Source organism: Lepeophtheirus salmonis, chromosome 5 (assembly GCF_016086655.4).
Source record: "Lepeophtheirus salmonis chromosome 5, UVic_Lsal_1.4, whole genome shotgun sequence".
Lineage (NCBI taxonomy): Eukaryota > Metazoa > Arthropoda > Copepoda > Siphonostomatoida > Caligidae > Lepeophtheirus > Lepeophtheirus salmonis.
Window position 1 is genome coordinate 31086709 of NC_052135.2, and position 72089 is coordinate 31158797.

Consider the following 72089-nt stretch of genomic DNA (forward strand, 5'->3'; position numbering starts at 1 on the left):
ATAAACTCCTCTGATATTTGAATTAAATCAGAGTAATATCTACTGAAAATTCCTAAAAGTGGCTAGCTTTCTAAATTTTTTTGATGAAAAGTAGGGTAATAGGAGAAAAATATCTTCTTATTACCTCCCTCCACCAACGAAGTTGAACGGAGGTTAGGTTTTTGCTTCTTTTTTTTACTTGTTAGGTATTTTTTTTTATCTGTTGGTGACCAGGGTTAAGGCAAATATTGCAAATAAATTATATATGCTCACTATATTGTGTTGGATCGGTCTAAAAAAACTAAAAAGACTGCAGTCCTATCAGTTCAGTTCTAATTAAATTTGTCAGTCCTAAGACTGGTACCATTGGTATTTTACGGTACCCGCAACACCTGAAAGGACGTAGACTAACTATGTCCTGAGGAGGTGGTGTTTGGCTAGAACTTATCATAATAAATTCTAATGATCACTTCTTCGTTTTTGTATTCTTCAATCCTAGCTATGAGTAAAAAATAGCTGTAAAGATAACAAGAACTGTAGTACTGAAGTGTCGGACAGATAAAAAAAAACTGAAAGGGGGAGGGAAGACTGATTAGGTCCTAGGACTGATCCACTATCATTGTACGAGGTCATTCAAGTTTGATATGTCAAGGTAGCACAAAACGTTAAAAATACATAATTTTATTTAGTCTTGTGAGAGTCCTTATTTATTTAGTCCAGGCCAATCTTAGGAGTGGACCTTAAGAGTGTAGGTCCTTGGGACTGTCAGTACTGGAAGTCATTCAAAAAAAAAAAAAAAAAAAAAAAAAAAAAAAAAAAAAAAAAGAAGATGAGTGGCGTCATCAAGGACTTTATAAGTTTTAGGATTGATATGCAGGACTGAACTGGACGGGACTGGTGGAGTCTTAAGTCCTAAATAGGGACTGTCACAACACTATTTTCACTCCTTAAAACTTGGTTGGTCCAAAATGGCCGAAACCAATAATGCTATCGTCATGGGGAAATTCTCTAGTACTGAGTGTTCTATTAAAATCTGAACACTTATAATTTTAAACTTGAACAGTTTATTAATAAACCATAGAATTTCAACAAAATTAATACTATAAATAGATGTGTGTCTGAGGTCTCTTCATCACTCATGAAACCGGCCTTAGCGACAATGATGGCTATCAGGAGGTCGCAGAAGGAATGCCACCCGTTGCAGATGTAATTCTCTATCATGGCGTCCCAGTGCTGGCTTACAGTGGCTTTGAGGACCTCGGTGCTTGGTTGACGGACACTGCAGTCTTTCCTCTTGATATGTACCCAACTGTGTAGTCGAGGGGGTTGGCATATTTCATTGCTGGTATCAAAAGTGGCCTCTCCACACTAAAGCTCTTTCCACCTACCTTTTTGATAACTCTCTGGACAGTCTTTTGTGAAACCCCGAGATCTCTTACATGGGCCCTCATGGACTTGAGGGGATTGGCATGGACTGTTTCTTTAACTCCTCCCCAGGTCCAGTTTGACCTTTCTGACAGAGCCCTTCTTCCTCTCCAACGTTTCGGACTTTCTGACTTGTGATCCTGGACACGCCCAGCTATTTGGAGTGTACGAATGGAAATTTGTCAAGCACGTTCAAGAGTAATTTTCTCGACTTCTACGTAAGCTAGAGAGGTCAGATTTTTTTTTTTTTGTAACTAATTGATTATGCTTTAAGATATGGAAATATGAATTAATTTCAATAACTCAACCTTCATAATTATTGAATTAGTAAGTATTCATATTTTAATAGACAACCGGTATTATTCATAATATTTCTGTGATACAATGTGGGACTTGAGTTCCTTATTTTTTGCGTATCTCTCACGTCCGTCCCCCCTTTGAAAGTAATAAAGTAATATCCAACAAATAAGACATGCAATAAACGTCAAACGTTTTTTTTTATAATAGCTCTTACTCTTGTTTCTATATATATAATAGATGAGTGTTCAGTTAATGGAAAACATATGTACATTATATTATGAACTTCTAATACTTTGCCAAAAAAATAGTTGTACACAAGTGGGTTTTTTTCTATTCTCTCGTAAAACAGAATCATTTCATTTTTGAACACACGAAGACTGGGTGAAGAGCGTACGTATAGTAATAATAAAATATTACTAATACACGCACCCGCTTCATGGAACGTTTTAAACAACGAAAGAGAGACACTCACAGAAAAAAATTAAAGTAGAATTATTCTGCCTTTTTACATCTCCTTAGTTCGACTAGTTCGTTCTCGGCGCGCGGAAAACGATTCAGAATACTCACTTGATATATATTACGTCAAATTTCCAAAAGGTAATTAATTACATTTATAGCTAGAAAACTTTCAAATAGTTATATTTATGTAAATAAAAGTTTATTTTTTGCTGAAAGTGTCTTTTAAGTGTTTTTTTGAGGGGGTTTATTTTTATTGGAAGTTCTAGTATAGTACGTTTTTAGTTCGCAGATGTTCAACAATTTGCAAAAAAAAAAAAAAGTTGGAATCTTGAATAGTAACAGTAGTTGTCTTTCCCCTTTCCTTCTTCTTGCTGAATATATCTTTTTAGCTATTTTATATATCTTTCTTTCTTTGATGATGTGATACTTTAAAGCCCAAAGTAGGTTAATTCACTACAAGTACTCTCTTTTCAAAGTACATCATATAGTATTTCACTGAGTGAAAGAATGTTTTACCTCATTTAAAAAGAAAGAAATGCCCATTATAGCTTATACAGTATGCTGTTTAATTGTATGACTCAGACTTTGCCTCAGTCATACAATTCATAAGAGAGACTCACCTGTGATAGAAAAAAAACTCAAGGCGCAAACTTCAAGGTTAACAACTATTTTACTTATTGTTAGTTAAATGATATTATTACTTCATTTTTTAAAGAGTACATCATCCTGCATGAGAAAATTTCTTAAAAATTCACCTTCTTTGCTTGTAGGAGACAACGACACCTCTTCTAAATTAAGAACAACAACAAAATCCCTAAAAAGTCCCACACACAAATCCTCCTCTCGGTGTCTTATTTCCATAGAAGAAAAAGCATAGCAAATCTTACCAGATGTCTTCTAGTGTGCGAGCATCTCCCTTCAGAGAAACTGAATGGGATCGGAGATTTAATAATTTAATGGATGATTTGGAAAACTCTGCTGCGGCTAATATGAAGACAGGATCGGATGACTATGCACAGAGTCAAAACTACTCTCCACAACAGCATTCCTTGTTGTCTTCCTCACAACATCAATCAAAATCATCTTCAATAATCAACAACAATAACTCCAATAGTAATACGAGCAATTATCTGTCCTCCTCTTCTACTTCTGGCCTCGCTCCGGATAATGTGCTGCAGGATCTCAATAGTGCTTTGAATGCTTCTAGTAATTACATTGAAAATCATCGCACTGAAACGGGACCTGGAAGTATGACAGAGGTTCACGAATACAAAACGTATTCAACGTCTGTGGGAGGAGGGGGAGCTCCAGACTTTGATTTGCAGGAAAAAGTTCAGCACATGATGCCTTCTTCGAACTTATATTCATCTTCTGTCAATACCGGGGCTGCGAGTGTCACTCCCAAAAATGGATATTCGCCTCTTCAGTCTGCAAACATGGTGTCATCTCTTCAACAACAGAATAACGGCAGTGGTATTAGTTCCAACAATAAAACAGCCTTCAGTAGTATGAGTAAAGTACAAAATAGTTCGTCCTCTTATAAAACTTCATCAAACACAACTAAAACATTATCGGATGCTCATCTTGTTCACGAACAACCAGAACGCCCTGGATCCAGGCTTAAACAAAATATTGAGGAGCTAGACACTCTTTTGTACGATTTAAACAATGCTCAAAAAATGTCTGATACTGGAGGGGACTACACTACCTCTTCCATCACTCCTGGTCAAATCAGTTCAGATGATTACAGTTTCAGTGAGGGGGGACATAGTATTCATCATCAGGATAAGGCTAGACATGCTTCCAATCTCGCTTTTAATGAATACAGTACATCTACTAGTGAGGCCAAGCCTCCAAGTCCATCACCTAGACGAAGATTTCCTTCTTCTAGTGGTGGCGTTGCTGTATCATTAGCAAGTCCTGCTTCTGTCAAAAAAGCTGTAGGACATAATCTATATCAGACAACAACAACCACAACGACAAAAACAGTCCGTGAACATAGTCCTTATGACTATCAGCGATCTTCTTCTACGACTCCACTGACTCAGGACTATCGCTCCACTCCTACATCTCCTATCAAGGACCTTGAGTACCACAAGTCAAATCAGGATTATAGTAGAACAACTACTCAAGGATGCAATCAGGACTACAGTAGAACAACTACTCATGGATCTAATAATGACGGAGGACTAACGTCACCAGGTGGTACAGTCTCTGACTATGGGCGTACTACTCCTATCCCTGTGGTACATGAGTATAATACAGCAGCTAAAGGAAACCAAGATCACACATCAAGAAGTGGAGGGAATCAAGAATTTAGTTCTCGTAGTGGCTTTAATCAACAAGAGTTTAGTTCACGAACAGAAGCCATAAGCCACCAAGCCGATTATGGACGGAATACTACAACGAGCACTCTACATTCAGATGCTTCCCGTGGAATCTCTCCTGGAAGAGATTACACAAGTAGTCATAGAATTGGGGATAATGCTATTTCAGATTATTCCAGAAGTGGAACAATGCCCTCTACTTCTGGTATTGGAGATGGATCAGAACCAAAGGGAGCAGCTTACTATGCAAAATATCATTCCTCTCACACACATAAATCTCAGCAACAACATCAACAGCACCAAACCCACTCCTTCCCAACGAGTGGGAGAAACACTCCTAGCTTCCCAACTACAGCAACGCAACAACCTCCCAAAAGAGTAGATGAACTGATGACAGAACTCTCAGAGTTTGATTCTTCTATTCACCCTACTAACTTTGTTGAGCCAAGGCCAGCTAATAAAATGGCACACACAACCTATATAAACAGGGAAGATGATACAGAATATTTATTGAAAAAGGAGAGTAGTCTCGATGGTGGTGATCAGGGAGTTAAGGATGGTCACGAGCCTATGCCAAATATTGCCGGCCCTGCAGTTTATTATCCACCGGGAGAAATGTTTTTATCAGAAACTGCTCGAGATTCGGCGTCGGCGGCCCCATTGAATCCTTTAAGTAGCTCTTCTAAAAGGTCTAAAGGGCGTGGAAAGGGAAAATCCAAGGATAAGAGCTCGAATTCGGATGGGAAGCAGGGGGCCGCTGTTGTTCCAATTTGCTTACCGCTTTGTTGTGCTGCTCCGTGCGTTATTATGTAACTTATTATAATTTACGTCTTCACTTAACTTGTACATCTTACGCCACTATCATAATTATTATCAGTCTTTGTTTTATTTATCATTTTTAATCAAGTGCTTTATCTAATGAGCGAATCCCTTGTTTTTATTATGTTTCAGAAAAATTGATTTTGACAATCAAGTAAAATAGGGGTACATCTTTGTATTTATTATGCAATTTTGTATCTCCTGTCATTTAGATTGTGTGTCAATAATTTAACATAACAAAGAAATAACAGCCATATCACTAATATAATTATATATATATATATATCTAAAATTATGATTATCATTGTTAAAAATTCCTTACTACTTATTAAAAATCCCACAAATAAAAGTCATTTCTAAATCAAATATAAATTCATATTCTCTCTATATATATTTTTATTATTAATTAATAATTAAATCCCTTTCCTTTCGAAAGAAAGGAAATTGATAAAAAAACCGAATAACTATCTTCAGCTACAAAATATACGAATCACACAATGTTCCTCAAGGTTGCATCCTGAGAGCACCATCAATCCGAACCACCTCTCCGTTCATCATACTATTGAGCACCATATGTTGAGCTAAATGAGCAAACTCATCCGGATCTCCCAAACGACTAGGATTAGGAACAGTTTTAGCCAAATATTTACGTACTTTCTCCGGAAGCCCCTTTAGCAGAGGAGTATCAAAAAGTCCTGGAGCAATAGTATTCACACGAATTCCAATGGATGCCAAGTCTCGTGCAATGGGTAGAGTCATTCCAACTACAGCGCCTTTGGAGGCGGAATATGCAGCTTGACCTCTCTGTCCTTCATAAGCAGCGACAGATGCCGTGTTGATAATTACTCCACGCTGATTGTCCGCATCTGGTTCGTTTTTAGCTATTTGAGCAGCAGCCAGGCGAATTACGTTGAAGGTTCCAATGGTATTGACATTTATGACTCTGAAATAAAAGTAAATCTGATTGAAAAGGAATACATCAAAGCAAATTATGGATATGACGATGAGATATCTGGAGACATGTGTTTGATCAAATCTTCAGATTTATATTTAAGTACCAATTATATAATTGGCATTGCGATGATAAATTACTGACACTATGGAATATATTATATTATATATACTCTGAGTCAGATCACATGACTCAATTCACTCATAAAGTCCCTAGATGCTTGAACAATAAAGTGTAAATTACTTAGCGAAATCCTCAAGACCATGTGAAGTGGCCTTAGTGTGATTATAGGTGACAAATCCCACTGCAATTCCAGCGCAATTCACTACGGCACTAAGATATCCAAATTGAGAACGTGTTGCTTCTAGAGCATTATGAACTTGCTCCGGACTCGTAATATCCACGGGTTGAAATAAACAATTTTCATGACCAAGTTTTTGGGCTATTTTATGCCCTTCAGAGGATGGCAAATCTACTAAAGTCACTTTAGCACCCTCACGTACAAATCTCTCCACTGTGGCACGGCCTAGACCGGATGCTCCTCCCGTGACGAAACCCACGACTCCTTTTAACATCTTGAATTCGATTATCCTTATTTATCTCAATATTCCTAACGTTCCTACTCTTCTCTTCTTTTTCCTTTTCTTTTACTTCCCCCCACGCAATATATATGTTCCGTACAAGATGCAACTTGTATGAACAGCTTGTACAAGTTGCAATTTATTCATTTTAAAAGGCATTGGTCATTATGATTACCAACTATATATCGTTACAGTTCATTTCTATTAAAATTATATAGCTATGATGTATTTATGAGTAATATAACCACGGGCATTTGAATTTTATAATATGCTAGATAATATTTATATTTTAATCATTTGTATTCGAATAACCAAAAATGACACCATGGAATATTCCAATATTGCAGGTCCTCATCCCAAGAAGTACTGTCAATCCTTCATTTAAATTGCTTTATCACTTTTTTGTTGCAACTTGTACATGTAGCATCTTGTACAAAATCGAAACTTGTACACAACTTATATAGACATTTTTAAGGTTAATAGAACCTTGGGTATATTATATCTTTGGAAAATTAGAATACGGACATTTCAGGTTTTTTTATCAAGTTGAAATATATCACGTGTATTCTCTCTATAAAGCGGTTTCTTTATATGACATAAACTCAAAGTTTGCACACAAGTTAGGTAATGATTACTAAACCTTTTATACTTACAATATAAAAACAATAAATAATTAAAATACCTATTAAATTATAAAAATTAGAATGTAATTGAAGAGGTTTTGTAGCTACATACTCTAAAATAAGTTCCGACTATTTAGATTATAGAAGAAACCTGCTACAAATGAGAGAATTAAGAGAATCCCTTGATTCTTTTAGTTGAAAACTCTAATATTTTATTTGAATGATTTAATATTAAGAAACTTAGACTAAATAATATTTTTTTAATGAATAAATACCTAGACTTTTCATGATATTGAAGGATTAAATATTAATGTATTATTGTCTATTTAGATATAGAGTCCAACAACACAACTCCATTTTTCAAGTTTTATAAATCTGAAAAGGTTTATTTTTGTACACATTTAAAGTTTTGTTTTAAACAGTTTTGAGAATCACTTTAGGTAGTTGAGTATTTGTCGAATAAATATAACTTTGATATTTTAATACTTATTGATTTTTTCATTTTTTGTTTAAATTAGTTGTGGATAGTTAGTTGATTGTCATATTAGTTATTGACAATTTTGAAAATGTCTTAAAATATTGGTTTTCCAAAATAAATTTGGTTCCAATCACTTGATTTGAACAAATTGCATCAATTTAAATTTTTTGCAGGACACTGAATCGGATGGCACAAATTTTAACTCTCTATAAACCAGTATCTATGGAGTTATTCGTATTAAAAAATATTAGCATATTTCAAATTATGAAAATGAATGTTTGTACAAAATGGGGTGTTTGTATTTAAGTTAATTGAAGCAATTAACTGATTTTCATAAACGACGACATCTATAAAAACTCAAGAGCAACATTGAAATTAGTTTAATTCAATAAAACATTATGTCAAACCATTTTTGGCAATATTTATTTTCGACCACAAACACACATTCTTTACTACTTTAACACTATCATGCGTTATGTGACTGACTCCATTTCCAAGAATACTCTAGAATTTTGCCTCATGTACGGAATCTTTGCCGTTGTGCTAATACTTTTGCATCCTGATTGCTACGATTTTATAGAAAGGAATTTATGTTAACCCTTGGTTAATGAACTAGGATTTTCTGTAAATAATTTTTTTTTAAATTGCTTTAAATCTCTTTAAAATATATTTTTAGTACAAATTTTCATCAAGGCTTGATTTTGATATTGGATTAATCTGGTAACTTTTTAGTTGTTCTTTTGATTTGTCTATTTCTCTTTTTTGAATTTATGAAATATGCCTTGTTACAATCTAATACAAGCTGTTATTATATCAATCACACTCAATCTCATCAATTTAATGAGTACATTTTTAGTATCAAAAGTTCATTAAAAGTAATTCATATTTTATACAAGTTTTTATCGAAAATGAAATTATCATATTTCAACTATAATCATTACAAATTATAACTTGTTGGTGCACAAATCTAATGCTGATAAGATTAAATTGTGTAATTTTGATTCTATGTCAACTGTATATCACGAAAATAAATTCGTTTAATACTTGGGTTAACGTTTAATCGAAGTTAATATTTATCTATGTAAAAATTTTTTTTCATGGATTCGGTGTAGCTCATGGAGAACGTGCTCAGGAGAAGTTAATTTCTTGAACTTAAATTGTATAGGTTCGCGCCCAGATGATGCCTATGTAATACTATAATGTATCTTTATACTTAACTAGCTAGAAATTGACCGGAGTTGCTCGGGCTAAGAAGGGAGAGGAAAATCATATTGAAAATTGTAAAATTAATTGAAAAACTAAAAAAAAAGTTCAGAATAGACTTCTATGTACTATATATACTAATAATTATTAAATGAATGTTTCGTTGTTGTCTATAATACATGAATATAAAAAATAATGTGTAATAAACTTGGAATAACATATCAATATATATGCTTTTAATAAATTGTCTAGATAAAAAGTATATGTTTTATTTACTTTAAAGAATTCCCAAATCAAAATTCGGAACAAAATTGCAAAAAAACTTTGTTACATTAATTTTGCAAAAAAAGTAGTTAATAGCATATATAAGAATTGTAAAAGAAACACACCCCTACCAATATTTTTTTCGTACTTGCAAAGCAAAAAAGTTATGAAGAATAATGTTGTCGAAAAAAGAAGACTCAATAACGGATTTGTTTGTGCAAAAATTGCTAAAATTATGTAAAAATATGTTCTGGAAATTGAAAATACTTTGTCGGCATTTTTTTTGCGCAAAAAGCATCGTCTTGTCTCATTTTTCCTTTAAAAACTGAAAATTGACGTTTGATGAAAATATGGAGAAATTTTTTTAAAAAAAATCAGAAAATGACATATATTTCAGTTAAACATCAATTTTTATTTGGTAAATTTATATGCAAACAAATTTCTACAAACTTTATTCCATTTACTAATCTAATATTGCTTGGGAAGTTCGACTTTTTGCACCTGAAATAAACGAAATTGCAATTTTCACCGATTTCTTTTTTAGCCCATAACATTTTCGATTTAATAAATTTAGAAAACGTAGTAATTCGTATGTTTTTGAAACGCCATCACTTATTGATAAATAATTCAACACCTTATTTAGTCTTCTTGAGCTGCAAAATTGTTCCAGTTCAAAAGAGTAAACCATGCAAAACTTTAGCCTCCTAGGTTCAATGGCCTGTGAATTTATAAAGGACATCTACACACACAAATCTATCTTTCATGTATATATACAGATAAGTGCATTATATTGAAATAATTCTTTTATTTTAACATATCAACTAAACTATCAAATTAACATAAGATATATTTTTTTCTATTACGGTAAACAATTTAATATAGGTATTTATCACACTCTGGTGAATATGTGACATGAATATAAATTTAAATAATGTGTTAAGAATTTTGTTGGTCTCGACGATTACTAAAGAAGTTATTTTTGGTGTTTTTCATAATATTAAATTTTATTCTTTTCGATAACAATTTTGCAATTAATTAAAAATTATTTATTATTTTATTTAACAATTAGACAATTGCATTATTAATGATATCAACGAATATTCTCTAATAAAAACTTGTCAATTACTTATCCAATAGATCAACATCAATTTGTTGATTTATAGGATCAACTCTCTCCATGCCTTCGTTGAGAGCATTACCAATATACAATGCTAAAAATCCGGTGTAGATTAGGGAAGTTAAAAAAAGAGAAGAAACGAAAATCAACATGGCAACCCTGACAATTTGAAGAATGTTTTGGAGAAGAGAAAGAATAATAATCATAACGTATCATTAGATCAATTACAATCAGTTTTGACAAGAGAAGAAGGAGAAAAGGATATAAACAAATGAAATTTATTAGAATTACTCCGATGTCGATCTCCAATTCTACTCTGAGCCGAACAAGGACTTACAATTATAACTCCGCAGCAAATCCTCAGGGTTACGCTCCGTCTTTTAAGAGCCCACATGAATGTTCAATCAGGTTTTGAATATAATTGAATCTATTGAGGAAAGGATGTTCACGACTCAAGATTTAAATAATAATGACAACTGCTAAGGAAAAGAAAATTCCTTCTTTACATTACCAATTGCAAAAAAACGGGCCAGCAAAAAAATAAACCAGGACAATAATTCCATCATTTTTTAAAAGCAAAAGGCATGGACGTCTTGAGTACCTGGACAACAGACTCGAACGTGTGCGCTCCAAGAAGTGGCTTAGAAGAAGTTCATGAATACGTTATTTTTTTGAACAAAAATATATTAATACGGTTTTCAATATAGATTGTATTATTTAAATGTATAAATATTTATTCATAATAGTATAATTAATAAGAATTCAAGATTAAATAAGCTGTAATATATGACCAATATAATTTACATTAATTATTTCAAAAATAGAAACACCAGAAATATTAATTTTCATAACTTAAACATTATCAGATTGAAGTTTGGTATCCTTTCTAGATCTGGGCTTGTTTTCAGATTCTCTTTTTCAGTCTTCCTAACAGATGTTTTCATTGAGTTGAGAAATCAAATTTTTTCTCACCACGTTAGAGAGGATTTGTGAAATCTTCCCAATAATCCTTGTCCAATTGTGACCTTGATCACACATAGTATCAACTATTACTTCAATTGTAGTTTTTGACCTCTTTATTGACTCTTTATGGTGGATTTCTTTGATATGAGCAAAGTTAGGGCATAATGAGGATTTAACCCCTTCCGGGAAATTAAACTGTCCTCCTATGGCAACTCCCAACTGAGAGACAGCTCAAACTTCGTAGTAACATCTAGGCACACTTTACACAGATACTGCATTCGTTTGGAGTATAATGCAAGATTCTCCAGAACATTCTTAAAACTAGAAAAGGGGTTACCCATAAGAAAAACTCGTCTCTTTTTCATGAAGTCACTGAGATTAATAGACCAGTGTTCCTCGCTATTCCACATTTTTCTAAACCAATAAAAGTTTAGTGCCTTCAATATTTCCGAGACGCTCATCACAGACACTCTTCCACTATTCAGTGGACATTGAAGCCTATCATAAGAGATGTTCCTTCTTCTTTTCGTTTGGTATATTTTTTTAGATTGTCCTCATTGCATGGCGTTACTATTAGAAGATGAACCACTTTTGGGACAGCATAAGAGTTCCATACTTATATTTTTATCCCACATGTTCAGGTTAAAGTTCGTGAAGAAAGAGGTAGCCTGATTAAGTTTCCTGACGATTTCTTCATTATTCTTTTGACAACTCTCATTCCCCACCCAGACTCCAAGGAGTTTGATGTTTCTTTTGGTACGGTAGCTTGGCCATCCTTTTTCTATTAGTCATCTATAAGTGCTCAATATCTCTGTTTAATTAAATCTGGATTAATATTTAATCAGGAGGTTGAGGAGAACTTTCTTAGTAAGGTCATAATCATAATCCTTCTATTTGACTTTATTGTTTCGAAAGGGCTTCCATTCAATACCAAAATTAGGTCGTCAGCATAGCAGAGTCATTTTGGATGTGTTGGGATAGTCGAAAATCCAGTGATATGGTCATTTTGCTGTATATTTCGAAGAAATCTGTCAATCCCTACGTTGAATAACAACGTAGACACGGGGTACCCCTGCCTTACTCCTCCCTTATTCTCGAAAAAGGACTCTTGATTCCCATACCTCATAATGGTACGGGAACCCACTAAGATTACTCCGACCATTATAATTATTAAATCGTCGAATCCTTTCTTATATAGCAAACGAAAGATGAAATCATGAGAAAGAGTGTGAAAGGCTTTGGGAAAATCTAGAGCCATCACAGAGGTGTTACTCGACGATTCGAGCAATGTCTTTACATAGAAGGGAATGTTATCCATATGTTTACCTTTCCGAAATCTTTAATGGGAGGGACTCATATATGCCTCCGTCATACTATTTACTCTGTTAGTCAATAAATAGGAGAAAATTTTATAAATAGAATTATGTATAGTTAATGGTCGGTAGTTCTGCAGGTATCAATGATCCTTGTTGACTTTTGGTATCAATGCGATCCGTCCTTCAGATGCAAATTAAGGGAAAATCCCAAGAGACATCACTCTTTCATAGAAAGAGAGTAGAACAGGGATCAAGAGGTCAGCGTATTTTTTGTAAAATTCTAATATAAGACCAGAAGGCCTAGGGGATTTATTAAGCTTAGCATTTTTGACAATGGCATTTTTAATCTCAAAGTGCGTCAAATGTTTTTCAGTTAGATCTTTACCTGCATCTGATATCTCACCATCATCACTTGGTTCGCACCTCAAGACCTCACAAAAGGAAGCTGTATTCGCATAGTATCTCCCGCATTTATTATCCTTCTGGCAATCGTAACATGAGTAGAGTTATGAGTAGAATTTATTGAACTCACTGCAGATGAATTTCGGGTCATCCGATTTCATGCCCTTATTATCAAATTGCCGGATGGTTTTTTAAAATTTCTAATATTCTCATACCACATACACTGCAGCCTGGAATGTGACAGGTCATCAATATTTTAAATTTTCATTCGGACTTTATATTTCAGATCGTTTTTCCTATACATCTGATCTAACTTGGCTTTTTTTACTTCGTCAAAATTGTATTTATTTCCTCTTGGAAACAGATTCGATTTTGTTAAGGTATTCCCTCTCTCTTTTATCAAGAACAGATCCTCTGCTTCTGCACAAAACTTTTATTCTATCTCTACCTAAAAGAAGAATTATCGCTTATCTTTGGTGTAAATTGTTTTAATTGCATATTAAAATAAATATATACCAATTTAAATATTTTCTCTTCAGTAATACTATTTTAAAAGTAGAGGGTTCTCTTCATTCTAGCAGAAATTCACTTAGTAATATTAGTATTATTTAAAAAATACTAATAATTATTTAAAATAAGCCATAGCAGACAAGATACTTGTAAAACATTTGCACAACTTAATCTTGTGTGATCACTATATCAATCTGGTGAAATAAAGTGAACTTTAAATAACATACCAACATATATGCAAAAAAAAAAATTGTCTAGATGAGAAGTCCATTTTATATTTACATCAAAAAATTTTCAAATCGAAATTAGTGAAGAAAATAGCCAAAAACTTTTTTTCTACTAATTTTACAAAAAAAATAAATTGTAAATAGTATTTATTGGAATTTTAAAGAGGAACACAACCAAACAAATATTATTTGCGTACATGCAAAAACAAAAATTTATGGAAATAACCACGATAACTGGTTCATTTTTGATAATATTGCAAAAATTATGTAATGAAATGTTCTGGAAATTAAAAATATGCTATTATACTAGTTGAGTCTACAATTTATAACCAAAATTCAAGATTTTGTGGCATTTCCTATTACAAAATAAAACATTGACGTTTGATGAAAAAATAAGAAAATTAAAAAAAAAAAAAAAAAAAGAAATATATTTCAGGGAAGTATCTATTTTTATTTGTCAAATTCATATGCAAATGAATCTCCTGACAAATTTCTACAAACTTTATTATTTTTTCGAATCCAATATTTCATTGGATGGTCTTTTTTTTGCACCTGAAAAAAACAACGAAATTGCAATTTTCACGGATTTCTTTTTTGCCCATAACTTTTTTGATTTGAATAAATAGGGAAAACGTAGTTATTCGTATAGTTGTTTTTTGAGATACCAATCAATTATTAATTTATAGCCCAACCCCTTATCTACTCTCCTTGTTCTGCAAAAAACGGGTTTGTCTTTAGGATAACCCCCCATCTACTCCGCCAAAAAAAAAAAAAAAAAAATCGGGAACCCCATCTTATCTTGACCGGTTCATTTATCGAAAAGATTTTATTATGGAATGACCATGGCGTATCAAGTTAGAGGAAAGAATCGACATACAAAAATACATTTTTGTTTTATCGCCTTCTGTAGTCAATACTCATTTCTAGGCCCGTCGTTATGATTTTTTCAAATTTCCATAATGACATCTAATTTCAAATGACTGCTTTTTTCTTCAGAAAAACATGTTTTTGCCTTTACTTAATAAATTTCTCAGTAATATTTATTGGATTACCTACATAATTTTTGAAAAAGTACTGTACTTTTCTACTTTTATTACAGATTGTGTCCATATTTCAATTATTGATATATATATATATATTTTAGGAAGTACAATTACCGAGTCGTCCATTAATTTTGCTATGAGATGAAATAATTAATTCAAAGGATATCTCTCGCCACAGATTATTATTATATTCTCTAAATATATTACAATATACTATGATAAACATTTATAAAAATAACACCAAATACATTCAACAGCTAATATAGTTTATTTATAGGGATGTGAAAATTGTGTAAATCCTCGTGATTGTAAATCAAGATGAAAAATATATGTTGGCAAGTTTGATAGTTTGACAGAGACCACCATCGATGAAAATAATATTGTACGTCAGTACGTTGAAAAAAGAAACTCAAAATAAATGTGTTCATCCGGACAATTTGATGAATGTCATGGGTGAAGAGAAGTTTAACTGTCGTGACGTTTCATTAGATAAGCTGCAAGCATCCATGAGAGAAATAAACACACACAGCTCGCTTTTTTGAATAAACAAAATTAATTAAATTATTTTTTATAAGTTAACTCTTGCATAATTTAAACTCTACTGATTTACGTGTTATGAACTCAAAAAAGCTATAAGATAAGATTTGTATTTAAACAAGGGCTTTCCTTTAAAATTTGTGTCATTTGATATTCAGTCATTTTGCTGGATTATCAATATAAAAAATATATAATAAGTAATAACTATTCTCTAAATAATAAACAACAGTTTGCTACAAGCTGACTTTTTTTTTTTTTTTTTTTCAAATTGTTCCCTTTCTTTGGTCAGTCGAGGTTAGGAGTGGATAAAAAAAAGATTTTCGCGACACAGCTCACTATGTATCCAGCAATGTCATATGCAGCAATTTCTACAAAATCAATTCTCAAGACTTCTACTCTGAGTTGGACAAGGGCACATATAGCTCTGCAACAAATCCTCAGTGTCTCTCTTCAAGAATAAAAGAATAATGATGACAGCTTTGGTAAATAAAGAAATATAAATTCTGGTAGCAACTACAAAAAGCCGTTACATCATAATACTAATTTCATCTATGGATACAGCGATAACTAGAGGTGTATCAAACATGTCTTAGAAAGCAGGAGCGGCTTTTTCCAGTAGGTATTTTTCGAAGCTGTTATCATTATTATTTAGTTCTTGAAGACAGAAAATCTAAGTAATAACCTGTGCTTGTGTTCATAAACGACTAAGAGTAACAATGAGGGTTTGTTCAGGAATTATTAGTGTAAGTATTTGTTGAGCTTGGAGTAGAATTGAGGATTGAATTTGGAGTAATTCCTTTCTATATCATCCTTATATGCACTGGTATTTGTGTTTATTTCCTTCCTCTCACGACTGCTTGCGCAGCTGATGTAACAAAACGTCTTGACAACCAAGTTGATATCCTCACAAACATTCTTCAAATTATTAGGGGGACCACCACGTTCATTTTGGTTTCTTTTTTTAACATACCGACAGGAAATATATTATTATTCCCTGGAAATCAGTCACACAAAACAAAAATCTTACAGGATAGCATCTTATACTTTTTGAAAAATTTATACTTACGAGGATTTCGATAATTTTCACAGCCCTAATAATTAAGTACGTAACATTATACATAAATATATTTAAATAGTTGAAAACAATATTCTTTGAACATACTAATATATAAACAGCTAGATAACACATAAATATAGTATGGGGGGGCGGCCCCCCCCCAAAATGATTTTTACTACTCTATCCTTGAATAAACTTTGGGGGAATATGATATATAACTGCATACAAAAATAAAGAAATCAGCTGACTGAGAAAGAATTCAGGTAAATTCTCATCATACCGCTGTCGCTATTTTTTTTTTCCTGTTGCTTTTGTTGTCTTGATGATGTTTTGCTGTATCCTATTCACCAAGGCTGGCCGCTTCTGTTCGATTGCTAGCTTCAAACAGCGAAATTGTCCTTCGACAAAAATATTTTCGCCAATTGTCCTAGAACCGTGAAATTAATAGCTAATACATGTAATACTAACATGGAAACATTAAACATTTATAAAGACCTCCCCATTTCTTGGGATAAGCCTCTAAACCAACAGATACATGCACAGATTAGACCCCACCCTACATTTTTGTATGAAATTGACAATTACATACACAAAAGCAAAATGATAGCTACATTCATTTGAAAAATATAATTTCATGATTGATTAATTGAGTTTGATACAACTCTCAATGATTTATATGATTGATCCTTGGTTTAGCTTCTGGCTTAGTTTGCTTTATAATTTATTTTTGGAGGGGCTTCTCTGATCTGTTAATTGAATATCTAAACGACTAAACATATAATTGTACGATAAACATCACTTTTACGTGATGATAATGAGAGACTAATTGTTTAGTCTGCAAATGATGACGGAGCTTTGAAAATGATTTATGGTATTGTATAACTCGACAAATCCACATTCCCTGCTACTCCTCCATCTGATTCTAGGAGACTCATAATAGCGGAAACGGAGGCATCTTCCTGCCCATTTAGGAAAGCATCGTTCATTCTTACTGAGTTCATTGAACTATTCGAGTTTAAATGATTGACGGACGAAGAGGGTTCCTCCATATATTTGCAGTCAATGGAATTGCTATATGTCATGTTTAACTCATCATTTGAAGGATCTAAATGTAAGTTTGAAAATGATAATCTATATATGCTTAATTTGAAATACTTACAAATAATTTTTGACTCTGGCACTGCCTCAGCTTGAATTCCTGGGTTATTTTGTAATTCGTAGGAAGTTGAATCACTTTTTTGAGCAAGGCCGTTAGATGTTTCCTGCTCTTCCCCAACAGAAGGGTCCCATTTGAGTAATTGGTTTTTTGCTATGATACACTCTATTTCCTTTGTCCAAGGATTTAAGAATCTTTTAAAAGTGGACTCAAACCAATGAAACTTTCCACTCTTTGTTTTCATTCGATAAGGAGTGGTAAGTATCTCTTCCCGTGTCTTTAAGCTATTTTTATAGAATTCACTAATTATGGCTATATCGTCGAATTGCAAATATTCATAAATACTTGAGCCCTCAATCTCTTGTGGAACGTAGCCCAGAATAATGGTGGCCATTTGGTCTACATATGTGAATTTCCCATCAACGGAAAATCTACTCTGAAAGTTAGGGAAAGAGGAATTCTGATTTTGAACGATGACGTGGTTCAGCTCTGGTTGTATTCGAGCAACCGTTACAAGACACGTAACATTATCATTGTTGTTTACTGAAGATGATTCTGAGACAAGAGTGGACTTTGCCTTATTAGGAGACCAAGATTTCAGATATCCCGTACAATGCATCACTACATATCTTTTATCCTTTATATTTTGTTGAGGAGGGCTATGAATGGGTTGTAGTGGGTAAGGCGGATCACTATTTGAGAGGCTTTGCGTCTCTGATTTAATTTTCATTCTACAAAAAAATGATCGTCGAGATCCACAGCAAAAATTGCGTAACATGCTCGTGCGGAGGACAGAAGACTTGGATTTTTTTTTATTTGAAGCTTCTGATGAACTTAATTGCTCTTTTAATTTGCTAATATCTTTTGGATGCATAATGTCGAAAAAAGATTGACCAATGAGTTCATTATTGGAATATCTTAGAACATTCTTGACGGAATCTGATATGTGAAGGATTTTACCTCGGGTGGAATCAATAGCAAAGAGAAAATTGGTGTTTAAAGTAGTGTTTAATAAAAGGGATTCGATTTCTACACCTTTTAAGTAGAAGGGTCTATCAATTTTATCCGAGCACAAATAACCTAAAGCGTAAATATAAATGTATATGAGGATTATATGATTTTTTAATACCTTTTAAAGTCTTAACGTGTTGAACAGTCAGACGAAGAACTGTGAGTTTATCAATTTTTTTACTCATGGCAACGCAGGTTGGAATCAGAGACGTGAGTTCCTGGAGAGAAGTATTCATTTTGTCTCTTCGTCTCTTCTCAATTTCTCTATGATTTTGACGAAAGAAATATTTGGTGGATTTACCAGCCCAATGAGTTAACTTGACTGATGTATCCCCCAAATTTGAGGGAGCCTCAGACTCTCTCCTAAAAATTAGATTATATACATTAAACAAGTTCAAGCTGTGAGGCCATCAAGATTGATTGATAGGGAAATATAATTAATAATTATGCATTAGGTACATATTAGGCTGAAGAAAACACACAAAATTCAGGCTTAGGAATTCCCAAGGTCTTAAATCCACATTGATTGTGATTATTTAAGCCGTAAACTCAAAATAATAATTAAAAACTTCAACATACATCGGTTTATCTCTAATAGAGCTTTTTTTTAAATATCTAGCTTTGAGGATAAAGCTACGGTACAGAGACATATTTCAATGTAAACGAACATTTATAGAGTGAGGAACCAAAATTTGTAGTAGCATAAAATTACAAGGTTCAGTACGCAACCAAATGACTGCTGAAACAAAAAAAAAAGTTATGTTTCTATCCCATTTGTATAAATTTCGGAGTGACAATAAAAAAGGCAACGCCAGTACGATCTCGTCTGCGCCAGTGTCCCTGCCGATAAGGCTGAAGAGACCGTCATTGTGACTGCTTACAACATTAAAAAATCCATTGAGGATTGGAGTGATGTTGAAAGCTCCCATACTGCCAAAAGAACCATAACTCTTGTAAAAACAATATAACTGACTTCTGGCCTGCCTCCATCTGCCTCTCCTCCACCTCTGACTTCACCACTCAGAGCTTTTCAGTTTAGAGTGTCTGGGAGAAGAATATCTGTCGTACCAAACAATCAAATTTGGATTTGCTCAGAGCTGCAATAATGACATAGATCATCGTTAAGAACTTCCGATCTGTTCACCGGCGTGTCTAGGTTGCTATTGCTTTTGAAGACAACCATATTGAATAAAAATATTGCTAAATCTAGTAATGAAACATATCACAAATTGGCCATGAGTTATCTTTTCGAAATTCCATAAAAATTAGTTATTAGTATCATGCTACTGGTGTTTTGGTTCTCTGCACTTTGTATGACTAATTGTGACGCTTAGTTAATATTTTAGAGACAAGAACATTTTTTACTTAATACGTCATAAAATTGAATTAATTATTTTTGCTTTGTGAACTTTTATTACGTAGCCATTTATTTAATAAAAAAAAAAATTAGCACTAAGTTATCAAAGAATAAATAAAAATCCACCTTTTACGAAGGTTAAGGATCTAATGTGAGGTATTATTTCATTTATCTATGAAATAAAAAAAGGGCTTCGAATTAAAATCCTTCATTTTAATGGATTTTTTAATAATTGTAGACATTTTGTTGAAATTGTATTCAAGATAACTTAACAAATAATTTATTGTTCAAATACTGAAATATTTTTTATCAATTGTTCTTATCTTTGATTTCATCTACCGATAGTTGCATAAATACACGGACTAATTTTTAAACGCTTTTATCTCGAGGTTCTGTGACCAGAAATAAAAAATTCCAGCACAAGTAACTCGGTAAACCTTTTGGCTTTGTTTTTGTTTTTCTTACTCGCATCAAACAAAGTCGATTACGATGAATGACAAAGCCAAACGTCATATGGTTACCACTCTCCTCCACACCGGTAGGTATGTCAAGGAGATAATTAAGGACACTGGACTATCCAGGACTACTGTGTTCAAGGTACATAAGCTTGTCAAGGAGGGAAAAGATCTGAAAGATCTGCCATACCTCTGGAATGACTCAGGATTGGCTCGCTGCCAACATGCCATTTTGGAACAAAAACATTTGCAAACCTCACTCACCTGATTTGAATCCCCTTGACTACAGTGTGTGGTGGCAAATTGAGACGAAGGCCTGTGCAACCCGCCACCCGAATTTGGACTCATTGAAGGTCAGCGTCAATGAGTAATGGGCAGCCATGGAAGACCCTCGATGTGTGCAAGGCCTTCCGCGGGCGCTTGGAGAGTGTCATAGCAGCTGATGGTGGTTATATTCAGCAATGATATTAAATTTTATACCAGAATAAATTCTCTATTATATAATTCTCAAAAACAAACAAACACGTCAATTGAATTTTATTATACATTTAATTATTTGCTACAAATAGTCCGCGTATTTATGCAACTACCGGTATATAGTTTTTTCTTTCAAGTCGAAATATGCCTCTCAATCGTAATTATACCCAAGAAACGATATATATAGACTTTTTAAACATGGTGTTCCTATATTGACGGATTACTAATGGGTGAACACGTTGCAGGACTCAATAGAGGGACCAGAAACAAAGAATAAAGGTATAAGAAAAGAGAGAAAGAGGGATGTAGAAAGTAGAGACAGTTCTTGAGCTTGGATCCGAAGTAACGGGCATTGTATAAGTTAACTTGTACATCCAAAAAGATCCGAGACCCGAACTGGCTTCGGGCAACCAAACTTTTAGGGTTCTCAAAAAAGATCCAAGGGATTTTTCAGGTCATAAAAATTTATACAAGTATTGCTTAATACTTAATCCTAAGAAAAATATTTTATCTGTATCGAACATACACTCTATTTTTCTTGATTAGTGATTGGAGCAACATGTACATAAACAGTTGCATTGCGTGGTAATTACACACACTGTTAACTTTATTGTATGACTCAACTTTCCCCCCCGAGAATAAAAAGAAAAAAGAGTTAAAAATCAGTTGGGTTTTAGCCAATTTTTATCAAATATGGAAGGATTATCCCATAACTGTTGGGAATTGCTCACAGTTTAAAAGTAGTTAAATATAATTCAACCAATCAACGTCCAGAATACTAATTAGGAAAAAATGAGTCAAAATATCGACATCGGGCCACAAAATACACTGTATTTGGTTATTAACTCTCGAAGTTTCTTTTTATTTTCCTCTAATCAGCGTTCTTAACATTGATAGGTTTGGATAAAAATTAGTTCTTATTAAGCTGTGAACAGTCATGAACTATGATTCAATAACAATTCCATAGTTGGAAGAATTGGCCAACTACCAACAGATTTTGGGCCTCTTTTTTTGTGTTTTTTCGGATGAGAGGTTACGAGATACAATTAAATTGTCAAATATTATTATAAAAATAATTGTAATGAGTACTAATAATTATGTTTTAATTGTAATTTATTGTTTTAGCATCAGTAATAAGAAAAAATGTAACCTTAATCCTCATAATATAACTTCGGGTAAAATGCTTATAAAATTTGAGACATACATCCGTCTAATTTTAGTAGCAGACATGGATACGAAAGTTTGGGTACCCGAAATTTACCCGATCGGGATCCGAGAAAATATGAATCCGTCCTATCTTTATTACAGAGGGACAGAGGGGGGAGAGAAGAGGGAAGATCTAGAAAGAGAGAAGGAAAAATTCTTTATTTCGGTCAAAAACAGATTTTAATGACCTCGGAAAATATCATAGGTAAATGCTTGGTTATTTTATAAGTCTATTTGCTAAATTTATATTTAATTTATTAATTAACTATAGAATTTCAACAAAACTAATAATATAAACTGTAAGGGGGTCAAAAGTGTCCAAAAACAGTTCAAAAGAACTTAAAAGACACATGCAAAAGAGGATTGCAGTGGAGGGGATGAGTTTCTTTCATTGCTGTTATCAAAAGTGGTCTCTCCACCATCAAAAGGCTCTTTCCATCCACTTTCTTGATAGCCCTCTAGACAGTTTGGTGGAAACCACCTAGATCTCCTGCATATGCCACATGTACTTGAGAGGATTGGCCTGGGCTGTTTTTTTTTTTTTTTTCATGCTTCCAAGTCCAGTTTGGTCTTTTTGACAAAGTCCTCTATCCCTCCAACGTTTTGGACTTACAAAATTCAAAGAAGGGTGCCTTAGACTGTACCGAAATGACAAAAGTTGGGAATTTGGTATCGACCGATATTTAGCATTTTGCATTTTATTCCTCTAAACAAGAAAATAACCATCAAACATCAAAAAAAAAAAAAAAAAAAAAGGTCCTCCAAGGACACATTTTAATTTGAAAATCTAAATATTCTAAGAAAAGGAAATTTTGGTCTTATTTTATTAAAATTATCGATTTTAATCAAGTTACATAATTCTTATTAAAATAAGTATATTTACAACAATATTTTTATAAACTTTCTCTAACTTCCCTCGAAGGGTGAGTGTTTTAGTTTTGGTATCGCTTATACCTCGCAATTATTTAGACTTTTCTCTTTATTTTTACAACTCAAATATCGTTTTTAAGAACGAGTGTGTAATATATTATTATTAAATATACGTTAGTTGTTCATTTATGCCAAATAAGACACCCTATTTTACCAACTTATAATTTTGGACTACGAAAATTGTCAATTGAACTCTTAAAATACGACCATTTATTTATTATTACTTAAATTCTAGTGTTGATCTGTTTTTATTTAAGCATATTTTTATTTTATATTCTATTAGTTTGATATTTTTTATTTCTTTTAAAAGATTTAATTATTTCTTTTAAAAGATTTAATTATTTCTTTTAAAAGATTTTCAAATCAATATGCGTCCATGAATGACCATTTATTTTGGGCGTTTGACGGTTATTTTCTTTTTTAGAGGAATAAAATGCAAAATAAAAATATGCGTCGATACCAAAATCCCAACTTTTGTCATTACGGTACACCATAGTGGTCCTTGAGACGCCTAACTTCTTGGAGGTCTCGAATGGAAGTCATTTTTCTGATTTGTACTTAAGCTAGAGAGCTCAGGTTAGTTTTCTTTTTGTTAACTGCTATATCGAAATAACAATTAATTTCAATCTCTTCACCATAATTAATTATTGAATTAGTAAGTACACTGATTATGGAAGGACCATCCAGTACATTTAAGTTGTTTTTCCATACATTTCTAGCTCACGTAAAAAGCTTTTTAAATTCAAATTTGTAGATATCATGTATAGAGGAGAGGATTTTCTATTTTTTTAATAACATTGTTAAAACGAATATTTTAATAGTGGACAAGAATGTTACCACTTTCTGGAAGATGTCTCCATTTTGGACTTTTTCATGGTCATTGATTGTTTTAGAGTAAGGCTTCTTTTATTACTCATTTTGACGAATGGGTATGAATCACTTTCGTTGATCGTTCAGCTCAGTTCCAATATCATTTACTTTCAAATATCTGTAAAGAAAATGTATATATCTTTACAACACTTACACACAGAATATATATTTACCCAATAAAACAAAACTATTATCAGGGGCGTCCACAGGAGGTGTAATGAAGAAGATGTATGCCCCCCCCCAAAAAAAAAAATCCAGGAGTTGTTACAGTACTTATTTTGTTTTTTTTCAATGATAACTTGTATGGTGTATTACTTAAATTTCAATCTATGAGGCTCTATGTAGTCATTAGCAATAATTATTACCTACTTTTGTAACAAATTTGTGTTTTAAGTAAAATAAAGTTTAATATTTGGAAAAAAAAAGTAAAAATTTTTTTTAGAAATTTATTTTCTTAAAAAAAATATTTTTTGCCCAAATTATGCAGCAGATCAAAAGATGTAAGGGTTAAATTTTTTTTGTGCATAGCTGTGCATTTTTGAAACTTTTTATGAAAAAATATAATATTAGAAATTTCATTTTTGAATTTTTTACCAAAAACTATAGATTACTGAAATATTTAAAAAAAAAATTAATTTAAAAAAAATATTATTCCGAAAACCATGCCTCCCAAAAAAAAAAAAAAAATAATAATAATAATATATATTTTCATTAGATATGGTAATAATTATTAATTATTCGATTGTAAAATATTTGTATCAATATTCTGTTTTTGGTCAATATGTATCCAAAAATCAAGGAAACTTATTATTTTCTGAAAAATACATACAACTTATTTTTTTAATTGTCCAAAGGGATGTTTTTAGAGATGTAAAAATTAGCCCATGGTAATTTTGACTTAAATTATTTTGTTTAAGGACATTTTGCCTTAAAGCCTTTTTGTCTTAAAGATAAATGTGGGTTATACATTGTTATGTTTCAATTTTGGACTAAATTGTTGTCTTTTTGATTTTTTTATATCAAAATATGTAATATTAATGACTTTAAAATGCATTAAATGCATGTTTTCTGTTGGAATAATGATGTAATTTTGCTTTTGCCTCATATTATGCTGGTTCCTTAATCAATTTGTCTTTTCTAGTATGAATAATCCATTATGTCTAATGATAATTACTAACAGATAAGTGATGAAAAGTTATATTTATTTTTGTTTATCTCATTTTGGAGCATGATGGAATCATGCTCCAAATGAAAACAACAATTTAATTGCATTTTATAGCAATACACATTCAATGTTTTGATTAAAAAAATCGAAAGGAACATAAATTTAAATCAAAAATAACAAACACGACGTATAAATCTCATTTCTTTTCATATTAAGTCGAAATATCCATAAGACAAAATGAACTGAAGAAAAATTGTTCTAGGCAAAATTACCTAGGGCCCTAAAAATGGTCGAAATCCTTGTGAGCACACATTTATAAAAGTTTATGTTGAAATAACCAGCCAGATATCAGGGATCTTATTAATTACAATAAGTAGTACCCTGGATTTTCTGGAGTTATTAGGCATCGACGAAGGGACAAACATTATTTTAATAATAGAGTTTTGAAGATCATTCCCCAACAAATCCTCAGTGTTTCTTTTCATTAGTTACCCAAAACTTAAATCTTATCTCCTCAAGAATATGATACACGTACGAGGGTTCTAGGACAATTGACAGAAAACATTTTTGCTATATGACATTTTGCGAAAACAATTTGGAACATAGGTATGGTCGAAAAATGATATTCAAAATTTTAGTATTTTTTTAATTAAATATATTAATTAATGACCCATATATAAAAACAGCATAATTAAATGTAGTTCGAGTCTTTACCGTAGTAGTACTTTAATCAAACAAGCAAGACAGTTATTTTTAATCACTTCTCTGTTATCAACTAATGATCATTCGTATGATGGATTATTCATATTGGAAAATAATCATGGATTGCCAAACAATTGTAAAATATCATTATTATATATTAATATTATTCGATTTAATTAATAAAATAAATATTTTTCTGCAAGGGAAAACTCATTCATTTACCTTATATGACATACACTGTATATCTACAAAACAATACAGATTATTATTTTAAATTGAATTAAAATATACAATCGTATATATCAAATTATTATAAATCCTTTTTTTGTCCAAATATTCGAAATGGACATTAAGCGAAATGCCGTTTCGGCAAATTGATCTTCAGCAAAATGTACATTCGGCAAGTTGATAAGTACTCTTGGGTCTGTCTAAAAAAAAGCTAAAAAGATTATAGTCCTATAACTACGGTCCTAATATAATTTGTCAGTCTTAGGTAACTTCAACAGCTCATTTCAGCTTTTGAAGTTTTATCATAGCCTGTTTCAAGGAGACAAAATACGTTCTAGCTATTATCTATTATTTTTTTCCTTTTTATATTAGCTATCAATGTTAGCTGGGAGAGAAGAAAATAAAAAGATATCTAGGACCGTATGACTGAAGCACCAACTAATCCGTCCTTAAAGTGCTTACTTTAATGACAAAAAAGATTGGACCGATAAAAAATAGACTAAAGGGAGATGGTACGATAGCATTTTTATTCCCTATCAACCTCGACTGTTAAAAGCTAAATGAAAAATTTGAAAAAACCAAACAAAAAACATACGATAGCTTGCCCTCATTAACTTCCCTGTTACCAATTGTTAATTCATATTTAGAGAATAGTTATCAACTGTTATATATGTAGATAAAATTGATGATATAATCAATGACAAAAATATGAAATGTTTCACAATCAATTTAATAATTAAAAAATTGACTCCTGATATTTTTCTAATAACTATAAGTCTGCAAAAGTTATGAGATAACTTATAATTTATTATCACTTTCTCAATTATCTCAAGCTCTCATGAACCATTTATTATGATTTGCAGGTTTTTTGAAGTGTCGTTTGATGTCTTGACTAACACTAAACATTCAGACTTATAAATGGATGCAGTGCCATAAATATAAGTTGTTTATTTGTTATGTATATCAATAACACTAGAGAACTCAAACCAGGAGAAAAAGAGACAAAATAGAGTAGTTTTAGGAAGGAAGAGGCTTCAAGAGCTTCAAAGAAGACTGCCCCAGTGGATGAAGTGGAATGAATAACTTGGAACATACATGATATGTAAAAGTAATAAATAAGCATGAATTCAATGGAACTATGCGTGGACGCAGATCCATATATCTACATGCTGCTCAAAAAAGATCTATCCAAATCAAGTAATATGAAAACTTTCCGACCTCAATGTGAAGATAGCAGCACTCATAAAAAAATAACTATACCAATAAAGACGTTTTCTAAATTTATTCAAAATCAAAAAAGTTATTAGTAAAAAAAAATAAAAAGATGAACATTCCAGTTTTGTTTATTTAAGGTGCAAAAAATCAATTTTCAAAGAAATATTCTAATAAAATAAAATTTATAAAATTTGGCCATAGATTTGTTTGCATATAAATTTGACACATAAAAATTGATGTTTAGCTGAAATATCTGTCAATTTCTGAATATCTTTTTAACTTTTTTCAACTTCTTTTCATATTCTTTTTAATTTTTAAGGAAAAATTTCATAAAACCATGCATTTTGGACATAAAATAATAAACTACATTTTAGAACATTTTCATAAATGAATCTGTTATCGGGGCTTATTTTTTCCACGACAGTATTCTCCATAACTTTTTGACAAGTTCGGAAAAAAATATTTTTTTTTACAATACTAATAAATTCTATTAAGTACTATTTTTTCAAAATTAGTGAAAAACGGTTTATTTCAATTTCCTTTGCAAATTTCGATTTGCAAATTTTTTGATAAAAATTAAAGATGGACTTCTCAACTAGACAATTTTTTCATCTATATTATTTGAAATTTATAAGATTTTTTTTCTTAAAATAGTCATAATAATAAATTTCATATTATATACAGGCTTTATATTATAATGCTCTCCCGCAAAAAAGGGGTCTAAACATTAAGAATAAATAAAATTGACCATTGTTAATGTTATTTCCCACTCTTTCCTTTGCCTGAACAACGCTGGGTAACCTTTTGTTAATATTATATAAATTAAACTAATTGCAATTCATCTCCTGAGTATTTTATTGCCTTTTGAAAGAAAGAGATGTTTTGGTTACTGCACCCTGTATAATTGTCTATGCCTATTTTTGATAAGTTTGATTTGCTTTAAATGTATTCATATATACCTACAAGCTAAAAAAATATTTTTACATGTTTCAGGGTTGCTGCAACACATTTCAGAGTGGAGTGGGAAGATTATTTATTCCTCTAACATATACCACCCCATTAGTTTTGTTGAAACTAAAAATTCAACGTGTTATTTTGAGTCTTCCACAGGCGAAGAGTGGAGGTGCGCGGTAGCTCTGTGTTTGATTTCTAAAATATACAATATATAATGAAAAAAAAAAGAGAAAGAGTACACTCAAAAACCGTTTTTCCTCTCCCAATCGCTAAACTTTTTCTTTTTTCCTTACACAAATCTCTTTTTTAGGTATATTATATCCAATTTATTAAAACATTGGATCGCTGAAAATTCTACGGAAGCAATCTAATGGCGTTATTTTTTTCGAACGTTCCTTTAATTGGTGATATAGAGTTGCAGTGATTAAGTATAAGTAAATATTATGGTATTACATTTACTCCATCTGACCTAGCATTTTTGTGTGAAATCTTTATACATAAAGTATGTATATTTCTCTCTCTAGGAATGACTGGGGCGCAAACGTACGCTCATTGAGTTCAAAAGAATAATTTCTCCCGAGGGCGTTGTCTATTGAGCTACATCGATTTAATTGAGTCACCATTATATCATTTGCCGATTGCAGTCACCTTTTATTGTTCTTAGAGTAGACTATAGAGAGAGGTTTATATCATGTACGTCATGTGTCAAAAGAACTTGAAATACTCATTCAAAAGAATCATGCAACGGAGGAAATGGGTTTCTTTCATTGCTGGTGTCCACAGTGGCCTCTACACCCTCACCAGTCTCTCTCCACAAACTTTTTTGATAGCTCTCTGGACAATGGGGTGAACCCCCAAGATCTTTTATATGTGTCCATTTTGTATGGGGCCCTTTTGACATAGCCTTCTTCCTTTCCAACGTTTCGGACTTGCTGATGGCGTAGACGCCCAACTGCTTGGAGAGTAGGAATGGAAATTTGTCGATCACGTTTAAACGTTATTTCCTCGACTTGTACGCAAGCTAGAGAGCTCAGATTTATTTTGTAATGTATATATGTAAAGATCGGCTTATGCTTTAATATATCAAAATATGAATTAATTCCAGTTATTCAACCTTTATTAATTATTAAATTACTAAATGTTCATAATTCAATGGAGCACCCAGTACATTTACAGTGCTTAGTGGATGATCTGTATATAAATACATTTCCTTTGTAATTCTTTATAAATTATCATATTCAGGGCAATACGTTTTCTGTAATGAGTTTTGTATTGGTAAATTTACAAATAAAAATTGCTAATAGGCAAAAAAGAAATGTTGGGAAAACTATTCTTTTAATTAGTTTTCTTTGGCAGATTTTTTTTTATTCATTATATTCATTAATGCAAGTGCATACGTTTCAAGGTCGAGGATTAATATCCATTAACTTTAACTGGGATCTTGTTTCTACACAGATAGAAGTTAAGTGGAAGGCTCTGAATCTCTCGTACTTAAAATAACTCAGAAGCTCTGGGGATTTTTGGGTAATTCGTATTAAAAAAAATATCTTAGAGCGGATTGGTTGTAAATTTGCTGAACGGATCTCTATCTGAAATGTTTGGAGTAGTGAAATGATTGGGTTATGATTGGACGAAGATATGCTCAGTATGGAGCTCTATCATTCAGAATATACTCTTTAATTGGGTCCAAACTAACCGCTGAATTATAATCCTAGACTGAACAGTAGGAGTGATTTCCTTAGTAATGCAGGGATTATTCTGTAAGTCATTATAGATTGGATGGGAGCCCCGTGTTGAATAACTTTTTTGTATCCCATAGAACACGGCAGATGTTCTCTGGACGAAATTTCAAAAGTAAATATCTCGGTCCTCCAATCTCTGGTTTCATTGCCTCAGAAGTCATTCCAAGCAAAATTATTAAGCAAACTTCGAGTGTTAGTATTTTTCGTAAAGAGAAGGACCCTTCATCTATTGCAAGGCAAAGGTTTGAAAAGATTGCCATTAGTGATGGCATGGAATATGTGGTGATCGCTACTCCCCTATCAATTAGTTATCATTCGACATGATGTATTATTCATATGGGAAAATACACGTGGATTGACGAGCAACCCTAATATCAGGCAAGAACAGTGACCTTCCTATATAGATGGGCCTAACCATACATACCAAAATTAACCAAATTAGATGATTTCATGAAGTATCGAATATAATTTCGATTTTTTTTTTTGTAGCTCTTTCTTTAGTCATTAAAAATATATATACATTTATCCAATAAATTAATTAATTGATAGAACGAAACACAGATATAGGAATTTAAATTAATAGTTGTTTTACAAATTAATGAAATAGGAGCTGGTTTCTCATTCTCATAAATTGGATTGAATGAATATATTGAGTTGTTTATATTCTTTGATAAATACCAATTAAAACAAGTATTACAAACGGAGTTACATATTCAAATGTCATTGTAAGCCAACTTTTTTCCTCCTTAATCGAAAATTGACAATTTTTTGACACATTCCAAGAACCGACAGTTAAGGACCAATCCCAAGGGCCCGCTGCCACCAGGACCTTCAGTCCCTAAGAACCACAGTCATAAGGACCAATAGGACCGGTCCCATGGATTGGCAATCTTAAGGACTGTTCCCAATGACTGACAATAATAAGGACCAATAGGACCGCCCCTAAGACTGCACTGGACTGGACACATGTCAATTTTTCTGCACTAGCCGTAATAAAAATTCGAAAAAAGTTTACAAACAATCTGCCCTAATGAACAAAGGTTGAAAGAGGAATGTAATATGATTATTTTTGATAATACCCAGGCGAAAACAGAAAAGAAAGCATTATATTGATCCCAATGGACTACACTTAATGTTTTGATACCAGTAACTTGTTTACAATTCTGATTATGATTTAATATACAAATCCCTTATATTTAAAAGAGAGATAACTAACCCGTAAAACAGTTCATTGTTTCAAAAAAATTCTTTTTATCTTTTATATCCAATAATCTCAATTGATTTAGAGTTCCACTGTAGATACATTGGACCATGTCTTTAATTTTCTTTAACGTCAAGAATAATATGGTATGTAATAATAAAATAATATAGTTCTTTTTTTCTGAGGGAAAAGTGTTTAAGTATTTAAAAACTGTTTAGATCATAAGTCCATGCTTAATAGGATTCGCGGAAATATTAAGTCTCCAATGTTTAAAGTATTATACTAAGGGCTATAATAATTTTTCTTCTTGAAATTTACTTTCTAAAGAAAAGGCCTTAATTTGTTTTAATATATATTTGAAAGTTACAATACAAGAATATGTAAGATGAACAATCCTGTTTATGGGATAGATATATTCGTCCATCCTGACAAATCTTACCAATGAATTTATTAATTCTTGTCATCTTAAAGCATTGGGTAAAATTGTATAAAAAATTTGTAATTGTAATCTACACTTTTATTGTAGGGATAAGAATATAAAATTTGAAGGTGCCTCAAATGCCTTTAGTGACAAGTAAGGCTAGCAAAACCTAAAAAATGAGACAAATTGTATCTTAATTTGTAAATTCTCTGTTTATTTGTATATTCTTTTCAATAAATATATTTAATTTTGTAAATAATTATGTATTTGGTTCAGGTTTAATTTATTAATTTATATAATCATATGGTTTTAAGTCATTAGTTCATATTTTTCTATTTAAATGGCGCTCATGATGACCATACTCTTCTAATCTAAGACACTGTACTCAACAATCTCTCCTAACAATCATACCAATAATGTAATTTTTTGGCCCTCTATCGTTTACTAACTGTACGTCTCAATAATAATTATAGAGAAAGGTAAATGGTTCGGGCATTAAAATGCTAGGGGATAAAGGGACGCTGTTACTCACTCTGTTGCAGTCATCCGTGTGTGTGTGTCCTATTCCTGTTAGTATTATATTGTTGAGTAATGAATACAGGAATACTTTCTGTAAGTTACTCATATGTGTACTCTCATTACATCTGTATAAATAGGATATAAGATAGAGTTTGTGTGTGTGTGTCCTTTATGGGTATCAACACCGTTGGACCTAGGTGGCTGAAACTCTTTTGAACCTGGTCAGGCTAAAACAGGGTTTCCGAATGAGGGGGGCTTATTCTATACCCAAAAAACAATAATTGTTTTTCTGAGCTTCTTGAGACTATATAATGGGCTAAGTTATATATAAAAAAGTCACTGGCGTCTCAAAAAACAGCTACACAAATGATTACGTTTTCTAAATTTATTCCAAAATCAAAAAAGTTATGGATGTGCAAGAAAAGAAATTAAAGAAAATTGCACTTTCGTTTTTTTTTTTCATGTGGATAAAAAATAATTTAGAATAGAATATTTGATTCGTTGATAAAATAAAGTTTCTAAAAATTTGCCTGGAAATTCGTTTGCATATGAATTTGACACATAAAAATTAGTGTTTAACTTAAATATTTTTCCTTTTCCGGATATTTTTTTGCAATATTTGCAAAAAAGAAACAGTTATCGAGTGTTATTTTTTCGACGACATTATTCTCCATAACTTTTTGATTTTTGCAAGTACGAAATTATTCTTTATAATTCTATCAATTTTTTTTCGTAAATTTAGTGCAAAACAGTTTTTTGCAATATTGTGTGGTGAAGGCCTGAAACCCCTAGTGAATGATTGGCGAAGATGGCAGACCCATTGAAAGATTGAAATGATTATATTATATTATATTGTATGTTATTAAAAGTTCGATAATTTATAATAATTAATCATGCTATGGAGAGAACCCATTATGATTTAATCCGATTTGATGGACATCATTGAATTCGAGGAACATATCAAAAAAGAAGCTAAAAAGAAAGAAGCTACCCTGTGTCATCCTGCACCACAAGACATTGATATGAATATTCAACTTGCAAGAGAGGAAATACTATCCATAATATATCCATGTTAAGAACCTCTCTGTTTTTTCTAGAGATCATTTCTTTTTACCATTGACCCACAAATAATCTCAACCAAGAAATACATAAACTTACTACTGGGACTGAAGGAAAAGAAAATAAGTGAGGAAAAAAAGGGGGAGAAAATAAATAAAAAACAAAGGAGGCTTACGAAAATACATATTCCCAAATATTGATATCATATTTTTTTAATGTATAGATGAAGCCATTTTTATATATGGCATGACTATTTTGATAGAAAAGTGTATATATGTTCAATGTGCATATGTACAGTGAATCCTCGAGGCTTCTAACTTCCTTTTTCTTCTTCTTCAAAATAAGGATTCATCTAAAAATATATGAAATGAACCCAACCTCTGCAATGTAGCATAATTGATTGAATCTATATTCGTAATAAATAACATAATTGAAATAAGAGTTGTTCACAAAATGGGAATGAATTTAGGGAGGAAGTACATAAAGAATGAGTCTCAACGTCCTCTTGAATCATGTTAATGGAGATGGTCCCCAGTATTATAGATATATATATATTTGGGAGTTTTTTTTTTTAAATTGAACAATTAAATTTCAAATGATAATTTTTTTTGGAAAAAATATTCAAAACTCCATAGTTATTCTCCAAAAATTAAGTTATTTTGAAAAAAAATTCAAAAATCCACAGTTCTCACAAAATTTAATTATTTTGAAAAAAAATTCAAAAATCCAGAGTTCTTCTCACAAAATTAAATTCATTATATAAACTTTTTTCAAAAATTTAGATTAAAATATTAAATTTTTTGGAGATAAATTTGAAAAGTTAAATTTTTTGGAAAAAAAATTTAAAAATTAAATTTAAAAAAACAATAATTATTTTCCTTTTAAAAAGCAAAAATTCTTTATCTACAGCCCATCCCTGGGTATTAGATCCGTACATTTGTAACTTTTTTTTTTGTTAAGCTCTCATAGGCTAAAAATATTTTTTTGGATAAAAAAGAAAAACTGACAAATTTTGAAAAAGTTTTGAGGTCGCCCACTACCCTTAAAGTTTGAATATGGACGTTTTTTCGAAAAATTTGTCTTCCTCTTTTAATACCTTCCAATTACAAGGAGTGAAGGGTGTTTTTATAACCTATTACTACTCACAGTGCCTATTATCTACCTTTTTTCTTTCTTAAATCAAAAGCCAAAATTTTAAGGTAAAACTCCACTTAATATTAATAGGAGGACATTAATGCTTCATTTGAAGCTATACATATAAAGCTAATATGCAACAACATGAAAGACATATCCTCAGTTAATCTCTGGAACTGGTAATCCCCAGGCAAAAGCAATGTACTAGCTGCTATGGGATTACGATGTAAAAACATTTGGGGAGAGCACTATGTTTGATTCAACAGTTAGGAGTTACCAGTGCTGGTAAGATCAATGGTTTATTTACATTACTTGAGTCAAAGTTGGAAAGTAGTCTTCTATAAATATGATGTCGACATCATATACTTGCATTGGTTTTCTCCGCATTAAGAAGGTGAATCTCCATTCACTTATAGCTTTTGGAGGAGAGAAAGTCGTTCCTCTGGGGATTTAATCCTTCGATATCATTTTGAACGGCAATACAATTCTTAGAATTTTTATGTTTTTGTTGACTCCGCTCCTTCACTCGCGGTAAAATACTTTTTCAGAACATGCCTGGAGTTTTCGTAATCGCGTCCAAGTCAGTGGAAGAGCACTAAGTACTCCTATTCAGGGTAATGTTTAAGTTCCAGGAAGCAGGTCTCCGTCTCTCGCCTGAGAAGTAAAAATGGGCCGTTCCCTCATTAGACTTCCTAGGACATCACATAGTAAAGAAAGGAATTACGCCGCTCACAAGTAGAGTCAATGTAATTCAAGAGTTACCCTTCAAAATTGCATAAGGAACTCCAAGCCTTTTTGGGTATCGTCCAGTACTATGCACGATTTTTACCAAGCTTGGCGCCCTATACGAAAAATCTACATCCCTAATTGTGATAAAAATGCCAAATTTTAATGGGAGGAAAGCAACAAAAGGCCTTTCAAGCAATTAAATAAATCCTTTCTCGACGTGCTCCTTTAGTTTTTGACAAGAAGACACTCCTCTATCACTTACAACAGATGCTCCCTTGAAAGGGATAGGCTCTTCTCTTGAACAATAGATAGGAAGTGCATGGGCACCACTAGCGTTCTGGTCCAAAGCTTTGACTCGAGCTCACCTGAAGGCCATGCAGGAGTTGATGACAAATTATTCTGCCAAGTTGTACCATGTAATTTAAGAATTACTTCAGTGATTCCACATTTGGGTGTGAGGTGCTGTTTGTTTCCCTCTCCAAAGTACTCTATATAGAAAAGTACAGTGGGTTCAAATCTGGTGAGAAGGGAGCCATATATCTATGGTCCAAAATCGAGTCATGTTATTTGCACATAACTTTTGGCACCTGGCAGACGTGTGAGAGGGAGAACCGCCCTCAGTCCTTAGTCACCCTAAGGGTAGTTGTTCTTCAGCCATGGCAAGATGGTGCACCATTGACCGTAACGGCAGCTCCTTGCTCGTTTTTTCGCTTTCGGCATCAGCAGCAATGTTTTCGATTGAGTGCACTGGACGAACACGGGAACGCGTTGTTTTATTCATTATCGAACCCGTTTCGCGCACACGCTTCACAAATTTATCCACAAACTGCCTCGAAGGCGCTTTATTTCGACCGACGTAATTTTCTTGCAGTTTCGTTTGAAGACTCTCCATTTTGGAAGTAAGTCTTCCGTGTTTTCCAATTTTCTTTGAGTGTAAACTTAATCATTTCGTAAACCGGAGACCTTTTACAAAATATTAGACACAATGAAAATGCTACTACAGCTGTCGAACGTCAAAAAAGTGGTAGTTTAAAATGCAACTGCTAGATGGGCCACCCGTTATATGTTTTGTCCTTGATGTGAAGAGTCCAAAAATGAAGAAATTTTAATCATTAAATCATTTTAACCTAGTTATTTCTGCACTTTCAAATAGATAAATAAGCAGTAATTTAAATACTGTTTTGTTTGGATAAAAATATTACAAACATATACCTTTATTTATTAACATTATGATTCATATTTTTTTATACTATATTTTATCAGTTTGTTTATTTTGATTCTAAATATATATTAAGAGAAAATAAATATCCCAATCCAGAATAATTTATTAAAAAAAAATTTGTTTCATTAAATGATGAAAATATTTCAATTACATTTGAATCAATGAAAGAGTTTAAACTTTTTCTTTCAGTATATCTTTCATATAATTTACTTAATTTTATAGGTTTTTCAAGGTTCTGCTTGGAGTCATTCTTTAACATCTCTCCCCTCCTGTCTTCCTTATTCCTAATTGCTCCATCTCTCTTTTCTTGTGAGAAAGACTGTGAAGAAGCTGCTTGACCATTTTAAAAACCCTCTCACCATTATGTGTACGGCATTTTCATTTCAGCACTTTCATTCGTGTTTGGATAGAGTTCTTAAATACTCGGAAATTGTAGTGGAGTAGTTAAGAGCTGGCTCTGACCAGTTGATTAGGTCAATGATGCTAGAAGCCCTACTGTTTACAGCAAGTATTTTTTTTATGTTGACAGATAGGCTACCCCCTTGTCCGTTTTGTCCACTCTCTCCCCTGATAGCCAGGATTCATTCTACACCTATGATTATCTCCTTCTGGTAATCAAATCAAACAAGAGCTTTTAATATATTTTAACTGTGAACATAGCGAGCAGATCTTTTCACTGTTGGCATCGCGAGTTTACGTACCTATTTTTTTCAGGGACTTGAGACTATTAAGTTGAAATATGACGTGCCTTGGCAATTCTATCCAACAGTATTTCACCTTGGTATTGAACCTTGATGGATATAGCACACGAACTATAAAATTAAATATGAATCGCAGATTTTTTTAGATTTTTCCCCTTCAGTACATTCTTTGATACCCAGTGTCTTAAAAGTATGTTAACAGTGGTAAACATGTCCAATCTCAAAGACAGAATCCTTCCAAGAAAATCACCTTCCCTGATAGCACACATTATCATGTTACTGTAGTTTTAATCTAAAGACAAATAAACTCATCACAAAGTTTTACTAGTGGTGGGCCAATTAAATGTTTGGGGAAAGTTTTAATTGATATCCAATCATGTAACCGAGTCTAGCAGCTTTCCTATTGGTCCAGATAATCTAAAGCTCAATAATTAGACGGTGTAATGGAAATTCATTAGTATTCAGACTATACACCAACCAGACCAGTTTTCTTCCAAACTTCACTTCAAGTTTTCGCATAACTCCAGTATTTACACCAGTGTTCACATTTGTTGAGTCCAATCGGATCGCCATTACTGTTTTATCGAAACCCCTCTCCTTCTACCATTTTAATATAAACATTGCAGTGTGATTCTTCCTTGTTTGCTTTCTCTGGTATAAATTGGAACAAATAATTACTCCCAAGCTCAATAAAAACACTAATGTGCTCTTACTTGATTCAAACAATAAAAGACTGTTCACTGCCCATTGCTTCCCTCACCATATTAGTAAAGTCGATTATTCCATCACAGATAATGTAGCAGATTGGCTCCTCCTCTCTAAACCTCTTCTCAAACTCAATGTACAAGTAACTTATCAGTCCATTTTGATCAAGAACAAGGATTCTCACATAAATATGCACTGATGAGTTTAAATCACATGAAAAAAGAAAGAAAATGTGAATTCATTCCAAGGGTGTGATTTATACACTAAAAATTTGAAGAAGGAGATTAAAAAAAATGTGGAACTTGTAAACATTGCAAAAAAAAATATCTTAAAAAATCCTGCTAAAGATTTATATGTACGACATACAACGGATAACTATCATTGGGGGGGGCATATTGAGAGAAGAAATTTTTTGTTGTAAAAATGCCCTCGAGAATTCCAAGAGTGATATCACAGTTGTATGGATCAAAGGTCATAATAATAGCACAGGGAAAGTTTTTGCTGATGCTTTGGCTGAGGAAGGTGCAGAAGGGGGTACGCCAGTCTCTGTCCTCAATTCCGTGTGTCAGGCTAAGAAAGTTCTCAGAAAAGCCACTTTGAATTAGTGGTAAACTATCTGGCAACAGTTGGATAGCTGCCGCCAATCTATGCAGTTTAATTTCAAGCCATATATCGGAACAAAAGTTTACATATACAAGGGACATCAAATCTCTAGTATAGTCGGTATGGTTAATGGCGACATACAACTTAATAGACATCTTTTAGAATGGATAAATCCATGAGCCAGATCTGTCGGCTCTATGAAGAGGATGAGGAAACACCATTTCATCTTATCTTTGACTGTGGTGGTACAATGAAAGAAATGACTCAACTTGTTATGGAGTCTGTGGAAAAGAAAAGATCAATAGAGGAACAACTTTTGAGGATTTCTAATATGTTGTGTAATTATGATCTATTTTATAATAATAAAGTTAGAAACTCATGGATGAAACTCTACCAGCTGATATCAGATTGAGTTCCTGTGTGGTGGGGGGTATCTAGGAGCTGAACAAACTGATAAACTCTGGATATAATTAATGTAAATATTATGCATATGTGGTTTTATTCAAATCGAAAGAAATTTTTAATAATTTACCGTTTCAAAACTATTTCTAGGAATTACTTCTACATTTATAATTATCAACAAATGGAATTTATCCCTTCATATCAGTGTGTTTGGATTTTTTTCTCTTCACCTACGTATTCTACGGCATTTCTAACTTTTTAAATAATTGTTATCATTTTTTCTTCATCACTTACATATTGTGATAGACGATATTGCTTGATATGAGATAGTTTAGAATACTAAAACAGCGTGTAGGCAAGTTTGAAACTATTAATACATGGAAAAATACACCTTAATTTTCTATTAATAATATATATGATCTTAATTAACTCATTAACCCCATAATGGATTGATTTATGTTAATTTTATATAGCAATAATGAAAAGGAAAATAACATTAAACAATGGAAATCGAAGAAAATAAATATTTGTTTTATGTTATGAATTATTTATTTACTTAAATCCATTGTGAGGTTAATATTTTAAAGAAATCGTATCAATATTTTGGACGAATGAATTAAACTTTGTAAGAAAAATTGTAGAATTAATTTTTTCGTTGTTATTTTTGTTGGAATGCAACAATACGAAATTACATATTTATGTTATTTATCATATAAAATATTATATTTAGTTGTTAATAATAATAAACGAAACATCAATTTATTAGTATTTTTGTTTTGTTTTTAAATTTATGCGTAATTTTTTAATAATTCAAGAGTACATATACCTATAAAGAGATTTGAATAAGGAATGATTATTGAACATTATAGTTTCATACCAAAAGGAGGGTTAAACCTCAATTATATTGCCATACTAAGAAATATATAAGGAAATTATGATAATCATTTAATAAAAAATATAAAACATATATTTTCTAATAGTTCACAAGATATAATTTTGTCAATCTAAAACTAAAATGCCAACGATTTAATTCATATGATGACTCATGTTATAGTTGGTTCTAATGGTGTGAAATTCATTGCTAACTTATGAGTCATTTAATAACCATCATCTGTTGCAAATAAACATAAACATTAATTAAAACTGGATTACAGTATAACATCACTAAAAGTACATCAGAATATATTCTGTTATTATTTTTTATTATAAAGTATACAACCATTTATTCCAGATATTCCCAAAGTTTGAAATATGTTCTGACTTCATAATGCATGTTTAAGTAATAATGTGACTTTAGCAGGTCTGTAAATTTTTAGTTTAAAAACTAAAGCAATAAAACATGAAATATACACTATTCATGTACATCTGTAGGATAAAGAGGGAGGGAGAATTCACATTCTGAACCTACAAATTCACCATTAGGCAGTATTCATACCTCTTTGTTAACTCGATTACTAAATTTAAATATTCAATGAAAATATAACATTCATAATGTCAGTTAATTGAACTCAGAGAGGGAAGTTTATATTTCACTTGTAATATAATTAAAGATTGATATCCTTTAAAAAAGTAAAATTTTTAAATTCAATAGGAGTTGTTACAAATGCTGGGTCATTTCCCTTTGATACATTATAACCAGGAATTTCATTCTTAAAAAATTATCTAAAGCTAAAAATACTACTACTATATTATAATCTTGAGAGAAAGGCGGCTGAGACAAGGATATCCATGAGAACTTTGCAGATCGGAGTACGCATTATTTTTAGTCAAAAGCATACGATCCTGGAAGAAACGGTAATAACTAATACTGAGAAGCAAAAACCATTAGCCATATGAAATATTTTTTAACAACTTGGAAACAAATTTTGGACAATATAAGAGATACTCTCTATGTAAGGCACATCCATATTCTATTAATTAAAAAAAAATGACTTGGCACAAATTTAATTGAAGAAGTTGAACAATTTTGGTGAAATTTGAGATTTTTGCAGTTGAATTCAACTCAGATCTAACAAGACTTGTTGTTATCCCTCGCAATTATAATAAAGTATGTTCAACTGTACCAATTATTATAGCTACATTATTTTTAGCGAGATATTTTGATAATAATTAACCCTACTTTGGTGACTCTACAAAAGGCTTAATTAAAATATTTATATAATGTAAATTGTAGAGCATTATACAAAGAATCGTAAACTAACATCGACTTAATTTTACGAAAAACAATTGTATGTTGCTTTCTTGTATTGCCTCACACATCTCCTTCCTGGGCTGCCTCCCAAATAATTTTGTGGAAAGCTTCCACGACGTATGACTCGGTTTCTACTGTGAACATTATTCGTCAGTTTTCAAAAAAAGAAATTGTTCTTTGGACCTTTTGATAGCCAAATTAGTCTCGAGATTGAGGCTCTTTCCAAAGAAATTTTAAATATCCATGATATGTTTACAATACAAGAGCCAAGGGCGAAGTCTGTAAAATTTTATTACACTTGCTAAAAGTAGCTGAGTTTCATAAATCCCCTATACCTAGGCATTTAAAGATGTCACTTCAAACTCCATTATAACATAATGCAAATAAAATTTGTCAAACATATATTGATATTCTTGACCTGCCGCAAAAAGAGGAAAAGGTCCCTCACTTTTGTCAGAGATGGATAGAAAATTTACGCCTGAGGTCCAAATTTCGATAGGAAGTATTTACTTCAACTCTCTCTGTAAGGACGGTGGAAAGAATTTTAACTCAGTCATCCATGCATTTGCAAGATGCGCGGCATTATCTGGTCTTCGATTTGAATATTGAATATACTGCCTTATGAATAAATATTTATAAATTTTATGTAAATACTTTCTTCTTTTTTTTATTGTTGAAGAATGGAATATGGCTACTATTGAAAATCCTTTGTATTTTGGGCATGATAAAATAAAAGAAACCAAAAATCAACATGGACACCCTGACAATTTGAAGAATGGTTTGGAGGAGAGCAGTTTAGCTTTGATGACGTTTCATTAGATCATCTTCTAGTTGCGGTGACGAGGAGCGAAGGGAGGAAAGAAATAAACATGGACATGGACAAGAATTACTCCTCTATTGATCTTCAATTCTACTCTGAGTCCTACAAGGACTCAACATTATAACTCCACAACAAATCCTCAACGTTACTTTGCATCTTTAACCAGCACACACAAATGTTCAATCAAGTTTTGAATTTAGATGAATTTAGTAGGAAAGGAAGTTCACTATTCAGGAGTTAAATAATAATGACAACAGCCAAGGAAAAGAAAATTCATTCTTCAGATTATCAATTCCAAAAAAACAGGCCAGCTAAAAAGAAGACTCGATTTAAATCATTAACAACAGTATCTTCAAAAAGTTCGGTAGCAGTGAACGTACTCTTCTTGACTCTTTCAAGAAGCGAACGCCTCCTCATCCAATGGTAGAGCAAACACTGCCTTGCCCAGGAATCTCAAAAATCTGGATTTTTATACCTGAACTTTAGCTAATTCAGAGTTAGTTATGCTTCTAGGTTTGACAGAAATTTTAATAATCTAAGGAAAGCCGGACAAGATATTTCACGGAAGACTTCTATTTTAGCTTCATCAATATCTGGGTTCGCGTGACCATTTTCTACCTGTTTGATGGGGTTAGAAGCTGTCACTTTCGACGTGCATAGCTGTGGTACCGTAAATTTTTATTGATGACACGATGGACAGTTCAACGAGACGCTACGTTGCTGTTGTCAGCGATGGCATTCATCGATTAGTCGGAATTCTTCTCAATTTTTATAATTTTCCCCTCATCCTAGCAGGATTTAGGACGATTTTGGCTGCTTTCAGTTAGTAAAGCTTACGGAAAACTATCATCAGTGGTTCTTCACCATCCTGACACTTTTTCTGAAATTTTGGACGAATCGAGTAATGCACCGGACCATTTTAGCCAAAAAGTGTTGTCTGTTTTACCATTTAAGTTGCACAAAATACCCAAAAGTGCACAATGCTTTTGTTCCTACTTAAAATAAAACGGGAGTATATTGTCGTAAGATAGTTTAATGAGAATTCGTACCGGACTTACTCTCCATTGGTATGTTTTTGTATTAAAACCGAATTGTAGGAGGATGGAATGAGGCCAGAGAAAATTGTGAACGTTTAAAAGAACTAACTTATATGTATTACAGGCAAAGGTTTACCCAGTATAGCTCGGGCGAGCGTTAGGATATTCTTACATACATTATAATTAAGGGTGATAATTTTGGTAAGAATAGAAAAGCGTGCGAGGAGAAAAGAATAAATACGCATGGCATCATTGATTAAATAATATACATCTTCTTCTATCAATCAAGAACGTTATCATTCCCGCCTTTATTATTCAATATTAATATAATATTAGATGGTAATAGTCGATAGGGAACTGAATAAAATGCATAAAATAACGTCGCCTTCTGTCTGAATTTCTGAAAATGGAGGCCCAGGAATTTGGGAAATACTTACCGGATGAGAAACAGATGGTTTGTCGGATTTGTCGATATAAATGTGCCTTTAGTCCCCTTTCCAGAATAACACGCCACTCATTATCCTCATCTCATATCAAGAGCATGGATATTCACTTAAAAAATCAAGTTAATGATGAATACATCAAGTCAGACTTTAACTCTGATCTCACAAAGATGTTTATTGCATGTAATATAACCTTATCCATTGCTAATCATCTACGTTCAAAAAATTTATGGAGAAATACACGGGTAAACCTATCCCTTCCCGAGGAACTATCATTAAATTAATGGAGGATGTTGGTACTGATGTCATTTATAGAAATACATATAAAAATGTTTTGAGTCATCCACACCAAATGACGATCAAGTTATCAGTAAAAAGTATTTACTAATATCGTAATGGAACTCTGAATTTTGTACTATCTCACAGTAAGTATTCAATTTTTTTTTTAAATCTAACCATCAAATATGATTCTATTTTAGCTAAACATATCAAGAATTATGATACACAACTCATTAAATAGCAAAAACAACAACTTAAATGGTCACAACAACGGGAGTAGTAGCTTTTGATGGTTCGCAACTAGTTTTTCTGAGACTAGTTTCTCCACTTAAAGACTTAGGTATGATAATTAGGTTTTCCAATATTACATAGTCAATAGATATTACTTTTTTTATCACTTAAGGCTTAGCTATGGTTGATAGGCTCCAAGAAATGGTGTTCAGAAAACTCATAAAAGGCAAAAACAACTGTTTAAATGGTCACAACAATGGGGGTAGTTACATTGGGTGTAGCATTATAATTAGCAATTGTGTATATCCTTCATGATAATAGTATGTTGTTATATAAGCATAAATAACGGGGAAGATATCTTTTTTGATGCTTTTAATAAGGAGTAATATCGCCGGACATTACTACATAATTAGCTTTTGCTCTAAATCTTTAAGATGGATTTATTTCCAACATTTTTTTTATTAGTATATTTATTGTCTAATTTTATGATTTTGACATTTACTTTATTATTAATAATTAGTTAGATTTCATCGGTAGAGATATATCTATCCGGTACACAATTGTATATAGCGACTTCCACATGAAGAAGAGGGGTGATTATCTTTTTGATTAAACTCCACGTCTCGCTTGTGTTTTGCAACCTAAAGTTATGACATATTTAACTGGATTCCGGTGTCAGAACAAGAAAATATTATTTGGATCAATCTGTTATTTCAATATTCTATATATATAATTTATTGTTATTAGTTATATGATTCCAATTGTTTAATTTTGTATATTTAACATAAATGTATGATGGTATATTTTTTATTATGTAGATTATATTTAATTAAAGGCTTCTTTTTTAAACTTGGAACTTCAAATATATTTCGAAATACTATACTTTGTCGTTTCATTAGCTATTATTGTGAGAATAAGGTTCATAATGAATTACAATTTTATGGAGGGGGACGTTTTCAAATCTACTGTAACGGATAGAAAACGTTTAAGTCAATTATACATAGTATATCTTCATTAAATATTTTGCTAATAAATACTTTTGTTATACCCTCAAAAATCATAATAAAGCAGGCAGATGATAATCACATCATTATTTTAAACAATGATACCATATGTACTTTTCCCCCTTCTCCTTGCACGCGTTTTTCCCTACAATATTATCAACTTTAATTATAATATAGCGCCTCTGGGTATATTATGAAGTGGTGTAGTTTGAATATTAAAAAAAATTGTCTCATCAAATTCAAATAACATACCAACATATATACATGAAAAAATATTTCAAAATGAGACAATCAATCTGTCAATAAACTAATACGGAATCCATCACAAATACCTAATGCATTGATCGAGTTGGGAAATAGATGAAGGTTTAAAAAGTAAATTACATTCATGTTATGTATCCAAATAATACCCTCCTTCAGTTAAGCCATACTTACAAATTGAAGGAGTTATGTGTATTTACGTAAAATAAATAAAATTATACATGATATAACGTTCTACTTATGGAAAATAAGTACATATCTAGTGGATACTTAGATATATTCAAATAAAGTAGTTGTCTAATTATGTAGTTCTAGGTATATACCTTTTGTGGGGATCAAATGTCACCGAATGATTCATTTGAGGTTAATGAATTTCACTTAATATATTGTACAGGGCTCGTCTTATCTAGTACTCAGTAGGCTGGAGGGGCTGTAGCTCCCCCAAAAAAAAAAAAGGAATTATGCTTTTTAATAGAAAATTTACTATTTGAATTTTTTTTTTCTAAATAAATTTAATATGAAAGTTGATTTTTTGTGAGCAGCATTGGATTATTAAAAAAAATAGGACTCAAGAAATGATATTAGAAACAAATAGAGCCATAGCTACCTTATACGCCGAGTGTGTAGTGCCTCGTGTTCCAGCATGGGTCCCGAAAAAGAAGGTTGCTTGAGTCAATGATTTTTAAAGTGTGGCCATGAGAGGAGGCTATCGGGGTGGATGCAGAAAGATGGAGAATTGAGAATTGCTTTCAGTCTACACATACATATTACACATGTTTCGTATAAAGGGGGCTCAATTATAAATATATTAGTGTAGGAGCAAGGATGGTCTGCTTGTTGACGGCTAATAACGATGTGCATTGTACAATGCTGGATACAAAAGTAGATAGTATATTATATAGCCTTGATTTATGGTTTCATTTAGGCTTTTCATATTTATACAGTAGATTGTTTAAGTACAATTTCATTGATTTTTACCTATATTGCTTTCCACCCTTCGTGGACCTCAAGATTTAGGTACTAAGCCTATAATCAATAAATAGATGTAATCATAAAGATTGGGAAACCCCATTTTTTGTGATGTGATTTTTGAATTTCATAATTTTGGATATGGTTAATTTCTTGTTTTGTAATGCTCCAGATGGAGCTGCACTGAATAAGTATGAGTAGATATTAAAGTATTACATTTAATCCATCTGACCAAGGAATCTTCTTAGGAACTACCGCTGCGCAAACTTACGCATATCGAATAATTTAACACGAATGCGTTGTCCATTGGACTACGTCGTTCCTTTTATAATTTTTACTGGATGGAACTAATTTGGTTCTTTAAATAAGTTCTTCTAGATAAGCCCCCCTCCCTTTTTAATTATGTCTAGATCAATTCTATAGAACATTTTCACCGTCTTCATAATTGAAGGAGACGCCATGTTTGGGGCTCAAATTTGATGGACAAGTTTCAAATAAATCTTTATGAAACTTCCTAAAATGGCTTTAAGAATAAAAAATAGGCTCCATTGAATACTACTTGTTGCCCATGATAAACACTGATATTTGAATATAACGAGTGGTACATTAAAATCTGGACACTTTGGATTTTAAAATTCAACAAAATATAATTTATTAATTAACAATATAATTTCATCTAAATTAATAATATAAATACATAGATATTTGTCTGAGCTCTCTTAATCATTAATGTAACCCTACTTACCGGCAATGACGGCTTCTAGGTGTTGGCGACGGAAGATCCTCTGTCATAGAGACCAAGTGCTGGCTGATAGTGGATTTGAGGATTTTATGGCCCTAATGGACTTGAGAGGGTTGGCTGTTTTCTTAAGCTCCTTCAGATCCAGTTTGGCCTTTTTTACAGAGCCCTTCTTCTTCTCCAACGTTTCAGACTTACAGACGGTGGTCCTGGAGACGACCAACTGCTTGGAGTGCGCGGAGGTAAATTTGTCGATCATGTTTAAATGTCATTTTCTCGACTTGACCATAAGATAGAGAGCTCAGGTTTGTTTTGTAATAAAACTAATTGTTTGTGGTTTAATATAGGGAAATGTGAATTAATCTCAATCTCACAACCTTTATTAATAATTTAATTAGTGTGTTTAGATTTCAATGGACCACCCGGTAGATACGGAAAACTACGCACATTTAGTTCGAGAGAATAATTTTTCCAGGATGCGTTGTCTATTGAGCTGCGTGGTTTCAATAGCATCCCTAAAACACATATTCCTCCTAACTACAAACTGACTGTAGAAATTTTATAGTTATTTGCGACAATCTTACCCCTTTCAAAGAGTCAAAGTAGACTTTGTTACGATCACTTGGATAGTTTTGAAAGCCAGGTTCCAATAACAAATGTGATCCAAACGTAAATAAAAAGAGTTATTCAGTTATGAGATGAAGAAAAAGGTATTCAGTCTCGTCGCAGTGATAGTCAATAATTGACTACCAACAAGAACAGCCTATTGAAGCTTGTTTTGTTTCTGTTTTTTCTACATTGGTTTAATTATGCTTTTTCTCCCCCCGAACGACAAGATACATAAATTGAAAAGGAAGGATTATGTAACTTCCGCTGCCTTGAGTTGATTTACAATAAAATAAGCACCGCCAGAGGTGCTTATTTTATTTTTACTCTCCTGCGATGATGTAGTTTTGCGATAAATATAAATTATATCCACCCTCCCTCACGCTTATTTACTCTCTCCGTAAAGAGAAAGTAGGCATCTCATCTTTTCATTAACTCCCTCAGCTCTTACGTCTTCCTGTTCTTCCACACCAGACTCTAATATATTTCTTATTACGTAACAGTAGCGTCGTGTTTTTGAAAAGCATATGAATATCCAACTTATTTTTAATTTAATAAAATGTGTCGCGAAGTAGCCAAGTTTTAAGGATAAAGATTTTGATACTTCAACACAGTGTTACCTTGCTAACACAAAAACCATATGTATTTTGTTTTTAGATGTTGATTCACTCGTTGCACTTGATACGTCATGGCTATTTCATAACTTATTCTTTTTCATGAATAATTTTTTAGCAAAAAAGAATAAATTAGGAAATAGCCAAATGTTAATCGAATTCACAATTTCTTGTTGATCCCTTATGGTGCGCAAGTTATCAATACTCCCTCATTGGCACAATCTCTTGGACAAATATGGACACTTAGGTACCTGATTTTTTTTTGTTAGATACCTTCTTCAAACTTGCACCATTTGAATAAGAAATGGAATTAATTGACAAATTTGTTGTCCCAAATATATGGAAAAGGCTGGAACCCCTACTCGGAATCCGCACAGGGATCTAAAACATAACAATTGCTGAAAATCATAGACTCGATGAGACATTCGATCACAAGGTTAGGAATAATTAGAGGGCTCCCAAATGACTCTTTTCCTTATCACACCTCGTAAAAAAGTATTCAAAAGCTCCAAGACAATTGCGATGACTTCTTCTCGTCTGTTTTGTAGCCACCAAATTTGCTGGATGTAAATCCGATTGATTTTTTTTTGTGTGTGTAGGGGGCGATCAAACAACAAACCAACCGAACCTCTGCAACACTAAGACAAACTTCGGATCAAGAAGTAATTCCAGGATTTAACATGGGCCAAGTGGTGAAGGCATGTTCGCACTTTAGGCCTTCTATAGAGACTGTAATTAAGCCTGGATGCAATTTTATTGATTAAAAATTTCAGAATCTATCAAATTCTAGAGTTTGCTTTTATTTTTTAATATAACTAGTTGGAGAGAAAATTTCCTTTGAAAAAAATCATTTTAATGACAGAGATAGCTTGTGCAGTCTGCACCCTGTGTATATATGTATATATTAGCCATTCTATTATTTCTATGAAGAAATTATGGCTATCATATAGAATTACAAATGTATAGCTATGCTTTTATTATAATATTACTAAGCCATATTATAATAAAGTATCGAATAAAATACTATGTAAAATTTTAATTATATGTATTATAAGTAATTCATTTTAAAAACCTTGGGCGTTACTCTCCGTTTTCATGAGCACACTCACATGTAACCACTCAATGCATATATCAGTTCATATTCAGCGTTTTCTTATTAAATAAGGAAGGCAGAGACTTGAAACTTGCAGAAACACGGCCCTCTGTTCTGTTGGGAATGGGCCACCCCCTGCTAGGACGGTTTCTGTTTTGGAATGTTTGTCCTTTTCGGGATGGGGACTTATCTTAGTCTTTTAATCGTTCTTCAGTTCCCTAAACAAGGATTTCTTGTGGACCATGTTCCCTATAGTTATTTGCTCTCTGCCTCCCTTTGTAGATTCTGCTCTAGTACAAATATTTACATTCATATATGAAAATTTAAAAAAGTTGAGACTTATATATGTAAAATAAAGTTAGAACAATGTACATTAAAGTAAATATATTAAAGGGATGATCAGAAAGAATTTTTAGAAAAGTTTAATATTGAAAATAATAGTTTAAAACGGCATTGGCTCCGACTTGTCCATCATGTTATTAAGTTTCAGATGGCCATCCGATTAAAACCCTTGGAGAATTTTTGAAAACGTATAATTTCCCCATTGTTTAAAATTTTAAAAACTTGTCCATACTGCAATTCCATAAACCAATTGCCACCCAGTATTTAATTAGAAGTTAAAGATATTGGGTTAGTAAATATAGAATTTAGAACAAGTATTTTTTTTTTTAAATGAATTAATTAAACTTAACCATTCACCCACTTTCCCCGCGCTATGAATTGGGGAGTAGGCTACTGGCTGAAAAATAATACAACAATTAATGTTTTTAGACTAAATACCACTTATCTAGTTGAAGAAATATAAAAACATGTGAGTTGGTGCGCTCCTATGACAGCTAGTGCGAATTCACACAGATTCGGGCATAAGGAGGCTAAAATAAAATAATAGGCCACGTTTGTGTATGGCAAGTTTGTGTTAAAATACGTATAGATACACATAGCTATAAAATTCTATATACAAAACTGTCCTAAAATTTACTATTATTTATCTTCCCCCCAAACACATCTACATTAGTGTGCTGAGTGAGAGCTAAAAATGAATAAAACCCACGCTTGGGTAAAATAAAAATAAAATCACTTTAAAAACAGAACATATAGAAATAAAAATAGAAAAAAAGGAAGAAATATTTTGTAACATTAATATAACTTAATTTGAAATATTAGTTACTTGTTCACCTAACTCCCTTCTTTACCCGCTTGTGAATTGGGGGAAAAGAGAGAGGAACTAATTGTAGGTAAATCAGTTATTCCAAAACCCTGTTGTGTAGCCCTGTTTAGACATTATCCTTTCCCAATTTATTACAACATGTATTACAATTATATCAGTTAGTTCATACTTGTCACCGAGTTCAAGATGCGGAATTATTAATTTTTTAAACTCGTTCGTCCCGTACATATCTCTTATCTCTTTTTCTCGATCTGCAAGTTCACATACGTCCGATACAATGGTCGGATCCACCACGTAAACCTTGTCAACCTTAAAAATTATAATATCTGGCTTGAAGCACGATCTCTCATGCGGCACAACGTAACCTTACTGGGCTTTTAATCCCCTCTGGACAGGGAGCTCACAATCATTCTTTGAATCAGATTGTGTCTTTCTGTCCGGGAATTTTTAAATTTTGCCCATGTTTCGAGGATATGAGCACAGTTTTTTACTTTTTCCGGGCATAAGTTGCATTTATTGCCCCCTTCCAGTGTCCTGAATCTGGACTGCTGTGCTTTAGTCCTGACGGACTCCGCCATTATTTGCAGAGCAAGGGCAAATTCTTTGTCTAAACATTAATATGCCGTGTCAGCAAGAAAAGGAAGTTTTGATGCCCTTGCTAACTTGACTCTAGCCCCTTTGTGTCTACTTTTGAATAAAGTTCATTTCCATACATCTAGGGGGTAGGATCACTGGAGGAGCATGGTAACTCCCCAATCTGGACTCCAGCATAGGTCTGTTATATCTGCAGACCTCTATGATGGTTTTGTCCTTGCTGCCCCGTAGTGCTCGAACTCTACCGTTTGCTAGGATCCGACTGGAGATGAGAAGCTCTTTCAGCCCCAACCCTCCATTGACCACCCAACCATGGTAAAACTCTTTTGGAGTATCATGGAACAGTCCTATCCACTCTCTTACTGATCTCCTTATCAAGAGGGCACACCCCTTTATATCGGTAAACCTGCATCTTGCATAGGTGAATGGGTAGTTTAGACAAGGGATGAGATGATCCCTTAGACCTATGCATCTGTTTTCATCCGTATTCATGTGGACTCACATGTAACTACTCAATGCATATATCAATTCATATGAAGTGTTTTCTCCTTAAGAATGACAGAATAATAGTTAGAGTTGGAGAAAAAAAATTAATATGATGTGATGACTGATTAGTAGAGAAGGGACTTTTGAAAGAGCGCGAGGAGAAGGCGCGAGTGAGACATATTTCAATAGTCTACCTGGTACATCCGGGAGCACTATACACACTGCACTTCTATCCAAGCAAAACCTTAATTTTGAAACATGACAATACTTATTCTTTATCACAAAGCCATTTCCATAACTACAACAATTTCTAAATATGAATATGGGTTGTTCTTTTTCTTCTCTGAACACCCCACCCCTTATTTGTAATTATCAAACAATTAAAATTATCAAATAGGTTCTTGACCTCTTAGACGTCTTTAGCGATATTCAAATAATAATTATTATTAATTTTAGTGAAACTTGAGCAATGCCTTTTCCCTTTAATTATATATTTTCTTTAAAAAATTAATTGACAAGAAAGATTATGTACAATATATGTGCAAAATTATCCTTGCAGTTATCGAAATTAAAAAGATTAATATTTCTACTCATTGCTTTAACCGGGGCATTGCTAGCTTTCATCATTTGGGGGTGGAGCTTAGAATCACAATAATACATATACAGGGTGAGGTTGCTGTTTCACAACAAAATTTGAGCACCTTCAACAGCTGCATATACACAGGGAGGAGATTGTTTGTTGTTTTGGCAGTTCAAAAAATGGTATCGATTAAGGGAGTATTTATTCCGCAATCGTATAAAAGGCAGAGTATCCCTGTTGTACGCTCCGGATGAGACAATGATGAGATAACAAACTTCTTGTCCATAAACAGGTCCTATTTCTGGTTAGTCAGGAAGGCACTGGATGAGTCTGGAGGGGATTATGAATCAGCAACTAACCTGCTGATCACAAGATGAAGTCAGTTGACGGACATACCAATACATCCTCCTGCAACACAAAATCTGAGCTGATGTCCAGGATCTGGGAGAAATTCCAGAATCTGCCAAAGGAGACTGTCATCAAGAACTACTCCCATTTCCGAGGTCGAGTTGAGGTTGTTATTGACGCAAAAAATGATTATATTAAATAATAATATTTTATTATTATTAAGCTTTCATTAAGCATTGGTTTTTATTAAAATTAGATCAATAGTTTAGGATAAAACCCTTTTTTTTTTTTTTTTAAATCGTGTTGGTTTTTAAATAAAACCTTATATATCTAATAAAAATTGGAGGGGCTTCAGAAACTTTTGAGGGGGGCTTGATCCACCCCACCTCTAAAAAAGTGGCTAAGGACACAACTACCTTTAAACATATCTTTAAGAAAAATCAAGAAAGAAAATTTCTGCACTGAATTTGATCGTTGCAGAAAACTACAGGGATTTCCTCTCCATTAGGGATTGGTTGGTTTTAACGGGAGCCAACTATCTTAACAGAATGGAGATAGAGACAATCATTTGAAAGGTCCAGACAATTATATATTTGGCAAGATGCAAAAAAGACTTCCTTCCCACTAATATCATCATTACCCTTATAAAGATTGATATTATGGTCATGAGATTTTCTTTTAAATCTAAAATATTTATAATTATATTTATAATTTTACCCCCAATATTGTTTTACAATATTTTATTTTTATTGTTAACGTTTTAATTTTATTTTGCAACCTTTTAATTTTATTTTACAAGTTATGTTTCTGCTTTGTTTTAAGTTCAGTTATTTTACTATTGTATTGTCTATACTTTATGTTTTAACAGGGAGTAAATGAATTATTCGGGATGATGGCATTATTGAACACTCCATGATTTTTGTTTTTTTGAATTAAATTTACTGATTGAAAAAAAAAAAGCAATAAAAGACTCCAATATCGAAAGAAGGGGGCAGAGCCAGAATGTGGGGTTTTCTTTTGGCTAGATCAGAAATATTGCAGTGACATTATTTATATTTGCAGGAGAAATTTCGAATGAACTTTGTTCTTATAAAAATTTGTTATGACAATATTTATAGGAATATTACTGAGCATTTAAAGTTTATTCCTTTGTGTTCATTGACAACGTAGATAGCCAATTAATAGATGTTCAAGGCTCGTTTGTTTGAAATAAACAACTTTTTTTTCAAGTGTTTTAATTAATTTTCACAAGTTGACACTGACATAATTTAAAACAGCTGGTTCTACTTATGATGAACTCAAAAAAGGTATTATATAGGGTTTGGATTATTCTTTTTATTTATATCAATGAAGGAGTTTAGAATTCTGTTATTTCATACTCTGTCCTTCATACTTACAAGGATAGTTTGCAAAGCCAAACAGAAAGAAAGCTCGTGTGGGTCCCTCCAAGAGATACTAGTAACTAAAAATAACCTCGATACGATGAACAAAAATCAAAAGATGAAAAATATGTAAATTTATTTATTTTCTTCATATAAACATACAGCCCATTATTTCATGGACTTATTTAAATACATTAACAATATTCCAATTTCTGTTATGAATTATGATACCCAATAATTCTATCCATAGTTATTAAGCTTTATTTGATTTAAAAGGATGATAATATTCGGCCCGATATGGTCTTTAAAATAAAATCCTCCGTCAATTATAGCTAATTTAAGAAGAATTTGTGTCAATGAGTGGTTAATGAGAATAAATTGTTTATAGAAATAAAGATAATTCGTCACAGAATACAAATGTAATCAATTATATCTACTTTTATGTTACCTGTACACATATAGGGTGGAACAACGAAATTTGGCACTTCAGATTTCAGGATTTTTCCGGTGTATATGATGAGGAAATTGTGCAATATTTGCAATGTGGTGAAATATACATATAAACGTTTCACTTAGTAAACAAAACACATCCATGGAGTCAAAAAGAGAATGAAAATTCAAGCCTATTACATTTTCAGAGGCAGAACACAAGATAACTGTTGTGATGATTTTGGTGAACACCGATATTGATATTTATAATGCTCAGATCTCTAAAATGACAAGGATAGACACAAGAAAGTTTACAAGGTTAAGGTCCCTGAGTACAGCAGGATATCTAGCCTCCTGGCTCCCCTGACCTGAATCCGAATGATTTTTTTGTCTGAAGCTACTTTGAATCATAAGTCAGCAGAGGTCCTCACACCAACAAAATGTCCTTTATCGACCCGACCGTCCTTTAGTGTAAGAATTAAGATCAGACTCTAGTTTTTGGCTACAGCAGTCGTCCAAAAATTAAGAAAATGTGTAGAGCAAGATGGTGAGAAAAAGTATTAAGTCATTTTGCTCTTTGGGTATGAATACTTATGAAACGCCAAAAATGATATTTCGATAATTTTGTTCGAAAATGAATAGATTATTATAATTTTTTTTTGTTAAGAGTAGTTTTTGATTGACTATGGATATTCTAAATGAGTTTTTAGATCCAACATGAACATCCAATTATGAGTTATTGGCATTTTTGTGAGGGTATGAATAGTTTCGGGGTCAAATGTATGTTTATTTTATTATACATTTTAAAACAATTTATGCCTAAGAAAGGTGACAATGCGTACTGCAGAGGGATAAGTTAACACCACGACGACTTAGTATGAAATAATGAACAAAAGAGAAGAAGGAGTGAACGCAATCGCAGTTTTTCTTTTTTTAATTTATAAAATTAGTTTTTTCATTACCAAAAGGACATCCTTGCTCAGAGGGAGAAATTAGCACCATGACTACAGATTAATTTAATTTAGTTTTTCCTTCTCTAATTCATAAACTTTTTTATTTCTTACAAATATAAAATCTTAACTAATAACTATGAAAATTTTGCAGAGGGCGAGTAGAAGATTATGATATTACTGAGTAAAGACCTTTGTTAATATCAGCTGCTTGCTACATGAATTTGAATGAGTAAATGAATTATTGCTATAAAGAGGAGAACCTTTTACATTTAAAAATATAATAAATGTGTTTAAATTTATTTTATTATACATTTTAAAACAATTTTAATCACAGATAGGCCAGAATGCTTACTTCGGAGAGGGAAGTGAACACAACAACGATCTAATATTAAATAATGAACAAAAAAGAAGATAGAGCTCATCCAACAACCGTTTTTCCTTTTTTACTCTATAAACTTAGTTTTTTCATTACCAACGTGACATCCTTATTAATAAGTAGGGAAAGTACAAGGAGATCGTGGGAGCAAGACTTATGGTACTACTTAATTAAGAACACTGTTAATATTATCTTCCTCTTAAAGGAAGGGTGACAGAGGAGAGTGATGAGGTGCAGTTGCAATAATTCTTGAATAAAGGTAAGCAAATAACTCATTATGTTACTATTCTTGTAGCCTACACGTGTTTTTTTTATTTATTTTATTGGGTTTGATATAAGTACGTCTGGGATTTTGTTACAAAGTTCACATGCAGCCCTGCACATGCCCATTAATCACGATAAACCATACCGTCAGTTGTCCTCCTTTAGATAAACTCCACTGAATTAATTAATTTTTTGCGTGTGGTCATCGTTTTCTTTCTTTTATGCTTGTTTGTTGTTACTTGCTTTAAGGTCCAAAAGCTTATTATTAAATTAGTTTAAAATTGTCTACATATTTTGTTTCAGTAGTCATCAAAATGAGAATATCGATTAAGTCAAGATCAAATATTTTACTTTTCTCTACTTATTTAAGAAGTGTTAAGTATGGTTATCAACTAGTGCATTTAATTCAATTGTAATATTTTTTAAATATATAATATCAAACATCCATGTTGCACCTTATAATGAGTTCAAACCGGCTTTTTTATTACTTTTTTACTTCTGATGATAGAAAAGAGGAAGAAACAATATAGACACATACAACATCATGATATCCAATGACCAAGAAGTTCACTGATGCTAAGCCTTACGAGAAGGGGGTGAAGGTCAGGAAAAAAAACCAACCCCACTGAATCGATTTCAACTCCTTCAAGAGTGGGGGAGCTTCGTCTTCTTGACAGGTTTATGGAGTTTTTACCCAGAGTCGGAGTCACAAAACTCTTAAAAGTTAATGTAGCAGCAGCACGAACTGTGTTCATTCAAATAGTTCCTCTTTTCTCTCAGTTAAAAGGACACCCGTAAAAAAACTTCATCATAATAAGAAACAACATTCTTTTATATGAACGTTATACATCCAAAATGAATTTAAATGCCCTCATTTCAAGTTATTCCAATTTAAAAACAAACGAATTACAAAGGAGTTTAAGTGTAGGAGGACCCATTTTACGCCCTAAAAAATAAGCATAGAAGAAACATTTATGGAATAATAAATACTCGTACATATATGGGGTAAAGCCTAACTGGAAATTGGCTAATTGGACAACAATGGAGGGAGGAAAAATAGCGGAGGCGCGATCAATACAAGACAGCAAATGTTCAATACTAACTCAGACGTTGTGTTCAGTGTCTTAAAGAACTGTTACATTTAGTGTTGTAGTCTTGATATTTTTTCCCCCTTTTTTTATAGAATATTCACATTCATTTTAAAATCAATGAAAAGACCACGTTTGGGCCAAGACCCTTAGGTTAGGAACCACTGCTCTAAAGGAAGCATTCTCGTCTATCTTTGGTATAAATTGTTTGAAAAATACACCATTAAAGTATATATATATATATACCTATATTAATTTAAATATAATTATAATATTTTCCATGTACTAATGTTATTCTTAAATGTGGAAAGTTCTCCTCTTTATAGCAGTAATACATTTTCCCCGTACAAAAAAAATAATACTCAAGTAGATAAATAATCTACTTGAATATCAGCTATATTTGGTTTTTAAGGGATTTATGTAATCATCATCTAAAAACATCAATAATTCCACGAATATGATTCATACATATAATAATAAAGGTTTTATTTATAATCATCATCATTTCTTTTATTTAGTAATTAAATAGGTTTTATTAATATTAAATTATATACATAATAAAGCACATGTTGTTATATGGGGAAATTATAACAGAAATTAATAAATAATATTTATTAAACAAAATTATCACCTTGTAATTACTAAATAAATTTTATATCATAAAATGCATACATATATATTGTAAAACCTATCATTATTAATTTATAATATTTGTTAAATAAATGGTTATATAACAATAATAATTAGAAATTTAATTAATTACGTAAACGATACATTATTTTTGTTTTGAATCTTAAAATTAATTTTAGATAACTGAAATAATTTCTTTCCAGCTAATAAGTATATTTATTTCTGTATAAAAATATCTCATTTCATTTTTTATATGTATAATGTCACTAAGAATTTGTTGAATCTTTATGTTTTATTTTTTATTAATAACTTCTATATCTTATCATTTGTCTTTTTAAATTTGTTTGATTCTCTGCTTATAACTTATATATCAAAATTTATAATTAATATATTTTTTTTTTTAGTTGTATTTTTTTTAATTTTTTTATTTACCCATACTTATTTAAATTACTATTATAAACATACGTCATAATACTTCAATAAATTATCTTAACAATGTTCAATATTTCAATGTAACAATAAAGACGTCATACCTTGTAATAATTCATATTTCTGTATAATATCGTGCTTTTTACAAATTCAAATAAAGTAAGTACTAAATATATTTGAAATATTGAAATTCCTTACTCATCGTGGAGGAATCTCTTCAATGAGCAATCTTTTAATCTCCTTCACAAAGAAGGAGTTGAATCTGCTCTCTTAACATGGATGATCAAGTTAGAAGTATCTTTTTACGATTTCTCCATTTAGATTTGGTTGTACCTCTTGGAGAACATATCTGAGGAGTTTCCGTATATTCATCTCATCAAAAATACTGAATGGTCTCAAATGGTGTACAAGGTGTTTGTCCGTTTCTTCGGGTAAACACTTGAGTATGCTCCATTGATTCGAACATATAGATGTTGAATTTATTTAAGATAATTATACCTAAGTATTTTTAGTGTATTTGAAGTATGATAGGATGAAGACGGATTTTATTTCTATTAATAATTAGTACATACATTTCTGAGAAAAAATGTCTCATTATATTTTGTATACATATATATAATTTACATTTGTCGCTAATAACTTGTTGAATCCATTTGTAATATTTAATATTAATAATTTCTATGTCGTATCATTTGTCGTTATTAATTTGTTTGATTTTGTATGTATAACTTCTATTAAAATTTGTAATTAATATTTTTGTAATAGTTACTCGTTATTTCAGTTGGATTAACTGTCAATGTCAAATCAACGAAAATAAATAAAAAAATGTAACCCTACCCCTCAAATTTGGATAATTTTTGGCATACAAGCTTAAATTCATGAGCAGACTAAGTGTGTTAAATTTAAGTACTTAATTCTAAGTCGTTTGTAAGATATAGGTAATTGGTATCTGACCAAAATTTTCCACGTCGTTTGAATGTCTTTTTATCGAACACTTCTTTTTCTTGTGTATTTTTTTATCCAAAAAATTTGAAATTTGGTACTTAACTATTTGGAAGTGTGAGGATTCCAAAAATGAAGTCAATATTAGAATATTTAAATTTCGTATCATCTAAATTTTGATTAAAACAAAATCTGAAATACACTAGCATGTACTTGATGAACAATATAAAAAAATTGCCCAAATCTTATGAATATGAAACTTTGGCTACTTGTTTTACATAAATAAGTGTATCACTGTGCCAAAAATCGTGTTAACTTTTTTTATCATAGGTCTAAGGGTGTGATCTCAAAGCTAGGTTACTTTTTTCCGAAAATTTGGTCAATTTTACTTAGATTTTTATCTTACACTTATTTTATGATTTATACAGACTGAAAAAATATAACTGAACTATAGTAATTCATAATATTGATCAGAAGTTGACACATTTTTAAAAATATATAAGAATTTTATAGTATATCACTTATTTATTAAGTTGGACATAACGTTAAAATAGTTTGTTAATTATTTTTTTAGATTTGGAACTGTTGGCCTATTGATTTTATTTTAACTTATAATCAATAATATGAATTACTGTAGTTCAGTTTCCTTTTTTCAGTCTATATACATCATTAAAAAAGTTTAAGATATAAAAACTTAAGCAAAATTGAACAAATTTCCGGAGAAAAGTAACCTAGTTTTGAGATCACACCCTAGGAATTATGATAAAAAAGCCATCACGATTTTGGGCACAATGATCCCCTATTTATATAAACATGTTGCCAAAGTTTCATATTTATAAGAGTTGGGCATTTTTTTTAATTTTTGATCAAATTTTCTACCAAAGAAAGGATAACTGTTTTAGGCATTAAATGGGTAGGCCCTGGTCCCTCAGAATTAAATTGACTGGAACTAAAAACGAGAGTTAATAACTTTATCAAAGGCTGGCGCAATTTTAACCATAAAAAAAGAATAGACCTTTATAACACTTTTTTTATTCCAAATGTTTTGTATAAGGCTATCTCTTTACCAACATTGGCAGAGGATGCCATATTGGAAGAAAATTTTTGGTTAGAGAATCTTTTTCATCGGAACTACATTTCTGCTTTAAAGAGACCAAAGAATTGATTGGGTGGTGGCCTCAAATCTTTTGTGGACATAATCACAAAAATTTATTCGTAAGTTTTTGTTGATATAACGAAGAATCCCAACATGGAGTGGAGATATGTAATAACATCAAGTCCATACAGTGAATATGTTATACTTGGAACTCATCTTATATATGGATATATCGACGACTTTTCCCCTATGCTTACTGCAACACAAAGGGTTCTTTGGAAAGCTACTCCCACTTACGATTGTGGAACGACTGTGGATACAATTCATAAGAATCTTGGAAAGAAACCTTTTTTTAAGAATTTACGTGATCCTGTATCTTTGGAATAGGAGGCACTACCAAAAAATCAGCTATCAATACATTGTATTGGTGTTCAATCTTGTTTTTTTTTTTTTATCGGGGAGTTTAAATTTCCTCTCATTAGACATGCCAAGCTACACAATGTGCCCGTCCCTTGGCATTTGAAAATGGCTTTTTAATTCAGAAGAGGTCTCTGTGTCGTCAAGGTGTGATGGATGGATTAGGAACTAAATCTATCTCGTAATTGGATGCATAAGATTATGTCTTCGACTTCCCCAATTGGTGATGGAAGAAAATTCACACCTCAATTTCAGATGGACACAGGATTTTTTTTTTTCAGCACTCTATGTAAAGATTGTAGTAAATTATTCAATACTATTAGACACAATTTTTCGGAATGTCCAAGATTACATATATCTGAGATCATTTATTAATTTAAATCTGAAGGACAATAAAGTTAATACAATAACGGTGATAATTCTATTCGGCATGTCATCAAAAAAGAAAGCAAGTACTCCTAAAGCTAGGTCGATAGGGAATGCTTTATTAAATGTAAAGAGTTACTTAGCTAAGAATATAACTGCAGGAGAACCCATGGTTGCGGAGGATATTCGTTCTATTTTAATTTCGGCGTTGGCAAGATATGGAGCGTTCGAGTTGAAGATACCTAGGGGAATCGAGGATACTTAGGACTGGGCCTCTGATATTATTAGATATCATTCACCAAACGCATCAAGACATTTTAGGACTTTGCAGAAGATACTCAAACTTTTTAGAAAGAGCAAAAAAAAAAAAAAAAAAAAAAAAAAAAACAACGAGCTAGTTGTTGGTTTAAAAGCAAATTTGCAATCAATATTTTATGTTCGTATTTTATTGATTTTATATGCTAATTTTTTTAATTTAGATATATTAATATTTTATGGCTGAAGGCCTTAATCTAGTGAAGAAATTTTAAACTATTATGGTTAATGATATTTTTGTAAATGCATCTTCACCAGAAAATTTTAAATCTAAATAAAGGTAAAAAAAAAAAATGAGATCATAAGAAATTTAAAGGTTCTAATTTTGACTTCCTTTTTTGAATCCTAATACTTCAAAATAGTAAAGTACCTAATTTCAAGAAGTTCTTTTGGATAAAAAAATATACAAGAAAAAGTAGCATCCGATAAAAACAACTCAGAATGATGTGCTGAAATTTGGCACACTTAATTTACTCATGAATTTGAGCTTGTGTGGCAAAAATCATCCAAATCTGGGATGTTCAGGTGACATGCCCTCGTTGATTCGACATGGAATGACCCAGTCGTTTTTTTATTTTACCTATACTTTTTTAACTTAATATCACATATAAACGTTACATTACTTTAACTTATTAATTTACTACTAGGGCTAAAGTGTTAGCCATTAGTTTTTGATTACTCATTCTAACTATAAGGAAAGAAATTTAGGAGATCTCAATCATAATAGATCTATAATTATGGAAATTTGAAAGTTCTTTTTATGAGTTTCACAAAGTCAAGTATTCCTGAATTTGAAGATTTCGACTATTTTTTATATTAACTGTTCTAGTGTTACTTGAAATATAGAAGGTTTTCATTTCGATGGCAGAATATTCTATCCTCTAAAACCATAACTTTAATCAATATGTGTCGCTCTCCCGTTTTCCACGCACTCGCTCGATGCCAATCCCTTAAGATAATACTAACAAGGGTTATAATTCAGGTGTACCCTATGCCTCGCCCACACACATGAGTACTTGTACACTTGTTTTTCCTTACAAAAATGCCAACTCCATGCATACGTCATATGCGTGTAAAAAGAAGAGCATTTGGTTTAAAATGGAAATCAATACACGATTAAAATATTTTACATAATATTATAATAGGTTGGGAGAAAATTAATTTCATATTTTTCGCTTTATTTCATAATGCTCTTCTCGTAGAAACCTTGTCCTTATTGGCAAAAACTCAAACATCACACGTCTCTTTTGAGGCCAAATAATTACCTCCAAGTGCGTTGGCCATAGACAGGAACAAGTACTAGTCATTTGGTGCCATGTCCGGACTGAAGCGTGGATGCATAAGAACTTCACATCTGAGATCTTGGAGCTTCTGAGGCGACATTAAAGATGTGTGCGGGCTGGCGTTGTCTTGATGTGTCCTCTTCAACAATGCTGGCCGCTTCTGTTCGATTACCAGCTTCAAACGGTCGAGTTGTTCAAAGTAAAGGGCAGAATTGAGCGGGGGAAATTGATCGAGTCACTGTTGTGCAACATGAACTGGAAGATTATCGGGCCTGTATACATCACAAAATTTTATTTGTCGCTTCGACACGTTTTCCCCACCCAGGTAGTAAAAATGTAGAATGTGGCGAATTTCTTCATTTGAAATCTCCATACTTGACGCGCGTTAATTCACGACTAAACAGGCCAAGGACAATACTGCCCGAAAAGCGTTTGTAGTATATACTCACACCTTTGCAATATTTTATCGTATGATCCGATGTTAGCCGTAATAAACAAGCTATACTTAGTTAAATAAAAAGGGAGTAAAATACGAATTACTTTTTCCCTAACCTAATATGTATACAATTAAATAAGGAACTTCCCAAATAAGTACATTTTTACATTAAAATAATGTCTTTGATGTAAATAAGTCCTCGTGGTAGGTATTTATGCATTAAGACTTTTCTTTACAATTTGATAGTTCGGTGCCTTCATGACATTTTGATTTTGAAAAATGAATGCATAATTTAATCATAGGAAAATGTTTTGCATGGTATTTTGTATTTTATTCATCTAAACAAGAAAATAACCTTCAATCGTCCGAAAAAACGTTCTTCATGAACGTGTTTTGATATTAAAAATTGTAGATATGGGAGAGAAGATTTTCCCATTTTGTTCCTTTAAAATTATCGAGTGTAAGCGAGATACAGGATTTTTATTCAATTAAGTATTGTAGATCAAAAGTCAATCTTTCAACAATGTTTTGCAACATTGCTTAAATAGACCTCAATTTACAAGTATTTTTATCCTAACGATACTGCGAGTAGATAAATATATATACTCGTTTTCTACCGCATATTACGAGCATATTTTTTGGTTTATTTCTTCATTTGTACTACTCAAAATTTGTTTTTGAATACCATGTGTCTTAATTTATTATTAACAAATATACTTCCAGAGTTCATTTATGCTAAATAAAAAACCTTAGTATTTCTATTTATAATTTTGGACTACAAAAACCGTCTTTTAGAATCTAAAAATACGACATACTATTATTTATACTTCTTTCATTTGGAGGGTTGATTTATTGAACATGATAAATACTTTTTTTTTTATAATCCTTCAAAATAGCTATGGATTTTGATTTTTTTTGCTTCTTCATTTCATTAATACCGGATTTTGATTTTTGTCTTATTCAACCAGGACTATGGAGTTGGAGTCGGAAATTTGTACCAACTCCGGAAACGAAAATTATTATAATTTAAGTAAATATAACTTATTTTCAATCTAATACTTACATTGAGTGTTCGTAAAGTTGTTTTTTTGTTTTTGTTTTTCGAAATGGTTTAAATTGACGTTATTAAATACTATTAATTTATTAAACTTGAAAGTTACAACTAATTTATAAGTTTACTTCACAAATTTCAAACCTGTTGTATAGTTTATCACAATTCTTCACTATCTCTTAAGTCTAAATTGTTAATGCCATCAGTGTAAAGAGAGAGATTGTGTGTATTGTCGTTCCTCGGGTACAAGTGGATATATTATGTTCAGAATCTTATGTATGAACTAGCGATAGATATAAGTCATGTAACTTTTGATCCACTTCATTTGCTGTTATCATGTAAAAAAAAATATATTCCACATATTTTCTAAATACTTGGGCATAATTATTTACTACATATAACTAATAATTAAATCTATATTTATAGTCTCTACACTCAAATGACTCAATAGTACTTATATAAAATTGTATATTGGAATCGGAGTTGTGGAGTTGGAATCGGTGACATTCAAGATACTGGAGTCGGAAATTTGATGTTTCGACTCTGCAGCCTAAGATAAAACCATCTTATCTTTTCTTGCTCATTAATTTGAGGTGAAGCTTTCGTTTCTTCTTTCGTAGAACACTACCAGTGGCGACGACGATGGGATCCGAACAAAGTGACCGTCCTGTTGTGGGATCGTCGACAAAGCTCGCCTTGCTTGAGTTGGACAATCCTTTTTTGTCGACGGGTAGACTCCTATTCCGTCTCCGAAAGGCGGAGCAGTACGGTTTGTGTCTAGTATTGGGCCTCGTAGAGGATATAGAAGAACTCCTTTCAATGTTAAGAGCTGATGTTCTATGATTTATCTACTCTCCCGCTCCCTCCGTTGCATTGTGAACCTGCACAGGTGGAGAAGGATTTGGTTTCTCTCATGGACGAGCCGAGGGCTTGAGATCATGTAGGGTTGGATGAGGGTACACAAACATAAATGGTTGTCTTTCCCTAGGGACGAGCAGGGTGCTCGTCCCCTGTTGATAAAGGGTAAACCCCCTGCTAGGATGGGTCTATCCTTTCTCTGGTGCACGTGCTGGGAGCACGACAAGGCTTTGTAGATGAAGTAGACGGTCGAAAGTATCGCTCAGGGGCGTGCTTCCTACGTAATGGCCTTGTCAGTGTGCAAGCGCTTATGGTTTTATGGTGCCCCTATACCAATGTTTTTAATGTGCTTGTCCTACCTGGTTATGGATAAAACGGATCAATAGGTTTCTATTGATGGAACGGAACTTGGTGAAACACCTGCATGGATTTGGTTGCCAATAAATTTAAAATATAAATTTATCGAACCACACTGTGTTCATACAATTAAATATCTTGTTTTGTTTATCAAATCAACATAAAACCCGGGTTCCCTAATGCTTCCAGTTATAGAGAATTTCGACAATGAAATTTTTTGACAAAACAAGTAAACATTCTTTGACTACTTTGAGTAGGGTTATCTCGAGTCGAAGGTAAAAAGTCGTCAATAATTAAATTTGGAAGATCTCGGTACCTCAATTCAGATGGAATTGGCGAAACTTCCCTAATCTATGTGAAGCATTGCAATCAAGCCTAAGGGAGGTAGTCGATAAAAGGAGGCAGTTATATTGGATAATTTATAAAATATAGAATAAAATTTAATAAATCTTCTAAAATATTTAGATGGAGTGTTTTTCTCTACGATCAATTTATCACTCAATATATAAAATTTTAAAAAGGTTAAATACTTATAGTCAACCCTGTATATACTCGTACTATATATATATTCATTAAATTTAATTATGTTTTGTTTTTTGTATAATTTCAAGTTGGCTTTAGCTATCAGTCAAAGTAAATAGTAAAAAAAAATATTTTTCCTAGTTCATTATTTACTAAGCTCCATTTCTGTTATGTTTAATTTGTTTATCTTATGTATGTAATTTTCAGTATTTGCTTTATGCTGACAAACTGAAATAATAAGTAAAATAAATGCTTCAATAAAACAACTGGCAGTTTTTACATGTTTCCTACTGTTTTAACATGTCTAATCCTAGCCTGTACCATGTCTCCTCCTGGTGTATCAAGTATCCTACTTTTGGTTAGTTTCGAAAATACCAATAAATGGCTATTTATTATTGCACTACATCAAAATACTTTGGAATTATTTGTCTTAGGTAACAATCTATGTTATGTTGCCCGGACGTTGAATTATCTTTTAAATTGTGCAAACCAATGACAGTTTAAAAAAAAATATTTTTTTTTTTGTAACATGTATCCTCACTCTCCCCTACTGATGGCACATTGCATTGCTATTTCTTATTTCTATCTTTTTTGATATTGCAAATTATCTATATATTCTTGATCAGAGCTTGAAAGTAAATATAATACTACATGCTCAGAGTGATCATGCCACGCGCCTTTCGCCCAAGTTACATTGGTATACTTTTTTTGAAAGTGCATTGCTCTATCTGTGCTCTGAATTAAGTGTATTTGATGTAACGACTTTCTGTTGTGAGCAATATTGAATGCAAAGTAATGCCTATTTTAATTTTATGAAGATTTTCCTCTACAATCCCTGAAGGTACCATTTTTGGAGGGCGATAAACACAAATTCGGTCATTAGACAAATTATGAACGACACTCTCAGACTTTTCAAGCAAGGGGAAAGTTGTATCATTTTTTAGGAATTTATTATCAAATTCTTAGCGGTGAAGAACAACCGAATCCGAGTTATAGTTTTATCTATTTCATTTTCAGTTGAGTCTCAATATTGCTATTGATTTAGCAAATTTTCCTTGAGGAGAAAGATGGACAATATAAGAGCCTCATGATGCAAATGTTAATGCGAGATGTTATTGTTTTTTCTTAAAAGGATATTTTTGTCATTATTATCCAAAAAAATATGGCAACTTGTACACACCATGTATACATACAACAGGGTACTATTGGACTAATTAGCAGAATTGAAATTGAAAAAATGCAGAATTGACCATAACTTTAGAACAAATTGAAATATATAACTCAATTATATTTTTATGTGGAGGTTTTGCGCTCTACCAAGGGGTCATTTTAGTTTATGACGTATTCACATCTATTGTAGGATACATTTTACGGAATAAAATAAACACATTAGTGTTTTCTCGGTAAATGAAATTTACTAATAATCTTTAGTACAGAGGCTATCTTTTAAAATTGGTGTAGGTAATATGAATATTAATTATTATTATATATTATAGCAGCAGGAATCTTCCTTAAATATATTTATTATTTTTTTCGGAAAAGTGTCCTATAACCAATTTGTACGTAATTTACTTATACATATACAGTGAACTAAAAAATTAGAACTAAAAAACATTCATAACTCTAAAACTTAAAATAACGAAATGTCTTCATTTGATATAAATTAATCTGTATGTAAGCACAATAGAAAAAAACTAAGTTAATATGTAGTTTGCAAATTTGTATACCAATTTTAAGATGTACTCTTAGATAACAACTCAGAGAAAAAACTATTCATAAATAATCTATATAAAACTGATTTATAAGATAAAAACCAAATTGACTTTTTGAATGTATGGCTTAGGTATAAGTGTTGTGTACAAACTGGGATGTCTAGACAAGTTGCAACATATGTAGGCAAATTGTACAAGTTGTTATTTATTCATCTTAAAATGTATTAATTATTGACAAAATTGTTCGTTCTAATTACAATATATTAATTGATCCAATCTGATCTATTAAAATGACATGGTTATTATGTATTTATGAGGTATTTGACTGTGAACATTTGAACTGTATAATGTGCCACATAATTTTGACCTTAAAAAGAGCATTATTATCCCCTCACTGTCCTCCTATTTTCAATTCCCTTACTCCAGAGAAAAATGGCTGATATAAAATGCAGAATGTTGAGCTTTATTGTGCCCGAATTGAACTCCATGTTATAAATATTGATGATCTCATAATAATGAACTGATATTCATTTTTGCTACACATAAAATGGTTGGTTAAAAAATCTAAGCTTTCGGCGAGTGAAACAATACATTTGACATAATTATGTAGATATACCTGAATCAATTTAAATAAATTAGTTATATATACGAGTACATTTTCACATTTCAGGATATTGGCATATATCTGCCTCTAAAGATATAGACACTAGAAATTATCTCCTCCAATTATTCTAATATTATACTGTTGGTAATTTTGCCTTAATGCTATTTTACCTCAATGATACATAAATAAATTAGATTTATGTTATTTTTGGGTTAAAATTGATGTTCCTTTGGAATTTTTTAATCAAAATATCTAATGTGTATTACTATAAAACCTATTAAATGGTTGTTTTCTGTTTGAAAATGATGGAATCATGCCCAAATATTTCTAGTCATACACCAACAAAATCTTATTATCTATTGAATTCAAACCAGAAACAAAGTAATCAATCAAAGTGGTATAATAAGAAAACAAAAATTAATAAACCATTCGAATAGAAGAAATGCTCATCACTTCTTTGTTAGTAATTATCAGCAGATTTGATGGGAAAAAACATGTTAAAAAAGACTCATGGATAAACGAGCAAGCATAATATGAGGCAAGAGCATCATTATTCTAAAGAAACCAAACATTTAATGTATTTTATAGTTAAAAATATTACATATTTTGATTTAAAAATTCAAAGTGGATATTAATTTCAACCAAAAGTAAACTTTCACAACGTATTAACATCATTTATTTATATATTGAGGGGAAATATTCTTGAGGCAAAATGTTCTGGGCAACGTATATGTACTATCGTGTACAAGATGCAATTTCTTTGTATTAAAATGCATTATTTAATAACAACATGGGTCATTCTAATGACCCATTATACATTGATACTCTCATTTCATTTTGATCTATTACAATTACATGGTTATTATTTATTGATGATGTATATAACTAAAGGTATTCGAACTGCATAAAGTGCCACATAATATTTTTATTTAAGTAATTTGTATTAAATGTGTCAAAAATGACACAATTAAATCATCGACCATCCATGGAATATTCAATAATTGCATGATCCTCATCCCAAAAAGTACTGTAAATCCTTCATTTAAATTTATTCCTCTTATTTTTACTAGCAACTTATACAATTTGATTTTACAAGTTGCAAATTCTATAAAACATATGAAAGGGTATTATATCATTGAAGGCAACAAATATAAATATGCTTTTAAGTCAAATACATATTTTGTGTTGGTAATTAATTTATCAATCCTCTGAATGAATGATTCATTGGCTGTATAGCAAACCAATTGAAATCTCTATAAGTTTATGTCTATTAGTATTAAGATATTTATCCAACATCAAATGTCACAAGTCAAAAGAATATGACTTTTTTCAAATATTTTTAGGTTACATTCTATGCAGTAGAAGATAATTTATAACTTTATATTTTAGTATTTTTAAACTTTTCATTAGTTTGGGCCAATTTTTGAGCTATAAAACATTTAGAAACACATATAAGACTATACTACTATAGTTCTTTAAAATGAAGTTAATTTCCAAAATGTGCATGTATTTTATGTGAGAAGATCTAGTCTTGAGATTTTGTTAGAAAATTAACAACGTCACGGTTCAAGATGAAAAAGAACTCATTGAAATTGATATTTTATTTTCAAAAGAGTACTTATGTATCAATAAAATATTGTTTTGCAGCAATATTGATTTCATATCAACTTTTTTTTTTTGCAGATAAAATTCCCTCAAAGTTACGAGTGAAACTCTATAAAATCCCATGATAATGAATAATTTAGAATTAAAGGATGATGCAATAAATTATAATCCAAATAGAGAAACTATGGAAGTATTATATAGCATTATATAACTCAAGTGATTGCAGGCTAAAAAAAAGTTGTCGTTTTCATAACTCCAAATCCTTAAATCTATGAAAATGGGATACCTCCATAATTATGGTATAGCCAGACAAAGAGAAGAGTGATTCCCTTCAACCAAATGTCAATCCATGATTTAAATCCATCTTCTAATTGAATATGGAATGTATTTTTGACTCTTCAGAGCCGAAACTGCCAATACGTATCTATGAACCAAAATCAAGTAGATTTCTTCATTATATCAATACTAAACTCTATAACAAAAATATATATTAAATAATGCATTAAATATTGAAAGAATAGTTAATTAATTTCTTAATAGTGAATGGAGACAAACTATAAAGTATTTTATTGTTACACTTCTATAGATTCATAAATTATTAGAGAAAGGTTCTCGTTATGAGATATTTAATTATATTAAAATAAACAATGAAAAATCAAATAATTATTTGAGTAATTAATAATAACACTAGCAAATATTAACCAATTTAACTTATGCGGCAGTTACTGGTATTACTATTTTGACGTCCATCGATAATCGAGTAGGACAGCGTTCATATACTTTAAAAAATAAGCTATAATTAACAAGGTCAAAACGTCCAAAAATTTCAAGAAATATATCAGAATTGAATGATTAATTTAACAAGAAAATGTTTAATATTTGTAATAAATTATTCCATTAAGGTGTGGATTCATGATTAACTAAAGTCTAAAGTTAGGAAAATCAAATATATTTTATAAAATAAATGGTGCCGAAATTTAACAACGCTCTTCCAACAACATCAAAAACTTGTTCAATTTTTATCCAATTATGCTCTAAATTTGTAAAAAAATGAACTAATTATATTACTCCAAAAGTTAAAATTTACGCTTATTGATGCAGATAAATATATAGTATCCCAAAAAATAGTACCTACGTATTGAAAAAAAACATGCCAATTTTGAGATATGTGATTAACTTTGGTCGTCATTTTGCCGTGGAATGACCTAAAACCAATATTAAAACAATGTATATTTTCTAAATTATAATATAGAATTAATTATGGTCAAAAATGCATCAATAAATTGTCAAAGAAGAATTTAGATAAAGCAAATCTACATTACTTCAAATTTAATTTACTTATATATAATAAATATTACATTTTAATTAAAAACTGTTTTCTTTATACTCCACTGCATGAGCTTAGTGCATGGTTTAATCGCCGTATATCCTTTTGATTTGTCTTGGAGTTGGAATAATTAATTAATTATTATTTTATAACTCATTTAAAAACTATATACCTATTAAGTGATCCGCAAAAATATTTCGTCTTCAGAAGGATTTGTTTACATTGAGGGTATACTATTTATGACGTCATGGTGCGTCATGCTTATGAATCATAATATAAATATTCCTAAAATTGGTGATGGGTAGTACTCAAATAGTAGAGCTGTATAAAATATTACTTTAATGGGAGCTTTATTTTTCGTAGTTGGGAATAAATTTTTTTTACTTTTTAAAGCTGTCATCATTCTTATTTCATTCTTGGGGAGAGAATATCTAAGTATAAATTAATCACTATTGCATTTTCACATAAAATGTGGAGAGCAAAAATGAGGGTTTCTCGGGAGTTATAAGTGTAAGTCCGTATTGGACTTAATGTAGAATTGAGGATCGATATCGGAGTGATTCCTGCCTTTATGTCCTTGCTATTTACGGAGTGACATTTGGGCATATTTCTTTCTTCTCACGCCTCGTTGTAGCTGATGTCACAAAACGTCACGACAGCCAGGGGCGATGCTTATCGTTTGGGGAGTGGGGGGGGCTTAGCCCTAAAAATTATCAAGACTTTAATATAATTACTTATATAAAAATAGGTTTCTTAATTAAATTTATATATATATATATTGTACGCAAATTGTAAAAGTTGCAACCAAAAAATGAGATGAATAATTTTACAGTACATGGGATAAAGATAATGCAAAAATTGAATATTCCATGGATGGTTGACATATTAGTGATCTATTTGTTTACTATTTTAATACAAATTACTAACATAAATATAAGTAGTCTGCCGCACATAATAAAGTTCAAATGCTCACAGTTCTGTTACTCATAAATAAATAATAACCATGTAATTTTAATAGATCATATTGAAGTGATCGCATCAATTAATAAATGATAATTAGAATGACATACCTTTTAATTAAATAAGACATTTCAAGACGAAAAAATTGCAAATTGTCCGTTTTTTATACAAGTTACAAGTTGTGCAGACATCGCAACTTGTACACAATATACCTATATATTTATAATTATAAAAAAAGGGTTTAGAGGCCCCACGGATAACAGCTAAGCTGCTCTCCTCACAAACATTCTTCAAATTGTCAGGATTACCACGTTAATTTTCAGTTACTTTTATTTTTACATAACGGCAAGACATTACAAGCAACTCTATCGAGTAGATACACATAAAATATTGCTTAGCATGCCTTTATTTTATCAATGGGATCTCCATTTACATGAATGTCAGGGTTGAAATGATGAGTTTAGTCTTCCTAGAATAT

General features: G+C 31.7%; 3 protein-coding genes and 1 long non-coding RNA gene across 10 annotated transcripts; 1 reads left to right on the forward strand and 3 right to left on the reverse strand.

Moving 5' to 3' along the window:
- Nucleotides 1-2046: 2046 nt before the first annotated feature.
- On the forward strand, nucleotides 2047-5696 carry LOC121119092 (uncharacterized). 4 transcript variants are annotated; one of them, XM_040713710.2, is made up of 2 exons: nucleotides 2047-2301; nucleotides 2934-5696. In XM_040713710.2, the coding sequence occupies exon 2, from the start codon at nucleotides 3054-3056 to the stop codon at nucleotides 5301-5303; it is 2250 nt and encodes a 749-aa protein (XP_040569644.1). In that variant the 5' UTR covers nucleotides 2047-2301; nucleotides 2934-3053; the 3' UTR covers nucleotides 5304-5696. The 4 variants fall into 4 exon arrangements, with proteins under 4 accessions (XP_040569644.1, XP_071744673.1, XP_071744674.1 ...); XM_071888572.1 differs by having other exon boundaries at nucleotides 2084-2301; nucleotides 2879-5696; XM_071888573.1 differs by lacking the exon at nucleotides 2047-2301 and adding an exon at nucleotides 2578-2820 and having other exon boundaries at nucleotides 2879-5696.
- On the reverse strand, nucleotides 5678-6915 carry scu (hydroxysteroid 17-beta dehydrogenase 10). The gene is made up of 2 exons (XM_040713712.1): nucleotides 6505-6915; nucleotides 5678-6252 (listed from the first exon to the last, which is right to left on the reverse strand). Exons 1-2 carry the CDS (start codon nucleotides 6834-6836, stop codon nucleotides 5814-5816), a joined length of 771 nt encoding a protein of 256 aa, XP_040569646.1. The 5' UTR covers nucleotides 6837-6915; the 3' UTR covers nucleotides 5678-5813.
- An 8238-nt stretch (nucleotides 6916-15153) lies between these two features.
- On the reverse strand, nucleotides 15154-47615 carry LOC121118545 (protein cycle). Of its 4 annotated transcripts, XR_011780162.1 has the most exons (7): nucleotides 47305-47471; nucleotides 46727-47257; nucleotides 24012-24162; nucleotides 18868-19112; nucleotides 17742-18818; nucleotides 17388-17687; nucleotides 15154-17009 (listed from the first exon to the last, which is right to left on the reverse strand). XR_011780162.1 is itself a non-coding variant. In XM_071888574.1 (6 exons), exons 3-6 carry the CDS (start codon nucleotides 24089-24091, stop codon nucleotides 17449-17451), a joined length of 1641 nt encoding a protein of 546 aa, XP_071744675.1. In that variant the 5' UTR covers nucleotides 24092-24162; nucleotides 46727-47257; nucleotides 47305-47471; the 3' UTR covers nucleotides 15154-17448. The 4 variants fall into 4 exon arrangements, 2 of the variants coding, with proteins under 2 accessions (XP_071744675.1, XP_040569057.1); XM_071888574.1 differs by having other exon boundaries at nucleotides 15154-17687; XR_011780161.1 differs by lacking the exon at nucleotides 46727-47257 and having other exon boundaries at nucleotides 15771-17009; nucleotides 47305-47474.
- Nucleotides 47616-69284: 21669 nt separating this feature from the next.
- On the reverse strand, nucleotides 69285-70906 carry LOC121118457 (uncharacterized). The gene is made up of 2 exons (XR_005864458.2): nucleotides 70824-70906; nucleotides 69285-69796 (listed from the first exon to the last, which is right to left on the reverse strand). It is a non-coding gene; the product is annotated as an uncharacterized lncRNA (long non-coding RNA).
- Between the last annotated feature and the right edge of the window lie 1183 nt (nucleotides 70907-72089).

Excerpts from the sequence above, each read along its gene's own strand:
- scu (XM_040713712.1), bottom strand. The coding sequence starts at position 6,836 with ATGTTAAAAGGAGTCGTGGGTTTCGTCACGGGAGGAGCATCCGGTCTA. Across the intron at positions 6,253-6,504 it reads GGTCTTGAGGATTTCGCTAA|AGTCATAAATGTCAATACCA; the intron begins GTAATTTACACT and ends CTTTTATTTCAG.
- LOC121119092 (XM_040713710.2), top strand. The coding sequence starts at position 3,054 with ATGTCTTCTAGTGTGCGAGCATCTCCCTTCAGAGAAACTGAATGGGAT.
- LOC121118545 (XM_040713123.2), bottom strand. The coding sequence starts at position 24,091 with ATGAGTAATAAAAGAAGCCTTACTCTAAAACAATCAATGACCATGAAA. Across the intron at positions 19,113-24,011 it reads GAGACATCTTCCAGAAAGTG|GAGAGAGTCTGAGGCTCCCT; the intron begins GTAACATTCTTG and ends TCTAATTTTTAG. Across the intron at positions 17,688-17,741 it reads GCCAGAGTCAAAAATTATTT|ATCCTTCAAATGATGAGTTA; the intron begins GTAAGTATTTCA and ends ACTTACATTTAG.